The sequence below is a fragment of the Rhinolophus sinicus genome, chromosome 2 (assembly GCF_057876585.1).
Source record: "Rhinolophus sinicus isolate RSI-liver-muscle chromosome 2, RSI-T2T, whole genome shotgun sequence".
Taxonomy (NCBI): Eukaryota; Metazoa; Chordata; class Mammalia; order Chiroptera; family Rhinolophidae; genus Rhinolophus; species Rhinolophus sinicus.
This window is the reverse complement of record NC_142502.1, coordinates 24,819,362-24,891,450: the sequence shown is the minus strand read 5'-3', so window position 1 is coordinate 24,891,450 and position 72,089 is coordinate 24,819,362. Positions and strand designations below refer to the sequence as shown.

The window sequence follows — 72,089 nt, the reverse complement described above, 5'->3', positions numbered from 1 at the left end:
TGTGTGTATGAATTGTCTTTTCACATAATTTGCCCACTTTTTTAAATTGAGGAGCTAATTAAAAAAAAAACTTATTATAATGTAGGAACTCTTTCTATACTAAAGATATTAACCCCTTATCTATTACATGTTATAATGAGCTTGTCATTTGCCTTTTTAATGTTTTCTTAACAAATTTTGATTTTAAAAATTATGAGTAGTTATTGAATTTTGCTAAATGTCCACTGATACTTCTTGATAATTTTCCTTATTTTTAAATATTGATGTGCTATATTGCAGCCTTCAACATAAATCATATGTTGGACTATCTTTGTAGTCCATCAACTCTGTTTAGATCTGATATAATTTTGTTTGAATTTGACAGTACTTCTCAGGAGAACAAATCAATTTTATGTTATTAGAGATGCCAGTTGCTCCCTGTCTTGGGGATTCTTCCACAGCTGAGCAAGTGACCCTATCTTCCAATTCCAAGCATCAGGACACTGCACTAGAATTAGACACCTGGCCAGAGGTTTCCCTAAATAGATTCATCAGTGACCAGGCTGGCATGACTGTGAGTGGGGTCAACTAGGTTCCCCTCTTGGGGACATTGAGTCAGTCAGTGGTGGGCACCTGAGCTGCAGGTGTGTTGGGCCACGTGCAAAATGCATGAGCAGATATGCAGGAAACCCTGTGGTTCCTGAGACGTGGAAGGGTCAGGATGGGTTTTGGAGGGCTCTTAAGTTTCTCAATTTTCCAATGAGTCTCAGATGCACTCTCTAGCCCTGAAGTCTGTGATGACTTCCTTCTTTCAATCACGTACTATCTTCTCCTTTATTTAAGAGAGTTGGAGGTTTCTGATTTCTGCAACCAGAAGTTGACATGCATGTAGCTTCTTGCTGGGCAAAGTGCATGACTATGCGCTATGAGGATGCCAGGTCACTGGTCACCTTCTAAAAAACAAAAGGGTTGAACTCCGCAGTAAATGATCTGGAAGTCTCCTTCCAGCCCTAGAGTTCTATGAGCCTCTGAAATCAATGGCCCTTTATTATTGGGACATTTCCTAAACCTAACTTGGCAGAACTCAGCAGTGACAAAGATTCAGTGAAAACAAGGACACGGAAGGGAATGTGTTTAGACAGACCTCTTAAGACAGGAAGACATTTCCTATTTTCAAAAAATTGTGTTTCCTTAAAACACGAAGGAGCATTTTGCTTGTTCAGTCATTGAATTGAAAGGGCGCCCCTGCTTCCAAAACCATGTAGCTATAGCTGTTTGTCTGTGCTTCTCTTCACGTACCTCAGACAGGGCATCTGGCAATGACAGGTAATCAAATCATATCAAGGAACACTGAGCCATCTGCCCTGGTCTCAGCCCTCAGAAGTGAGCTACTGGAAAGGGCTTCAGCATTTCATCTTGAGCTTTCAAGCCAGACTGGTCCAATTTTCTCAATGAAAGTACGATTTAGGCCCTTAAAAATAATTCCCAGCCCTGCTGACATCAAGGGGACGACTCATAGCATCAAGATAAAAGAAAATCGTGCTTTGAATAAAGCTGTTAAATTTTCTTTGACACACACAAAACTCTGAAATGCATGTCTTAACGTGGCCAACAGAAAAATGCAGCAAGATAATTAGGACGGTAGGATTCAGAAAGTAGAGTATTGTGGTGACGAGGACGCTGAGAGTGGCAACCTGTGGTCCTTAGGGAGACTGCACCATAATGGAGGGCTCCTGGTACTGTATTCTGTTCATCTTTTTGGTGTCAAGATCATGACATTCTTCTTGTGGTGATTATATGTGTGTTATATTCAAAACTTATAAATGTATGTTTATTTGAAGTATCATATTATAGTTGAATTATCAAAGAATTCTGGGGCTGCTATCAGATGTGATATGTGAAGAGGGATGGGAATTTCTTTCAGAGCTTATGCATGACGCAAAGAAGGATGACTTTATTTCTATTGAAACCTTGAATATATAACAAATGTCAAGGTGAATGGGCTTCGACATGACTTTTAAATCCCTACTATCTTAGTCAGTGCCAGCTGCTATAACAAATATTGTAGTTGGGAGACTTACACAACAAACACTGGTTTCTCATGGGCTGGAGGCTGGAAGTCTGAGGTCAGGGTGGTAGCATGCGTGGTTTTTAGTGACAACCCCGCTTCCTGCTTATATTCTCATATAGCTTTTCCTTGGCATATGTACAACAACAAAAAAAGAGAGATCTTGTTTCTCTTCCTTTTTTTTTTTTTTAATAAAGGCACTAAGCCCACCATGGGTAGTCTACCCTGATGACCAAATTACCTCTCAAAGATCCTCACTTCCAAATTCCATCAAATTGGAGATGAGGGTTTCAACAAAAGAATTTTGAGGGGATATAAGCAGTCAGGCCTAGCACCTGGCACTACCTATTCTATTCAGGGATCTTGGGATTGCATCTTAGGTTGGATTTCCTAGACGTGGACCCTGAGAAGAAGATTCATATGAACGTAGTTTATTAGGAAATGTCCCCAGAAAAAACTGGTAGGTGAGTGCAGACATGCAAGAGTGTTATATTAAAGTTCCACAGGGCATAACTCTTACTTAATCTTGCAGTAAGACCATCCCAATTAGGGCAAGGGTTATGAATAGCTCCCAAGGGATGTAAATTCCAAAGTACTTATGGCTCTTAAGACCAACAGGCTTGGCAGCCTGAGGCAGCCCTCTAAAAAAGAGCTGTGGGTACTGGTTGCTAGGAGTAAACATACCTCAAGAGAAGGCCCTAGTGCACAGAATAAATCCCATAGGATATGGGTGGTGCACAAACTATAGATGCAAAAATAAAAACCCACCCAAACTAACTTAAGTAAAGGGGTATCTCAATTAAGGGGTATCTTAAGTAAAGGGGTAACTTAATTGAGATACGCCTGTATGTAATAGAAACCAGACTCAGTGCCTAACCAAAAGACTTTATGCTTCTAATATAACAAGAAGTTCAGAGACTGGCATTTTGAAATTGATGTAGCTGCTTCCTGATGTTATCAGAGAACAATGTTCCAACTCTGTCTTCTTGCTTGTTGCTTCATGATTGCATGATGACTCGTTTACCTCCAGCCTCATGTCTGCAATCTTGGCAGGAAAAAGAGGAGCAGAAACAAGAAGACCGTATGTGTATCAGGAAAACAAACATTTCCCAGAAATCTCTAGCAGACTTCTGATTATGTTTTATTGGCACTGAGTTACCTAATTACCTTTACATGGAAAGGTGGCACATGGCTCCCCTGGAAAGGATAACTTTCCTTATAGTAAAGAAGAGAGAATGGGCAACGACTGGGCCTCCAGCAGTGTCTACCCAATAGGGGACTTTTTTGTAAAAATACAAAGGGCTATTTTATGGGCATCCAAGGACAAGGTGCAGCTCAGCTTGGATTCCTGAATGAAGGTGTCAGAACTGGTCAATGAGGAGCTTATATTTTGTAGGTTAAGTCTGACTGGATAAGGGAACCTGCACAGGAGCAGAGGAGATATGTGAAGCGACAGCACAGACACTCACTTGCTGGCTTAGTCCTGTGGCACAGTGAGCAGTGGGTGATGTGCATGGAGCAGTTAGCCTGGCTGCAGATGTCAAGGCTGGAATCTGGGCCAGCCTGGTGGTGATGATGGTGACGGCAGCAGTGGCATCAGCAGCCATAACCCTGGCGAGAGGAGGGCCTCTGGGTGAGGCCAAGGCTAGGATCCATGGCAGGAGGCCAGTTTGGCTAGTCTGTCTTTGGAGCCCCTCTCTGGGACATCAGCACAATTCTTAAATCTTTGGCCAGGAAATGTTGGTGCTTAGGTGGTAAAACATTGTCACTAAATTATTACAAAATAAAAACATACACATGGGCATTGCCACAAAGCCTATTAGGTGGTAGAATTCTTCCTAGTTTAAAATCTCTGGTTTTGAAAACTGCCACAACGTTGCAAAACAAATATCCGTAAGCTTAGAAGTAGAAATTAAATTTAAAGATCACATTTGATGGAGAAGAACATTATTTTCATATGAAGCATTAGATAAACCAATTATTAATGAAGATAATTTAAAAATTTATTTTCCCTCATCATTGAAGATATAGTGATAGAATGTGTAAACAGGTGTTTGAATTTATATGAGGTGTGATGCAAAATATGGTGAATGTTTAAGTTTTAAAAAATTCATTACAGTAAAAGACACATTGCCATTACTCTTCCTCAAAACACTCCCGCTCGCTTCAAACACACTTATCCCATCATTCTTGCCACTTTCTGAAGCAGTTTTGGAAGTCCTCTTTCATGAGTGTCTTTAGTTGCACTGTCATGGCAACTTGATTTCCTGAATCATTTTGATTTTGGGGAAGAGTCAGAAGTCACACGGTGCCAGATCCGGTGAATAAGGTGGATGAGGACCCACCATAATGTTTTTATCTGACAGAAATTGCCATACCAGAAGCGATGTGTGGCATGGAACATTGTCACGATGGAGGATGATTTATGGATGCTTTAAAACACACCTTGTCTCAACTGTAGCTCACACCTGACTAACTGCACCAAACAAGTAGAAACTTGTCAAACACCGTTACTAAGGCTTGACACGCCATTCCCCATATTGAAGATCCCTGTCTTTCCATTGCATGGCACTTGGCAGCAGCATTCACTTTTTTTGTTGATCACACCTCGTGTATAAATCATGAAGTCAGTTTCTTGTATAACCTCTGCAAGTTACAGGAAATATGAGAGGAAATATTAAAATACAACTGTACAAATTTATATTTAAAATTAAATTCAGACTTACATGAAACTGATTTGTATAAATGGTTAATTTTTTAAGAAAAATTGTTCTTCAAGAATCACCAGCTCTAGATGTATTAATATTTGTATTTCAAAATAATTAATCAGAAATTTATTACAATGTTTTCACAGCCTATAAAATACTCTTAACAGCTCCAGCAACAGTGGCATTAGCAGATAGATCCTCCTTAAAATTAAAAATGATCAAAAATTGTTTGCAATCTTGAATTTTTCAAAAGCAACTCAGGTTGCTTTCAGTTAACAATTGAAAATGAAGTTGCTAAAGGTATACATTTTGATCTCACAAATACATTTGCAAAGGGGAACCAGAAAAGTCTTAACAATTATTCAAGCAATCACATAATAAAGTATTATTGTATTATATAAGATTATGACACCAAAATATTATTTTCTTCAATTTGTAAGTTTGTGTTGTTATCTATGTATCACTACTATCCCATGATATGAACTGAATTGTGTGCCCCCAAATTCATATGTTGAGGTCACAGTCTATGTGACTATGTTTGGAGATAGGGCCACTAAAGAGGTACGAGTAATGAAGATTAAATAAGGTCATAAGGGTTGGGCTCTAATCCCATAGGACTAACGTCTTCATAAGAAGAGGAAGAGACACTAGACGTCTCTCTCTGTGGGCACAGAGTAAAGTTTATGTGAGATACAGCAGGAAGGCAAGCCAGGAAGCAAGGTCTTACCAGAAACCCTGACAGCAACTTGATCTTAGACTTCCAGCCTCCAGAATTGTGAGAAAATAAATTTCTGTTGTTTAAGCCATCTAGTCTGTGGCATTTTGTTATGGCAGCCTGAACTAATATGTGCCTATCTATTTTATAAATAATAAATATTTTAAAGAAAAATCTTTATATTTTAATACCTTTAATGGCATTTTTCCTTGCTTATGAACAAGGGGCTTCTCAGTGGCATTTTGCACTAGGCCCTGCAAATCGTATAGATGGTCATTCTCTGAATTGAGGTCACACTCTCTGCCTCTCCTAGGGCCTCAGAGTTGTTCTTCCCTTTGTTCCCTCTCTCTCTCTAGATCAGCTTTTCCTGGTTGCATACAGCCCGACAAGGTCACTTCCATCCTGACTTGACATGACCTTTCAGATCAAATGCTCAGCATTAACCCATTAATTCTGTCTTAGAGCCCTAACTTGACATTTCCAAAAGAAAGAATCTAATTGGCTTAGCCCAGCTTATGAATTTGTTGGTCCAGTGTAAGCTGTCCATTTGTTCCGATTGGTTGGGGCCACACATGTGTAGTTGGTTGCCCAGGTCTTCATTGGCAGGGGTTTACTCAAAGGAGGTGGTGTGAGCTGGGTTTGTGCTCTCAACTGAGGCAATGGCAATACTTACATGGAGGATAAATTGATATCAGTTCCAAGTTCAACTGATTTTTTTCAAGGATGTTCAACATCTGCACTTCCAAATATTAACAAGGGAATGCAGAAACCAATGCTCTGTACTGAGAAGTATTTTAGGGTTGTGTTGCTCAGCTGTCCATTAACAAATAACCCATTAAGAATAGGATTAGATGGTGATTTTCAACAGAAAAATGTAGTGTCCATGCATTTTTAGTTGAGGGTACTTTAAATTCATTTTAACATGGATTTTTGATAACCTGTCTCATGTAACATTAAACTGTGTTTGAAAGAGTTAAACAGCAAAACTATAAATAATAATGGGAATATCAATATTTTCATGTGAGATAAATGTTAATAACTATTTTCAGTAAGATTCACATTTATTTAAATATGAGTTTTGCTATACATTTCCAGAAGCAAATTTGTAAGATTCCTGTTGAAATAAAAATACAAATTAAAATCATTGATTTCCAAAAGAATTAATTCAGGCTTATTGACAACTTCTATATTCTGGAACACAGCAATGGAACAAAGTTCCCTGAGGGGCTGAAACAGCTCTCACAAAACCAGTGCACTATAGCTCATTTGCTTTAATTGTAGAAGAGGGACTCAGTCCGAGCATATTCTTACTTCATATACTCTCTAAAAACTTTTTTTGTGTAGTTTGCCAGTCCACAGCAAATCAATACCAACAATTTATTAGCATAGTGAAAATAAATGAATAAAAAGTAGAAATGCTAAAACAATGTGATTATTGACATCTGAGAGGAAACTGAATGGGAGGAACTATAGAATCACAATAGTTTGGAGACATTCAATGCACACATGTATGTATCTACCATTCTCGCATACATTTAATAAACATGGGCCAAATGCCTGCTGTAAACTTATCACTGTGCTAGGTGCCCAGGATATAGTGGCAAAAAACTCAGTGCTTGCCCTCAAGGGCTTATGATCGAGCTAAAGGTTGACAAATAAACAGGCAGTTATGATATAGTATGGAGAACGGTTAAGAGCTAGATAAGACTGAAGCCAGGGCAATGAGCCAGAATGCATTTAAAGTATTCCAGGTGAGGTGATGAAGCCCTACTTAAGACAGTGGCAGTGGGAATGGAGACATGTGTTAAGACTTGAAAGATCAAGGAGGTAGAATTTCTAGTGTAGGATGACTGATTGGACGTGAAGGGTGAGGGAGAAGGAAAAGTCACGAATGTCTCTCCAATTTCTGGTTGGTGTGAAGATGGAGTTAGAAGCTCCAGTCTCTCCCAGAGGGCATTGCCTTTGTACAGCTGACATTTGAAATGAAGACCTGGGAATTACTGACGAAAGGTCGGAGAAGTGTGAAATCCATTTAGTAGTGATTTTCTCTGTTGGGGAATAACACACCTCATTCTAAATGAATGGTATACAGAGCAGTCCTTGTAAGTTCCTTGAGGGCAGGGCACCCATCATTTGTCCTTGTGTCACCATTACCCCAGTATAGTGGCTCCTTAATAATAATTTATTTATCTGACTTATAGAAACCAATTAAAATCACTTTGACCTTTTCTAGTCATCTCCCTTTAGGGAATAAGACTGAGGAAATTTAAAGATATCCTTTGTCCTTAAGCAGATAGCTATCAGCTCCAGATATATTTCTCTTTCAAACAGAAGTTTTCTTAAGGGAATTGAAAAGTCCATGTTGTCTTATTGGATCAGATCTTCTGAAAACCATGACAAGCAACCAACCTTTCCATCTCCTCAGGTTTCCAACAGCGTTTCCAACAGTCATAGGCGCCACTCTCTTCCTGAAGCTGCCGGGTATGCAGTGAGGCAAGCACTGGCACCTTAGGGCCCTGCGAGTGGCCCTGAGCACCCACAGGCACTCTGTGTGCTTACAGGTCCGGGGATGGGGGAGCAGTAGAAGCCTGTCATTCCCCAAAGGAAAGCTGGTCTCATTCAGCCAAACTCAGGGGACAAAATGTCCCCTGAAACCTTTCTGACCCCTAGACGTTTCCTCAGGGATTTTTATTCAGAAAAGAGGCTCATCTGTGAGAGGCAACTTGTAAACAGTTAATTAAATCAAGATGCACTTAAAAGAAAAGCTCAGAATTAGGTCAGGGTTGGACAAAAGGAAAAAACAGTCTAGATGTATTACGGAGCATCTATGGAAAGAACTATTTTCATGATTTTAATCACTGACATCTACTGGAGAGATACTATTTTTTCATTTGAATGCTTAATTTTGAAAGCTAAGCCTGAGAAGTAGAAGTATGTTATCCTTTATCAAAGTGCTGTGAGTCCTGGTTGATATGTCTGAAAAATCAGCTACAAAATCTCACTTGGCTTTGAAGCAGGAACAAAAACAAAATAAAACAAGAATCAAATCGCACAAGGGAAACCAACTTCCAAAAACACTCCCAAGAATGTTCTTTCTTGCATACGAAATACAACTTCTTATATCAGATTGCCAAATTTGTGAGTTGAAATAGCAGATTCTGTCATTGCAAAATCTCTGGTTAGATGAACATCATGCTGCAAGGATATGGATGTTTGAACTAAAACTACGCTGGGCAGTGGATGGTCTTGGTCTAGCTTTATGTCTCTTGATTGGAGGAGCCATTTCTTTTATTTCTTCTGAATCTTCCTGACGGAGCTGTCGTTTTCTGCAAACCTGAAAGTTGCTCCGGAAGTGTTTCTCGCTAGTTGCTGGGAGAGCTAACTCTGAGGTGAACCGGTCCTACTTCAGCCACCTCTTTGTGGGGAGATCATTCTGGAAGCATTGAGCTTGGAGGGAGGCCACCTAGGAAAGGGTGCACAGCCTAGCTCTTGGGGGCAGAGGGGAGGCGTGGAGGGATGGGGCACTCATCATCCCTCCCTGAACTTGCTGCCCCCAACCAGCGGCCACATGACCCTGAGACTTGCTCAGCCCGGAGCAGACCCCGGGAGCAGGCGTGGCCTGAAGATAGGCAGCAAAAGAAGTGTGTGGGGGCAGCAGGATTTGGGTGGGCAGGGCCAGGCGCAGTGACCAACCGGATTCTATTTCTGAATGCAAAGCAGGCCACGGATAATGCAATCTCCCGTTAAAAACGGATCCTTGCCCTTAGTGCAGGGTGGTGAGGCCATGACAGACTTGCCTCTGAGAAGACTGTGGGATCAGAATGAGCCATTTTTGGATATAAATGTCAGTGGCTTTGCTTGCAGCTTAATTGCTGTGTGCTGCCTCCCTCCATTACTTTCCCTGCACTGAACCACCCACCTCCCTTGAAGTAGATTCAGAGAGTCGGGTTGGGGGAGGTGGCAGAGCTGCACCTGCTCACGATTCTTTCCCACTCTCTCAGCGGGTGTCTCTAACTTCTCAGAATTCTGACCCTGACAGCAGAGGGGACTCCAGCAGGCAGAGGGTAGACATTCTACCACGTATGTGAGGACAGTTCTGGCAGCTTGGGAAATGAGGGCAATTTGAAGTAAGCCCAGGAACCTTCTCTGTCAACGATGTGCTGACTTTACATACTCTGAGATAAAGTCTGGGCTTTTTGGAAATTTTACTTGGGGGAGAGTGGGGGAGTCTCAAAATTTAATTCTTAAGCACTAGCCTTCTGTATTTTCCCTTGAAATACAGATGTGACACAGAGATATTTATGTTTACCAACTACCCCCATCAGATATATAGGTCTTTACTAAATCCTTATAAATGTTGACACTTCAATAGTTCTTTTTTATCATATGTACCACCTAGCCTCAAATGGCATTTGAAAGGCAGACTTATTGAAGGTTAGGACACTTGCTTATTTAACTGTACATTTATATTTCAGATTCTATACAAACCAAAGATGGCTTCTGTAAGGGAGCCCCCGTTCTATACCTAGCAGTGTTAAAATATTCAGAAAATTCATCACACTTACAACTACAGAATCTAATTTGGTTCTTTTAACATTTAAAATTAAAGTGTAACGTTTCACAAGGTTGATGAGCTCCTTTTTCTGTGACTGAGTTGAAGAGCTATTATTATTCTTATGGTCACAGACTCTACTGTTTGCTCATTTCATCCGGATAGACATCTTGTGGGACTATTCATCTGCAGCTGTATTCATGTGGTTTTATTCCTATTTCAAATATAATACGTGTTTGAATGTTCCCGTCTGAGCTTATCCACCAGTCCTGTCCTTATAACTTTATCAGAAAGATAGCATTCATTTAATTCTCACCATTCCATCCTAATTACTTTTTCTATGAGGCTTTGGTCTCTAAAAAAGCAATAGCCTCGAGGCCTCTCTGTTCCTGAAGCTGGTGCCCATAACAGAGAGAGTAAATGTGCTCATAATAGGATTTCCACACTTTTCTTTTTAAAATGTCACAAGTAATACATGTCCATGATGAAAACAAGAAAACATGTAAGCAGAAAGAAAAACTATGCATTTATATATATATATGTACATATATATATATGTACATGTGTATTTGTAAAAATGTGGTACAGTTCATCATGTGTAATATTTTCCTGCTTAACATAGCATGAGCATGGTCCCTTATTCTAATGGTTAACAAATTTTGTCTTGTATGGGTATAATAAAATTAATTAATCTTTTATTGTTGGAGATTCAAATTATTAAAAAAAAAATCTTTGCTATGGTAAATGCAGTGATAAACACCTTATACTTAGTTCTCTTCTTCAGCATTTGCTCAAGTATTTTTGTAAGTTTTCTGGAACTCAGTTTCTTTTTGACAGTAGCTCTGCTCATGAACTCAGCTGGCCCCCCTTCAATGGGGCCTGATTTTGTCAACACAGAGGATCCAGTATGGCTTCTCCTGGATTCTTCATATTAGTTCCTCTGACCTCAAGTCTTCATTTAAGTTGTTATGTCTCCAGTCTCCAGAAACTTCTCACTTCAGATTTTCTATTCCTTCGCTAGAGGTTATGTGGGTCTTGGCCAAAGTTACAATTTCCTCATTCCCTCCTATCTCTCAACATTGTTCCTTTTCTCTCTTTAAATGTCGACATTTCCTGTGATTCTCTCCTTGGTTTCCCTTCCTTGTAGTTTATATTCTCCCTTAGCCAATTGTCCCCTCTGATTCTAATTTATGAGAATGATTAATTCTGTCCTTTCCCCCAATCCTCCGACATGTATTCCCAACCTCCACTTTGGTATCTCCATATGTGCAGGTATCTCAAAGTTAGTATTCCCAGACTAAACTCATGCTTTACTCCAAACTCCAGGCAAAACAAAACAAATACAAAAATAAAAAGCAAAAACACTCCCCTCCCCTCCAAAAACCCCAAACAACTAATTTTCTTCCTCTGTGCTCTCTGGGACATAGAAGGTGCCCACTATCTACCATTACAAACTCATCCAGATTCAGAGTCAACTGACAGTGACAGCATCAAATCTTATCAGTTTTCTGCATAACAGTCTCTAGTGGCTTCCCATTGTCATTAACATGTAACCCAAACACCTTCCAGCCGCCACAAGTCTCCTGGTCTCTACCTGTTCCCTGTCCTCTTCTCCTTCCAGGATCCTCCTTGACTATGCCCTACTCGCCTTCTTTCTGACCTTCTCTTTGAAGGGCAAGTGCATGTAGCTCTCAGAGACTTAGCACTTGCCCTTCCCTCAGCCAGGAACCCCTTCCTGCACTGCCCTTTTGGTGTTGTAACTAAAAACTCATTGTCAAACCCAAGGTCACCTACTCTACTATGTGTTTTTTTTGTTTTGTTTTGTTTTTTTCTGGAAGTTTTATAATTATGAATTTTAACTTTAGGTCTCTGATCCCTTTTGAAAGATGAAAACTCTTTGGAATCTTTTTTTTTTTTTTTTTGCCTATGGCTGTCCAATTGTTCCAACACCATTTGTTGAATACATTCTCCATTCTCCACTGAATTGCCTTTGTGCCTTGATCAATGATCAGTTAACTATATTTGTGTGGGTCTATTTCTGGGTGATAACTCATATAATTTTAAAGATTCATTTACTCATACATTCCATCAGAAAATATTTATTGAGCAACTACTATATGATAGGCACTGTTTGAGGTACTAGGAACATATCAGTGAATAAAATAAAGATAAAAATCCCTGCCTTCATGGAGTTTACATTCTAAAAGTAAAGTAATATATTACATATGATAATGTTTTTTAAAGTTATTCACATTTGTTTCCCAACTAAAGATAGTGTGCACTTAAATGCTTGTGTCTTTGCTCATTCTTTCCAATGCATTTGTTTGTTCATCACAGATTCAAGCAGAGTGTTGCATACTGTATAAGGTGCTGGAGATATCAAGCTATCCCCTTCCCCTCCCACCTTCTTGCATGCCATTTTCATCTTTTCTACCTGTTGGGAAAGCACAGTAATACAGTTTTTAGATTTGGGCATACCTGAGAACTTGAGTGCAGTACGAAATGAGATAACCGGCTAAGTTATATGTATCTAATAGCTAACTCTATACTTCCAGCAAACAAATCTCATTCCAACGTTAACTGCCTTGGGGTTTTCTGGATAATTGAGATGCGAACAAATATTTATTCAGATTGAAGGGTAATATAGGCAATGTTTTCAAAAGGTACACGGCTCTTAATTGATCATTTATTTGTACTTCTCTGATACACAATTGTCCCGGTAATGTCTAGTTCAGCTCTAGGAGTCAGAAAGAGGTTTATGGAAACAAGCTGGTTTTGAACTTTATTTGTGTGCAATATTGCCTTTTCTGACAACCCAAAAACGTCTTTAAGGAAAAAAATAATGAAAGAGACTTGTTTAAGAAGGATAGCAATGAAGAGGGAAATTTTGTTTTTTAAAAGATGACATTTTTAGACTCAAATGAATTTTTTGTTAGGGTGAGAGCTCAGAACTGTCTGCTTCGTCCTGAATCCTTCAGGTGAGAATTTCTAAGCTCCTGTGTATCACATTCAAGGAAAAGCCTTGCTTGGCTCCCCTTAACTATCTGCAGAGAGCGGGTCTATGGCAATTTATGAAAAACAGAGAATGAGTTACTAGCTAGTGAACTTCTTGAAAGAAAAAGGGGAAATAAAGATGATTTCAAATACTGCTTTTTCGACATAGATATTAGGTTGATGCAAAAGTCATTGTGGTTTAAAAGGTTAAAAATAATTACAAAAACTGCAATAACTTTTGCACCAACTTAATATTTAGCAGTAGAAGAGATCTTAGAGATCACCTATTCTAACCCCCATCTCTGTGGAGAAATCCTCTCTACAAAAGTTTCAGCAGCAACCAGCCTATGCTTGAATCCTTCCCGTAACAGGGAACTCAGTACCTTGTATGGTTAAGAATTAAGATTAATTATAGAAAACCCTTCCTTCCTTAGAACTGAACTCTCCCTCTAGCAACTCCCAAATACGTGTCCTAACTCCATTTTTCTAAGGCAACAAACACATGTCAAATGTCCTCATCCATTGGAAAGTCCTTTGCATATGGTAGCTATCAGGGCTTCACCAAATCCTGGATTCCCTCCACACTTCCCCTTATGTCCTGGCTATAGATCTTCTTTGAGATATTTTCGGGTTGGTTAAAGCCTTTGTTAAAATGTGATGCTCAGAATGAACATACGATCCAGAGTTTTGAGACTGGGATTTAGATAATGTGGATTGCTCAGAAGAAATATTAGCAAAGGTCTTAATTATACTTCTGTTTATATTTGGTTTTTGGTAAAGTTAAATGTTTAAAGTTCATCATTATGCCCAGATTAGGTGTTTCCACTTGAAAGTGTTTATATCTGCAATTTCTCAAATCGTTTATTTTGGAAGCTGGTGGCAACACACGGGCAGGAAATAATGGGCCTTAGGAAAAGCAAACACATTCTATTTCCTAATGGTCACTAACCATTTGTAACCAAGGCAAGCTTACTACAGAAAGAAACAGCTGAAGTGTAAAGGCCGAGCATTTAAAAATCCTATTCATTTCTTCCTTGCATCCTAAAATTAGTTAACAGAAATCAAGGAAGGGATTTGTTTATACTACATAATTTTTTTTGTCAGTGGGACTGCATGCCTGCTTGCCTGAGAGCTTATTACTTATTAACTCATTATTACCTGTGTTTAGGAGACGGTATTTGCATTTCATAAGTCTGTGTGAATTATGTGTCCTCCTCATGTCCTGCCAGGGCTCAGGTATGCCCTCTTTCAATACTGGCAGTTTTCACCAAAGCCATGGTTTTCTGCAATGCCCTTCATCATAGAAACCCAATTAACCAATTTGCCAATAGTTCTTTCCCGTTCAGAATTTCAGACATAATCAAAACTTTGGAAACTCAGAAGCTTTGTAAACAGATTCTCATAACCATAAATATACTTGTTTCTAACTTCCAAGGAAAAAGGTCTAACCGTTCTCATAATTCCAGATGTCTTGCCCAATGGTACAAAGCTAACCTTGATTATGGAACCTATGAGAATGACACAAAATTCAGGAGCTTTGGAGTTCAATTATTGTTTTTCTTAATTAAATATGCATACATTAGGGCATATATAATGTACACGCTCAGTTTCAAGAAGAATAATCAAAGAACTACCCTGTGTGTATGTTTAAGGAGAGTGTTAGCAATTCCACTGAAGCCCCTGGGAGCTTCGTGTCCGCCCATCTCTGTCCCGTCCTTGGGGGAGTCACGCCCCTGAATTTTGTGTTAATCATTTCCTTGTTTTTCTTTATCGTTTCACAACATGTATACGAATAGTGTTTAATTTTCTATGTTTTGGGGCTTATATTTGTATGTTTGTGTGTTTTTGGACTTAACATTTATATATTTGTATGTTTGGGGACTTTATATTAGTGGAATTATTTTTCCGGGAATCACTCTTTTTGATCCTCATGTTTGTGTGACTCATTCTTGTTGCCACGTATAGGTGTAGTTCATCCATTTTCACAGCTTTCTTCTGCTGACAATTATTAGTGTTTTCTCAAGGTTTCTTTCTTTTTTAATGAATAATGCTTCTACAAAAATTTCTCATATATGCCTCCTGGTGCTTTTTTTATTGCTGACATTTATCAAGCACTTATTTTTGAATCAGGCGCTCTCCTAAGCATTTTAAATGTATTGATTCACTGAAGTCTCCCATAACCCTATGAGGTAGGTGTAATTATTATCCCCATTTCATAAATGAGGGAATTTGGTCCAAAGAGGTTAAGTAAATTGCCTAAGGTGAAGAGCTAAGTAGAGACAAAGCTGGATTCGAAGCCCAGCTTCTTAGCTTCAGAGTCTATCCTTTCAGTAAGCACACCATACAGATTCTTTTGCTAATCAATCAATTTGAACAATTCTAAGGTTTGTTTTCATTTGTCCATATATCCTTTTGTGAAGCCAAATGCTGCCAAATTCTTTTAAAAGCAAAGTTTAAGTTTTTTAAGTGAAAAACTTAATGAATATCCAATATCCCATGCCTCTTGTTGGGAGAGGTTGGGATTAAAATTCCCATTGTTTTTTCCCCCTCACGTCAGATATTCTGAAGTGTCTGCAATTACAATCAATTTCAGATTGGGGTAGAATGCACTTCATTAGAGGAAAGCATCATATGTAAACTACCTTAAGTATATGAGCCCTTTAAAAGCAGCGGCTAATTCATATGCTCCACAGACATCAGTTCCAGGCACAGGCAAAAGGTAGATGGTATTTGTCCTCATCTCTGTTCACCGTCTCAGTGGCCTGTGCATGAAAACATAAACACGAGTCATATGTCCACGTTCGGAGTTGGTGGGAAGCCCCCAAGTATCTCCTAATGCAGAGACTGACAGATTGAGAAATCAAAAGAAATATGTTGAGAAAGTAAGGGGAAAAATACCTCATCTGCTTCCAAATTTAGCAAAGTGCCAGGGACAGAATTTTAGCACACACGTGAACAGACATTGTTTCCCCCAGGACAGGAAGAGCTTCTCTCAGCCGGCACACACACAACGTAACACACAGGCCCTCCCTCTCTTTTAAGGGAGCCCAGGATAGAGCAATGCTTTCAGAAACTTAACCCAGCATCTTCAGGCATTCAGAGATGAAACGCAACTGGAAAATGTGTTAAAGACTAAAAGTAGCAAAGTACGCAAGAACTGTTGCAGCTGCCATAGGAAAAGAGTCTGCAGGAATAGCGGTGATAAACATGGATGTTTATCCGGGATTTACAGTGAAAGCTAAGGTTGCCTGCAAGCACTTGTCGCTGAGGATCCTAAAAACTAAGAGGAGAGGGAGCAGGAGCAAAGCACAGGGGAGTCTAACGTCTAACGTCTCGGAGGGAAGATAAACGACCACCTCCTAGTCATCCAGTCACTTTGCAGAAGCAGCCATTTTCAGGAAATAACATTCTGGAGAGAGGTTCAGTTATCTTTAAAGGACTCACAGTACTTTGCTCTTAATAACTGCAACTTCTGGTTGTTAAAAGATTTTCTGAGCATTAAGTTGAGAAAAAAAATAATTCATAATATGTCATTTGAATAGCTCTAGTTGAATAAGATTGGTGCTTCTTAAAATTAAGTGTAGCTAAAATAAGATAGTTTGTTATATATTTTTGAGTGAAAAGAACAAGTTATAAAAGGTTCAGCATGATCCCTCTTTTTGGGAAAAAACATATACATATATGCATTGAAGTGTCTGGAAATTTCTACACCAGGGTTGATCAATCCAGGCTATACTATTGATATTTGGGGCTGGATAACTCTTTGTTATGGGGCGGGGGGAGGGGGGCTGCCCTGTGCATTGTAGAATCCTTAGCAGTATTCCTGGCTTCTCCCCACTACATGCCGGAACACCCTTCCCAAGTCTTGACAATCAAAAATGTCTCCAGCCGTTGCCAAATGTCCCATGGGAGGCACAATCAACCCCAGCCGAGAATCATATCTCTATCCTACTATGTTTAGAGTGGCTAAATCTGGGTGGGAGTAGTACAGGTAATTTTTTGTTTTTCCCCACTTTATTTCTAGTTACACTTCAGTGAATATGCGTACATTTCTCTTCTATATTAAAACATAACAGATTAGAATACCCACAACTACAGACCTATTCATTAAAAAATCATAGGCACGTGCTTTTAAGCAAAGTCTTTGAAGAAACTGTAGATAGAAGACGTATGGAAGAGATAACGTGAGGAACCACAAAGGAAATAGAGAAAAACAGTTCTTCCAAGGTAATTTAGCAAAAAGTGATCTCAGGTGATGGGAGTGGTAATACGTGGGCCAGAAAGAATTGGATTTATGACCCAGGTGCACCGATCCATGCTGCTGGAACCTTCTATTTGATGTTCCCATTAGTCACCACGCTGGCCGGACTTGCACTCTGCATTGTACGAAGAGTTTTTCTTTGCACTGATTTCCGTGAGTTGAGCTCAGCCTGGGGACACCAGATCTTTATCACGTTGGAGGCTGACAGGACAAGTGTCCCTCTCCCGTACTTCCTTCCTGTGCACAAGATGTGGCACCAGGTTTTACTCACTTTGTAGTGGGGGTGTTTTCATTCACCTAGTTGTTTGGAACTTATGGGGTGTGGAAATAGAGCCACCGACAGATGTCTACATGAAGACAACTTACCTACTGTGGAAGGTGTGTAAAATCCTAGAGCCAACAGACAGCCACTGACAGCATGAAGAGTACTTTTCAAAGATCCTGAAACCTTCACTTCCCAGCTCCATTTGGACCGCAGGCCTAGGAATTGAATCCAATGAAGTCCCAGAGAACAACTTCTTGGCAACTGCTGAGGCTGTGCCCACAGAGGTGACAGGATGTATGACAGCTCCCACCCACACAGATAAACCACATTTGAGAGTGTGTAACCTTTCCCCCACAAGAAATACCTACCATATGCTCACATTTGAGTGTGTGTGTGTGTGTGTGTGTGTTGCAAAGTACAGAAGCAACATTTGAAAAATGCTCCATACTTCTGACATGCGTAGAATGACAAGAGATGTAACAGCAATTCAGAATTAGATTCCGTTTTACAAAACCGCTGACAGATTTCAATCTGAAGGCATAAGGTGGGAAGCAAATTACTATTTTACTTTCAGATAAGAAAAACAAAGTGAGGCAAACTCTGCCTTTTAATCAAAATAGTCTTACGTCTAAATGGCTTCTTCTTGGTGCCAAGCGCACGTTCTGGCTGTTACTGATGATAATAACAATCACATCACTAGCACTCGCGACGTTCCAGGCTCCGATCTAAGTGGCGTCTATATTCTCTTTTATCCTCAAAACAACCCTAAGGGAATTGTCATCCCGATTTCACTGAGGGGGACCCTGTAGGACGTGGTAGGTGCTCAATATTTTGTGAATGAAATGAGTAAGCCAAACTAGCATCACTTTATTTTCTTTTTGCTCTTAATAACAAGTTACTCTTTCCCACTCCTGATCTTCTTTTACAGCTAGTATTATAAATCCTCAAAACTGTCAGAATCATTTCTACAAAGATTGAGAAGAACAGAACACTCTGGTTAATATAATTCTGCTCTAAATTAAACCATTAGATCAGAAACGGTTTGGATTTGTGGACAATCTCAAGAGACCATGACTCCAGAATCCATCTCTCCTACCAGGGCTGTCTGCCTGTGCCAAAAATATAAATAAGGAAATATGGACGGTGTCTGTTTTCCTGAAAGAGCATCAATGGATTATGAGTTTATGATTAAAACAAATATATATTAAGGTAAATCATATGAAATTGCTATTTCTGCAGGTCAAAACCCAACAATTTTATATGGTTCAACTTAATAGATTCTGTCATATTTTAAAGCTATATGATTGTAGAATTTAACTCTTTCACTGTGTGGATTTCAAGTTTTTTTCAAAATGTGTCAAAAATCCACAAAAAATAAAAAGTTGATATTTTGACTATTTTATGCATTTAATAACATTTTGAGCTGCTTTGTACATAAATTACATTATTTTTTATTTTAAGCCTTTGTTATATGGTAATAAATTTACCATTACATTGAATTGTAGCAAAAAATACTCAAAACACACTAAGTGGCAGCAATTAAATTTAAGTGTAGATAAATTAGAATCTACTGGCATTGATGACATAAAAAATTTATTACAAAATGTTACACAACATGGCATACAAAACACCTTTGTTGTTGATAGAACAAGCCACAGGAAAATATATCCGAACATCCAGCAAAAGAATTTAATTTTCTAAGTGAATGGTGAAGGAGATGGGAATAGTTACTGGAATTTAACGAGGACAGTGTTGTTTTATGGTACGCTTTAGTTCCCACAATAAATGATGCCAAATTTTAGGACACTTCATCTTACATATTCATTTAACTTATTTCTTTTGTATGTCTTTGTTTACTTATTGATTTTAAGATTATGTGGATGGGGAATATTCATTCATATATATTCCAAGGAGTCTTTGAGGCACTGTTCATTGTAATAGAATAATATAATAGCAACAAGTGCTAAACATGTTCTAGTTTACAGACTATGTAAATATCTTTTAAAAACATATCTCCAGAAATAAATGTAATAGTCTATTATAAAATAAGACTCTTTTTTTTCAGGCCAGTCCCCTACTAGCCTGAGTTGTTAAGAGGACATTTTCTGACTACAAATAATAGTAACAATTTGTGTTTAAACACCGGAGCTCCTCATGAAGCATTAATATGGCCCAAGTAGCCAACAGCATGTGACAGCAGGAAGATCTGTACCTGATTTATTCAGTCTGAACGGATTATTATGATTGAAGAGTGGGTTAGGGTCCTTAAATGTGACCAAGTTGCCACCCACTTAGTGTATGTTTTAAGTATCTCATCCTTCTTCCAATAAAACAATTTCTAAAAATGTAGTATTTAGAAAATGAATATAATTATAGAAAATAATAGACAAAGCAGCCATAATACACCCACCTGAATTCTGCATCCAATTTGGCAAACATTTTTGAATACTTACTGGGTAGAAAGCAATGGCTCAGCCACTGTACCCAGGTGCCCCCCCTCCCATTCTAAGAGATGCACAGCCATGCACCAGCCACCTGTATGAGGCAGAATGAAACAAGTGCTCTGAGAGCAGAGAGAAGAAATAAGGAATTCTCACTGACACAGAAGAATCTGAGTCAACTTCTTTTATCTCAGGTACTTTATTGTTTGGTCACACATGCGTGTGCACTCATGTGCTTTGAACAGTAGGGGTCTGGCAGGGGCAAGTTTGGGCCTTAGTCTTCCATTTGTACATATAATCCCCATTCCTCCAAAAATTGCATGAGATAGATTTCTTCTTCCGGTGGCTTGTCTGGAGCCTGCTCCTCATAGAGTCTCGACAAAAGGCCCTCCTCATCCGCGTGCTCCTTATACTCAGGATTCTCGTATCCTCCTGGGTCGTGTTCAAAGCTAGGTAATGAAGGCAGACACAGCCTGCCAGTCCGAGGGTCCCAGTCGACCAGCGTGGTGGATGGCTCTTCCTCTGGCCCCTCTTCCACATCTCTGTGCTCCTGTGGCAGGTGGTCCAAGTCTCTGAGCTGAGGGGTATATGAATACAGTAGTGTTTGGGGGACTGTGTCCGCCAAAGCTGCCTGTGGATCAAATGATTTCCCTTGTAGGAACATCTCCTCCTGCAAAGTGAGCTCTTGATTTCCAGACCCCATGCAAATGTCAATAGTTCTTATATCATATTCGTATTCAATGACTGTTTTATCTGTGGGTGTTGCTCTGCTGAGTGACTCCTGCTGGGTTAGGGAAGTCCCTTTTGTGCTTTCCTCAGAGTCACAGAGAATGTCCATCAAATGTGAAGCGTACCCTAAGTGCTTCACCTCCATTTCTTCCTGATGGGGCTCTTGGTGCTCGCTGGGCTCATTCAGGTCCAATACATCGTTGCTTTTTTCCATTACACTTAGATCCTTATGAGAAGCTTTAGAATCTTCCAAAATATTGAGAGTGATAAAGTTCATCACAATTTTTTCAGCAGGTACAAAGAATCTTTTTTCAAGTTCATTTCCATAAATCAAAATCTAAAAGAGAGAAGAGAATGGTTTTCACCTTTTCACTTAGAGAGACATTAAAAACAGCTGTTAAGCAGAATTTATACTGTCATCGGATCTATTCTTACCAACTCATGGACGTAAAAGTTATGCTTAGACTATACAGAAAACCTCATTCACATGGAGGCTAGAGACCCAAGACATATAAAATGCATATGGAAGTGAAAAGTGGTTCACTGGGTGGGTATTTGTTCAGGTCAAAGATCAGGGTGTGATTGCCCCCATCTCTAACTGTCTGAGGGTATGCAGGGGAGTTATTTAATTTCTCAAGGCTTGATTTTTGATTCTGCAAAATCAGAATTTGCCACATGAGGAATAGCGAGGACTAAGTGAGATAGAGTTTTTGAAATTGTTTCGTTAACTATAAGTTTACTATGTATTTGTCAAGAAGCTGTGATTACCTGGGCTCTCAGTCCTCTTTTGAATATACTCTGGACGTGAAATGGGAATGGGCATGCACACTGGACTAAAAGGGACATAGCACGTGGGTACGGATGGTTTTACTCCTGCCAGTCACCATCCTATTCATGCTATAATAAAGCCAAAAACGGAAATCCATTGGCCAGTTTATGGCAGATAGAGAAACTCTAAATTATGTCAGGAAAACTTGTTTCAGATTAAAATTTTGTTGGGGATATGTGGAAAGTGCCCGTTTAGGCTGCCGACGATGAGTTATGTTACAATTCACATTGTCTATCCAATGATGTGATTTCATTTAACACTATGAAAGAGGTCCTTCAGCTTCCTTCTTTTACAAATGTTCTGGTTTCAAAAAGTTGCATGTGGTAGTCTATTCTGTAAATTTTCCTCCCAAGAAATCTTCCTATGCCATTAAAAAGCTAACTATAAGACTACCTATATGCAGGCTAATTAAGAGGGACATTTTAAATCTGAACTAATGGGAATACATGAATGTGTCACGTATATGGGAACATATATTTTAATAATTCCCAAGAAATCATTGTTTTATGGTTAAAATGTGCTCAGCCTTTCAAATCCCTTTGGTGCATGGTGCAGAAGGATAAGGTTTATTCCTTTTCCTTTCTTGCTTCTCCTTACTGTGAATGATTAAGTCCCGGCCATTTTCCTCCTAAATGTGTTTCCGTTCCATGTCTTGGTCTCCAGTCCTATATCCCACTCTCCTCTTTTAGACTCTCACCTTCTCTCGTTTGGAAAATTGCCACAGTCTCTCTTTTTTTTTTAATTAAATTTATTGGGGTGACAATTGTTAGTAATATTACATAGATTTCAGGTGTACAATTCTGTATTACATCATCTCTAAATCCCATTGTGTGTTCATCACCCAGAGTCAGTTCTCCTTCCATCACCATATATTCGATCCCCCTTACCCTCATCTCCCACCCCCCATCCCCCACCCCTCTTACCCTCTGGCAACCACCAAACCATTGTCTGTGTCTATGAGTTTCTGTTTCTCATTTGTTTGTCTTGTTCTTTTGTTGCTTTTGGTTTATATACCACATATCAGTGAAATCACATGGTTCTCTGCTTTTTCTGTCTGACTTATTTTGCTCAGCATTACACTCTCAAGATCCATCCATGTTGTCACAAATGTTCCTATATCATCTTTTCTTACCACCGAATAGTATTCCATTGTGTATATATACCACAACTTCTTCATCCATTCATCTATCAAAGGACATTTTGGTTGTTTCCATGTCTTGGCCACCGTAAACTGGACTGCTATTTGTCACCATGTACCAAAGTTAATTCAAAATGGATCAAAGACTTAAGCATAAGACCTGACACAATAAACTGCATAGAAGAAAACATAGGTACTAAACTTATGGATCTTGGGTTCAAAGAGCATTTTATGAATTTGACTCCAAAGGCAATGGAAGTAAAAGCTAAAATAAACGAATGGGACTATATGAAACTTAAAAGCTTCTGCACAGCAAAAGAAACCATTGACAAAATAAAGAGGCCACCAACTGAATGGGAGAAGATTTTTGCAAACAGTGCCACAGTCTCTTAGCAGCTTTACTTGTTTCTAGTCTTACTTCCCCTAAAGCTGTCTTAGACCTAACAACCAGTTGGATCTAAGACACTCCGAACACAAAACCCTGCAGAGATTTCTCTTTGCCAGCAGAACAAAGCCCAAGCTCCTTAGAATAACACCCCAGTTCTCCCCTTACCTGGTCCTACTACCCACTCTCCAGTCTCATCTTTCATGACTCCTCATCAGGAACCCTATGATTTAGCGATAATATGTGGTTTCCCAAACAGCTACCCACCTCTGCTCCTGCTGTTTCTTCTGCCTGCAGGAGGTGCCCTGGCTCTTACTCACTGTTCATAACCACGCCCAGGCATGAAACTTCTCCTGAGCCCCCATGTAGGGTTTCAGTGCCTTCCCTGTACCCCCGGCATGCCCAGTGTCTGCTTTCATCTTAGCCTTCACATATCATTTTGAAATTCTCGTCTCCAAGTAGACTTGAACCTCTGAAAGGGCAGGAATCATGATTTAAATTCTCTTGTACCTCAAGACCTTGTCTAATCTGGTCATTAAATATAAAAATCTTTGTCAAAGTTAAGGACTCTTTCTCTTTGGTGATGTTAGTGAGTTCATCTAGTAGAGAAAGTGTTTTTGATTCATCAACTCTTTCATTTTAAACTCACTCTGCCCATAAAAGGAACAGTATCTATTTGAGAGCCTCCTTTTCTAGCTTCCTGGAGGCGTTATGACTCCTACCACACCTACCACTCACCAAATTTGCTGGGTGTTTCTCTTTGCCAACACGGATGTATCTGTACGCGGAGAAGCCCATCACAAAAAAAATAAACACGGTAACAGATACGGGCAAAACATACCAGAAGACGATTTTAACCTCCAATGCTGATGTTTGACCTGTAAAAATAAAAGGGAAGAGGGGTAGACAGTTGTGATTTGGTGTGGTGGGAAAACATTGCAATGTCAAGAGGCAGATCACTTAAATTTAGGAATTCAGTTTTCTCATTTATAAATTGAGAAGCTTGAGCTAAATACTATAAGGGGTCTCAGAATTCATTCTCTCTCTGAGAATAGGAGGTCTTAAGGAGGCATCTGGACTCGTCTCAAACCTTTAGAGTAAGGATGAGTTAAAACCCAAGTCAGCAGCTATTCCAACATTTTATGTCTGGCTATGAGATTCATGCTGGTTGTTATAGTTGAAGGTAAATATGTCTGAAATTAAAGCAACTCACAGCACTTCAAACAACAAAACTCTCTTGTGGAAGACCCCACTAAGTGGCCCCACTTTTCCATGCCATTCATTTAACTCAATCTTTTCCATGTATTTAGTAGAGGACAGGAATATACATTGTCACCTTCTATGTGAGTAATGGAACTATCCTCGCGCAAGTTGGCCAGACTTTCTGGGTACATCTGGAGCCTGGGGATCTGTGTAGCGAGGTGGCTGAGCTGGTATGTACTGAGAATGGCAGTAACTCCCCGCCAGGGCCTGCTGTGCTGTACATTCGCGTTGAGTAAAAGTCCACAGGGAATGAAAAGACCTGGTGAATAGTTTTAAGGAAAATTGTCCTGGCCCACCACTGATCAGAGTGTACAGTTGATGAACAGGGCTCATTGTGACTAATTTATGTTGGTTAAGCTTCTATGGGAAACTTGGAAGTTGCGATGGTTAATTCTGTGTGTCAGTTTGGCTAGGTCACGATACCCAGGTTTTGGTCAAATATTATTCTAGGTGTTTCTGTGAAGGCATTTTTTAGATGAGACTAGCATTTAAATGAGTAGACCTGAGCAAAGAAGATTACCAGGAATGGGGTGCAAATGCAGGCTCTTGCACCCCGAACAATTCCTGAAGAGCCCATCTATCACCAGGTTCCACACAGAAAGGTGCCAACACCGCAACGCAGATGTTGCAGGGGCCTTGGCACCACGTGCCTCTACTGAAGGCTACAGCTTAGTCCAGTCCTCCTGAAACAATCCCTGGTTTTGGGACTGAACTTGCCCGAATTAAAAAAGAGCCATGACCACAACGACCAGTGGCACTTAAAGTACATTAGCACATGTTGGCTCCACTAAACCTAATATGCTGTATCTGTATTGGAAGATTGTGGAGAGAAGAAATAGTTTTCAAAGTACAGTCCCTCAAAAAAGATAATACTGATTTTTTTAAAAAGTAGGTCCTCAGAGCAGTGTCTTGGAAAGGTATTTGGGGTAATCTAACATCTGGGATATCATGGAAAAGGTCAGAACCTGAAATGGGGCCTCCTCCTTCTTTTGTTTCCTTTCCTAGGCTAGTGAGAAAGTCGCTCCATCTGCTTACAGGGAAGTATTTAATTTAATCTGACTCTAGTGGCGTTAGCTGTGCCAACTGCTTAAATGACTTCCATTGGAAATTGATTCCAACCATTTGGCCACTGACCAAGCTGTTAGTAAACAGGGTACTTTTTCCAAATGCAAAAATGATTTCTTCAATCCGCTTTGGTTTGCCTTTTGCTTGCTTGGCATTTTAGTTTTATTTGACATAAGGTAGAGAACCCTTCATTTTAAAAGGAAAGGTATGATAAGGACAGATTAAAAAATAACGCATTTCACTTTTGATACGTACTCACAAATTTCCCTTTTTATTCCTCGGGACAGTTTCATCATGAAATGTGGGAAGCGTGAGGGAAAAGGAAAGCAGGGGTTCTGTCAGTGTGCCTATCCCATAGCTGGCGACAGAACCAAGGCTTGGGGGCAAAGGTTGTGACATCTGTCTTATGCCAGCATGTTTGGAAGAGAGAAACAGAAGAATAATGGATGAAGAGTCATTCGATGATGGCAAACTTGAGGATTTATTTTTAATTTTCAGGTTTTGAGTTTCACCTTGGGGGAAGAATGTATAAACAAATGTCAAGCTCCTAACTCTCTGTCTTCGACTAGGAAAGAGACTCTTCACCCATAGTTCCTTGGCAGCCAAGTTCAGAAAACACGAGAAAGAGGCAAATAAAAGGAAGGAGAGAGAGGCAACTGCAAGAATGAGGCAGTAATTACTGATTTGCGGATCCCAGACCTTTGTTCAGTCAATGACATATGAACGAAACTTGCGGAGCCTGTAATTTATATTCCTGATGGGGAGCGAAGGATTCTGTCTTAAAGTGTTTTTAAGATAATGTTTTGTTCCTAGCAATAAAATTGTCTGATGTTCTTGAAGACCACAGAACTTCTATTGACCAGAGTGTAATTTTAAAGAAGGAAAAAGATGTGTGAAAAATTCCTAGGTGTTATTTTAACAAGGCAGAGACTTGTTGGCAGCAAACGCCAGGACCGGTGAAAACACTCCCTAATGTTGGCCAAGTTCAATGGCAGAGGCCCAGGCTGCTCAATGCATTTCTGGTGATGGCTGTTTCTGCCTTTGCCTCAACCTGTTTCTGTAGAAATGGATCTGACCAAACCTTGTCTACACGGTCATCCTTCCTTCTAGTTTTCTCAGGTTTCCTTCCTCAGAGCAGATGAGATTTTTTTTTTTAAGGTTACCTTTCAATGTACTGACACACTGCTTCTTGGAAGGCTGAGCAAGGCGAGGAGGCCCTGGCACGAAGGACTCCACCTGGACGCAGTACAGAGTGTCCGGCTCCAGCCAGCTGAGCACCAGCGTGTGGTTGGTAACACACTGGGACCACTAGGTTAGGGAATTGCAAACAGCAGTTAGAGGCAAAGATTTCCAGTACCACTCCAGACAAATTACAGGGAAATAGAAGACCGAGCTACCATGAAATCCTTTCCTATCACTAAAAACTTTCTTTTCAACAACAGCCTTAAAATACCCCTTTCCTTCAGCTAGGCAGAGCATGATCAGGAACTGGAATTCTGGGAACAATGCTACATAATAACATATGGATGCGTTTCTTATTCAACTTTGTCCCGTGTTCCTGGTAACACTTTTTTTTCTTTCTTGGAGAGTGAGTGACAGATGTTCTACAAGTAAAAGCTGTCCATCAAAGTGAGGTGGGCAACTACTCCAATAGCAACATCATATCACACCCCATTAGCAGAGAGTTTCTGTAAAGGACATTTGAAGAAAGGTCTTTAAGTTTCTACATAGCAGCTTCAATCGTATCTTAGATGTCATCTCTTTTGAATATCACATCTCCCCATTTCCACATGCAGACAATTAAAACATCAGGCTGCTTGTTCTAGAATTAACTGCAAAAAGTGACAGAGATTATAAGCCCCCATGGCAGGCTTACCGTTCTGTTTGATTTAGTATTATATACAGACACATTATACTTCAGGTTAGAGTATATTTGTTGCATGGAAACAGAACTTTCTTCTGGATTTTTCTTCCACTTCTCTGGAGCCATCAGAACAATAGAAATGGATTTGTCATCAGTAGTCAAAGCAAACTCTGGTGGGCCAATTTGTGCTTAAAGGGAAGGGGAGAGGGAATTACGTTCAGATGTAGAAATCTCCCTGGATAAAAGTACAATGTAATCCTGCTGGGATCAAAGCTCTACCCACCCTCTTATCTGAGGTGCCTCAGAAGGTGGGCCCAAGTTATGCTAGTTCTTGAAACAACCATTTCATGCACCCTGACACAATGTTCAAACAGCTAATTGAAGTTCTGTATTTACTGACGTAGTTTCTTGTTACATGGATAATCAGTACTTGGTGATGGTAAATGCAATGAAAAGTGTTTACACACTCCTGTGACTTAAAATGTTGGTGATGAATAACATTAATATGATTTGGTAAGTAGCAAAAATCAAGCATGGAGAAATGAAGCACTTGCTAAAGACCTTTGGAGATGTGATTGGGATGATCTAAGACAGAGGCTAGCAAAGTTTACCATAAAGGCCCAGGCAGTGAATATTTCAGGACTTGCAAGGCCATAGGATCTCTGTTGCAACTATTATTTAGACTCGTATAAATGTAAAAACTATTCTTAGCTCTTGGCCTGTAGAAAACAGAAAGGAGGGTGATGGTCTGAGGGCATAGCTTGCTGACTTCTGATCTAGAAGGACCCAGGGGAAAGGCTCCAGCTCCACGACCTAAGGGGAACTTGTAAACTTCACCATGTCAGCTTTGAGTGGGTCCTCTATGGGTGAGTCAGCTACAGATCAGGGGCGGAATAATTTAAAAGCAAATACCAGGAAGTTGGTGCCTTAATTCCGAGTTAGACCTAGATATTACATCATCACACTACCAAGTTTATAACAAGAAGAGATTTAGTTTGGTGATCAGAACCATCTTTAACCAATCTCGTGGGCATATATCAATGGTTTATAAACCCACAACATTTTTAAAAAAATCTGTCAGTTGTTAATCAAATTACATAGTTTCCACTAAATAATAAAATAAAACCAAAATTTGAGAATATTGGCATCTAGAATCAATTTTGGATCTGGGAGCAATCTTAGAAATCACTTGGCCAAACGTTTTGTTCTAAAGAGGAGACTGTGCAATCCAGCCTTGGGTTGGTCACTTCACCAGCTGATGGTCAGCGTGTAGAATAAAGCCAAGCAGAGCACTGGCCTCTCGGGCAAGGCTGTCTATGAGGCTGAGACAGGTCCACGCTATGAGGTCAAATGAACTTGATATTAACACGTGTTTAACAGACCATTGTGTTACTTACTTTCTAAGAAAGGATAGAATCGTCCAGTTTCTGCCCATTTGGAACAATTTGTTCCCCACACAGTCTTAACTTTGGCATAATATTGATGTTCATAGTCAGAAGTTTCAGCAGACAGATCACAGTAGGTCCTATTGATATTTCTGCATTCAGATTTATTCAGCCATTTCTTTTGCCCATATCTGCTGAGAAGGAAACTGAATTAATAATGAGGAGCCCTCTATGCTTTACAATAGGAAAAGAAAACCAGTCATTATATAAAACTGAATGGAACTTAAGACCTTTTCTTCAGAACAACAAAAGCGCCTGTCATTTAGATAAAAAAGGATCTACTTTTGCTGCTGGCAATTATTTTCATTAGCTGTCAGGAACGTGAGTCAGAGTTTCTGTAATCACCTTTCTTTTCTGTGAATTATAAAGTGGATAGCACATTTTTGAAAGCATGTATTTTATTATTATTCTTGGGCTACAGTAAAAATTTTACATATTGTATGATCAATTCTTCTAGTAATTATCTATGTAAGTTATTAGTCCACCATGCATACTGAGGTCAGTTTGATTGGTTGTTTTAAGAAAAAAATTAGTCATTTATTTTTCTTGGAAGAAAACTTACCTTGATAGTCTCATAACATTTAAAAATCTATTTTCCATTAAGGGTTTGGGGAAAATTCACTAGGTTGGAGCACATACCAAAATCTGCATTTTCAATAAGTATTGTGATTATGATAATGATGATATTAAGTGAGTTGTTCACATTGATTTTTCCTTTATTAAAAACACAACACCCATAGTAAATAGGGAGGGGAAAATATTTTGAGCACATTTCAGGTGGGAGAGACTGAGGTGTAGAGTTTAAGTGACACAGCATGAGCCGGTGACAGAGAGGGGGTTGCACGGGAGGATATGGGAAATGGGGAGTGGGAAGTAGAAAGAAGGAGAGATAATGAGTGCAGTTGACACACTGAGTTTGAGGTACGTAAAAGATATCCAAACGCAGATGCCCATTGACCCTGGGCTCGGGAGAGAGGTCTGAGTGGGAGGTAGTGATTTTGCAATCAATGGCCTAAGACTGCTCATTGAAGGTGTAGGCGTGAATGAAATTATCCATGGAGACAAAGCAAAGCTGAGGATAAAATTTCAAGAGCATCACGATTTAAAGGTTGGATACAAAGTACACTTAGAAATAGCAGCAGAAGAGAAAGAAGGAAAAACAGACATCACAAAAGTGAAGGGAAGAGCATGTGTTAAGAAGGAGGAAATGTCAACTTATCAAGTGTTGCCAAAGCTTGAGGGTATCTTCCCTTTTCAGAATATGGCAACAGATTCTTGAAAGTAAATGTCTCCTCGTTCATAAGTACCACACCTGCCAGAAGACATTAGAATATTATAGTCAGGTCTTGTTGACCAACTTCTTCATCCAATTTACCATCATGGCCTAGGGACTTTCAAACTTTTTTTGATTGTGAGCCACAGAAAGAAATATATTTTACATTGTGAGCTAGCTCACAAAAACATATATATATCTAACATACTAAAACAAAGCTTTTGTAAGATACTACCTAAACTTTAGCACATGCCATGCATTCAGTTATTTTCCAATCCAATCCACTCCATACCATTCCAATTCTTTCCATTAAAAATAATGCCAGTTATGTCAATCAAAATTGATTTCGTGGCCCACCAACAGGTCTGGACTTGTGTTTTGAAAAATACTGGCATCCCCTATTTGACCTTCCTTCCTCAAACTTTCTCACTCTGACAAGGGCTGGGCAGCTTCCCATGACAGGGGTTGATGGAAGAGAAAAGGCTTTCACCCGGCTCTGTACAAAATGCTTTGTAAGTCTGACAAGCTGATAGACATGAATCATTCAATGAATACTCCAGTAATGATGTTTATGCAAGGCAAAAAGTCATCAGGGGCCCTCAGTGGCCTCTGATTGCTTTCTGGACATGGCAGGTAACATTTATCACGTGTCTATTGTGTGCCACATGGTACTTAGTATTTGCTCACTTTATCTCATTTAATTATCATAGGAGGCAGGTGCCATTATTTTCATCCTATTTTACAGATGAGGAAACTGAGGCTCAGTTTCATCCTATTTTACAGATGAGGAAACTGAGGCTTATTTTCATTCTATTTTACAGATGAGGAAACTGAGGCTCAGTTTCATCCTATTTTACAGATGAGGAAACTGAGGCTTAAGGGAACCAACCGCTCAAGTTCATATGACCAGTAAAAGGCTTATATGGGATTTGAACCACTTTTCCTTGATACTGTGCTTTTAGTGCTACACTATATTTTCCGCACTAAATTCTTTTGGCAGATATAATTTAAACTTTTATTCAAATTTCATCTTTTACTTGCAAACAAACCTCACTCAAAAGTATAATATGTAACCTGCCCAAGGTCACCTGGCTAGGTTCATAGCCTGATTCTGAACCCAGCACTGTCTGACTCTGGGAGGAGCTTGGAGCCCTGTCAGTGAAACACACCGCCCTCTGTTCCTGTCCACTGCCTACATGCATGGGTGTGTAAGAACTCCAGTATAGCAAGTTTGTTTTTAAATATTCTTTTTCGAAGTTTGCACAAGCTAAATTACCTGCTATCACAGAGCAGTGATGAATCTAACCATTTTTCAAAATCCTTTTCTGAATCACATAGACATAAAAAGGACAGAGCAAGCTCCTTGCTCCACCTAATGGAATAGGAGGTAAGGGCATCTCATGAGCCATTTCTCTTTGCACAGTGATGTCCTCTTTCTTAAAACCCCATCTCCTGGGAAACTCCTCAGACATGAAAATAAGGTTCTAGATAAATGAGGCCATGCTGAATAGCAGCTGAAGTCTTTCACTGCCTTCAGTGGTCAGCGTTTTTTTTGCAGAGACAAAAATGACTGTATTCTCTTTTTGTAAATATGGTACATTAAAAAAAACACTCAATCAGCAAAGTATAATCTTTATTTAAAAGAAAGAAAAAAGGAAAGTATAATCAAGAGAGAAATAAATCACCCTGAGACGTATTACCCTGAAACATTTGGTCAGCAGCTCATTATGCTTATATATAACCAGAAGGATAATTAGATAGTTAAATATGTAGATAAAAACTAGATTATACCAGATATGGTTTTAAGAAAAATAGTAATTTAACTTGACTTGAACTTCAATATAAAAAATAAATTGAAGTGAATTACAGGAATTACTGTAGTTCAAATGTTTCATCATCGCAAGTGATATTAGTTCCTAAAAATATTTTAAATTAAGAAAACAGTTTATTGGAAAATATTGAGAGTTTAGTTATTAAAATGAAGTATTTTCATTTTAGATCACATTTAATGATTTGCTACTATAAAAATCAGTACACTTACAGTTTTTCCCCACCTTCTGATTTGTTATATTATTGTCTAGGTTCAATATTTACAAGAAAGCTTGATAATCATATTTCCCATCACTATTTTGATGGTTACAATGTGTGCTACCAATCTTTTTGCCATCCTTGTCATTGCTAATTTCTTTTTTCGGTAATATCCACCGATATTACCTTCTATATCAGAGTTAGTGCTTTTATCTTTAGTTAGTGGTTTTTATCCTCCCAAGAAGGTCTCAGGAGATTGATATCCTGAATTCCCACCTGCTCGAAAATACATCTGTTGAACTTGATTAGAGTCTTAAGCCACTCCTGTTTTCCCCCAGAAGATGGATCACTGTCTTCTGTTGAGCACTGCCAGACAGAAGTCACCTCATCCCCCTGCCTGACTTGAGTTCTGCTTTTGCTATGATGGCCATTGTCTTAAAATTCAGCAACTTCATGAGGAAATGTTTGTTTTCTTTTATTAAATTCTTTCATTAAGTTTTCCTAGACATAACATACATTTATGATAAGCAATTTCAGACAGTCATTACTACCTGTTCAACTATTACTATCAGTTAGCTGTAATAAGTTTCTCAACTCATTGTAACATTTTTATTTCCCATCATTTCCCTAAGCTCTGACCATTAAAAAAAAAAAAAAAAAGTTCTTCTCTTGTCTCAGAATCTCTTCTTTGAGAAGAGACTGTCACTTTGAGCTTTCTCATTAGAAACATGTTGTTTATGGACTCAAACTATGAATAATTATTTATCTGAATCTTTCTCCTACTTTCTGGGAAAGCTTTTCAAGACTTTTAACTTGTGTTCGTTTTTGTGTGTCTCTCCCTTCCAGTAATTATGGATAGGTGCTGCGCTGGTTTCCTTGGGACTATTACTGCTTGAATGGGGCCAGCTGTTTGTTGACTATTAGGTGAGCGGGTATAGAAGTGAGGGTTTGTCACGCACCTGCTCACTGAATTATATTATTCCCTGTGCCTGGGAGCCTGCTCATCTCAGGTGTGGGACTGCGGGAGGCTGCTGTGGCTCTGGGCACGTCTGCAAAGTCACACCACCTCACTCCAGCCTTACCCCTGGCCTGTGATGTCACCTGAACCTGATTTCTCTTTCAGCTCCTCCTTCTCTGACGTTCTGTGGCACCAAACCAAGGCTCCATGGAGACATTTCCTCAGATTGCTAGGTAAGCCTCTTAGTCCTGTGACATTTATTCTTGGGAAATCATTTTCTATTGTTAGTGTCCAAAAAGGTACAGGTTTGCTTTTAGCTTCTGCAGTTGTTTTCCTTCAGATTTCACAGCATTTGTCTTGTATGCTTCATAGTTTGTGACTTGGGGTTGTGGCCATTTCCTTCTCTGCTTTGAAGACAGGAATTGTCTATCTGATTTGCATTCATGCTTGCTCGCAATGAGTTTTGCGGGAGAGGTGAAAAGTAAAAATGTCCAATCACTACTATCTTTAATAGGAACAGCTAGTTGCACAGAATTTTGCCCTCAATTTCATTTAAAAATGTCTGTAATTCCAATAAGTTTAGATGTTTCAAAGATGATGGATTTCCCACTTTGTTCAGCCACAGAATAACATTTTGACCAACTTTTCTCCATTTAAATAACTTCCCCTTTCCTAAGCACCCAATACTACTGTTTCCATGAAGAAACCGTTTTCTAATTTAATCTAATGAAACATAGCAAGAAAATCAAAATGAAATCATCTAAAAGTTTTTCAAATATTTATTTAATACAAAAGATGGTTTATCTTCACGCAATTAATAGGAATTTGAGTCTTGTGTTTAAAAATTAACCAAAAGGAAAACAGCCAACTTACATGAAATACTGCACTGTGTAAGTAACTTCCATCCCTGGTAGGCCCTCTGGAGGACTCCACTGTAGGATATTCTTCATGTTTATAGATAAGAAGGTGATGTTTGTAGGCTTAGGCAAACCACCAGAGACACAGGGAACTGAAAAGAAGTAGAGAGAAATAGGGGTCTTAGTAGAGAAAAAGGAAAACATAACTACTATGGTAGCTAGTCTCTAGATACCGCCTTCCAGTACCCATGTCCTGTGTATTTTCTCCCAAACTGGACCTGAGCCAACACTGTGAGTCACTTCAACAAACAGAATATGGCAGAAGTAACTCTAGGACTAAGCCTTAAGAAGGCCTGGAAGTTTCCACTTTTGCCTTTTGGAAGCCGTTAGCTGCCATGTAGAAGTTGGGCAATCCTGCTGGAGACACCATGTCGCGAGGTCTTGTGACAAGGGAGAGGTTCCGTGTCCCAGCTGAGCCCAGCCTTCTAAGCAAGGGGCCAGAGTGAACAGTCCATCTTCTGGAGACATTCTAGTCCCACCTGCCATAGATTGAAGCTGCATGAGAGACTCCAAATGAGACCAGCAGAAGAACCATACAGCTGAGCCCCAGCTAACCTTCAGAATTATGAGACATAATAAAATGAGTGTTTTAGACCACTAACTTTTGGGGTAGTTTGTTATGTACCTGCAGATAACTGAAACAATCCCTTTACTAGATACAGAAATACAATTTAGAATAGATGTCCTCAAAAGCCCAGAGTTCTGGAGGTTGGAGTGTGATTAGCTCTACTCAAGTATATATAAAGCAATAATTAGAAAAGAGTGAAAGAAGATTATTTATTTATTTAAAGATTTTATTAGAGAAGGGGAACAGGACTTTATTGGGGAACAGTGTGTTTTTCCAGGACTTTTTTATTGGGGAACAGTGGTGTGTTGGGGAACAGTGGTGTGTTTTCCCCCTGGAGTCTCATCAGTTCCATCCAAGTCAAGTTGTTGTCCTTTCGGTCTTAGTTGTGGAGGGTGCAGCTCAGCTCCAGGTCCAGTTGCCGTTGTTAGTTGTAGGGGGCACAGCCCACCATCCCTTGCAGGAGTCAAACCTGCAACCTTGTGGTTGAGAGGACGCGCTCCTACCAACTGAGCCAGCTCATTGACTTCATTCTAGTTGTGGAGGGCGCAGCTTGCTGGCCCATGTGGGAATCGAACTGACAGCCCTGTTGCACAGAGCCCGCGCTCTAACCAACTGAGCCACCCATCTGCCCTGAAAGAAGATTATTTAACTAAATACTGATAAGTTCACATAAGTTCACAGTCTAAGAAAAACTGTATCTTCATCCTCTGTAGAGAAACAAAGAATTGAGAAACTGCCATAATATTAGAAAAGGACAGAAAGTAAGTGAAGGATAGTTTCTTATAAAAGAAAACAAGGAAATCCTTGAATTCAGATAAATGAAAAAGTTTATTTATCTGGTAGCATGTAAGAATCAAAATATTAATTTAAACTACTGGAGAGATCCAAGTACTGAGTTATAAAAATCAGATTCTATGAAGAACTTATCCTATCACAAATTCCATATTCTAGTCAGCGAACTTGGAAAAACATCAAATTTTGATACTGCAAATCAAACTTAGGAAATAAAATTTAGTTAAGTCCCTGAAGCTGGTCCAGTCTTGGCTAAAGGCCCATAATTCTTGTGTACATCAGCTGGGACTTATGTCAGAGAAAGGAATTAGCTTTATGCTTATGATAATCGTTGGCTAAGATGAGCTCATACAATGCATCGCAATTCCACAAGTCAAATGAAAAGAAAGAAACAAATTCTTTACTTTAGAATTAAAGTTTGTAATCTGACCCTGATGCTAAGCCAAAATAATTTCTTTAACATGTGGCAGAGCAACCAAAATATAGGCCGTTGACTGTGTGTTTGTGTGCATGTGCCATATTTGTAATGACTCCTTTTACGCTTACCATTTTTTAAAAAATACCTCAGTTTTATGTTTAATAAGAAGGTTCCATACTCAAAGAGAAGCACTATTAAGTGAACACCGTGTGGGTGGGTGTGGCGGGTAGTAGAGAGGATCTCAAAAGGACACAGCCTATCCAGTGTCTGTCTTTGATTTCTATTCTTCTATACTAACCATACTATGTCATACCATGCCATATTCTAACCATACTGTATCAACTGCTATTGGCTTTTTCTGGAAATTATATCCAGTGACTACTGATCAGTGATCTAATAGTGCTCTGTGCTATCACTAGGTTCTGAATTTTAATCATAGTTTTGAAGATGAAACACAGAACACGGGGAGGCAGCACCATGAAGTATAGTATTTCCCAACCCTGCAAAAGTGAGAAATACTTTCAACATAGAAAATCCCAAGGATCTTTCCACATCTAAACGGCTGTGGTCCTACACGTTTAGATGACACTAACACGTGAAGAGTGGTTATCATCTTGTAAGAGCTAAAATTAAAATAGACTGGGCATTATAATATCACAGATGGCAACATTACCACCAACAAACACATGGTTCCACAGAGCTAATTGATAAGGAACTAGAACGTTCTGGTTTGTGGCAACTTGAGTTTGGAGATTTAAAATACCAGTTATCTTAGATTTTAAAATCCAGGCATATTTTCTCAATGTTCACGCTATCCAAATCTTTACAACATTAGTTTCTGTTTATCTTTTAATACAAGTAAGCAATTGACAGAACTCTCAAGTTGCCTAAAACATACCCAAAAAAGTTTTAAGAAATAAGTTGTAACAGAAAAATGGATTATTTTCATTTAAATTTCTTGGTCACTGTCATGAGAAACAAAGCAATTTTGCTTTTCCGAAATGAACTTTACTCTGGAATGTGCCGTCAATCGTTAATGTTTATTGATTCAACAGACATTTTGTTTAATGTTTTGTAATTGTTTAAATAATCCTCTAGAAATGCTATGCCAATTATCAAAATGTTACCAAACTATGGTAATAGTAGATTAATTAAATAGAATTAATAATGTGACAATAATATTAAAACATTAAACAATTTTTTTCACTATGACATTCTATCTTTTTAAAAGAAAATACATTTCATTATAAATGTTGTGAAATGTGTATACATCTCTGCAAGTCTACATTGCAGGGAAATCATACATATCACAAGTTTGGTAGCCAGCTTCCAAGATGGCCCTCAGTAATTCCCTTTTCCTCACAGCCTGTACAGTTACCTCTCACACTATATCTGGGTTGGTCTCTGTGACCAATAGTATATGACAGAAGTGATGGTACATCATTTCCAAGATTAGGTTATAAAAGATCTGGGGCTTCTACCTTGCTTCCTCTCTGTTGGAATATTTACTCTGGGGGAAGCCTTATTGGGAGCAGCCCTATGGAGAGGCACACGTGACAAGTAACTGAGGCTCCCAACAGCAGGTGAAGAACTGAGTCATGCCTCCTGCCAAGAGGCACACTAGTGAGCTTAGAAGTGGATCCTTCAGATGGCTGCAGCCCCCATTTACACTCTTGGGATGGACCACCCAACTAAGCCATCACTGGATTCCTGACCCTCAGAAACTGTGTGAGATAATATTTGTGGAATTAAGCCACTGTGTTTTGAGGTAATTTGTTACACAGCATTGGATAACTAATACAACAAAGACTTTAAAAAATAAGAGAAACTAAGAGAGATTAATCACCAAAAAACAGGCAAGTTAAACTGGAGAAAGAAAAATGTGTCCCCCTCCAATCCCAATAATGTTACAAATGACTCCTGATTTAACAATCTTGAAAAAAAACCACACACGTTATTTTAATAAGTCGATTTTATCTCTATAAAGAAAATTAAAAATCCAATGAGAAGACTAGAAATAAATTAGCTTTTTAATAGCAAATGAAGATCACAGCAACAACTTTTTGGTTTTTAAAAAAAGATAAATGCTTAAAGTTCATTGTAAATACACTGACAAAGATTCAGAGTAGTAAACATTTACTAGCAATACATTCTAAAATGGATGTTGCTGTTCTGTACACTATTTCTGGGGAAAGAATATCCCGGCTTTTTAGTCCTGCATATTCTTCATTTGGATTGACATAATTTTTCTGCATAGACAGAAAAGCTAGCAGTTTTGGATCAGCTCCTTATCATTAACCAAAGTATTATTCAGGAGCAGCCCTACTATGAAAAAAGATATCAGGTTGTAGTATCAGCCCATCTCTACATTTCCCCAAGACATAAAATATTTCTTTTAATGACATGTTCTGCTAATTTCTAAGCAAATTAAGCCATGTAGTCCTCTTTCTTGACATCTTGTCTCTCTGCTTGTAGAAATTTTATTTCCAGAAACAGATATTTATCAATTGTTGGGGGTTGGTAGTACCTTATTTATCCGTATCGGTTATAATTTTTGTTAATTATGGAATTTTAATGATTTGTATTTGATGAATGGAAATAAATGGTTCTTACTATGGTGAGGTCTGACCTTTCTGCAAAGAAGAGTTATAAGGACTGCTTGCTCCCTTGGATTAGTTCTGGTTTCATCAGGACATAAGAGGTCTCTAGGCATGATTAAAAATAATATTGAGAGTGGAATACATTCATGACAGGCTAAGAGATTCTATTTTAATGGTAGATACACTACGCAAATAAAACTCAATTTGCATAAGACTTGAAAACATAATAATGTGAAAACCTATATGTGTTACAGTTTTTGTTGATGTGAGGCAAATTGGCTAGCATATAATAAACATAGTAGCTAACATTTATTGAATCCTTACCATGCAGCTAACACTATTCTATGTACTTTATACAACCAAATCATTCAATCCTCATAACAGCCCTCTGGAAGGGACTTTTATTATCATTGCCATTACATAGATGTGGAAACTGAGGCACAGAGAAGTGAGGTGAGCTGCACATGTTCACACAGCTTATAAGCAGACGAGCTGGGTTCAAAATCTATGCTCTTAACCGCCTCACTCACTTGCTACCCTTGGAGTAGAACAGAACCTACTTAGAAAGGGTCTTAGGAAACAGTCATGGGGTGGGAGGGCAGTGCTCCAGGCCAGACCCCTGACATGGGGAAAATCGTATCCAAAAAAGACAGTGAGTGTCCTTGGAATTGTCAAAACATCAGTGTGTTGGGAAAAAAGTGAGGAAGAAGAGTGGCCAAGATGAAATTGAAGAAGTACAAAGGAGCTAGATCTCCTTTGTAAGCCCTGGGAAGGAATCTGGATTATATTTGAAATTCAGTGGTAAACTATTGAAGCCTTGTAAGCTTATTTATATTTCAAATGGATTACTTCACTACTGAGGGGAGAAAAACTGGATGGGGCAAGAATAGAACTGGAGAGACCAGTAAAGCCATAATTACAGCAGCCCTAGTGAGGAAGGCTGAGCTTGCATCCAGATGCTGGCTGTGGGTATGGAGATGGGTGGGCAGCTCGGAGCTCAGTTTTCAAAGTAGAAACATCAGGACCTCCTGATGAGGCAGAGCTGCAAGAGTCTCATGAGTAAGTGAGTTGCTGTGTGATGAAAGTTAAATTAACAGATGAGGATTTATCAAGGAATACTTGCCCTTTTATCTGTTTTGATGATGCAAAGGAGTGATGAAAAAGTAGAAGCAGCACTCTTTTTAAGGAGGAGAACTAGCATATTTAAAAAAGAAAAAACAATTGGTAACTAGTATATTCTCATGGTTTTAAAATTTTTGCATAGTTTTTAGGCACTGCGTTTGTTTCCATTTTGAGAAACATAAAGAATGTATAAACATTCCAGTTGAGGTAAATCATTTTCCTACCCTGCCAGTACTGATAAGATAATTTAATCAACACCAAAGTGAAAATATGTCACACCCACATAGATATCAGGAGTCATGTGCCAACTTATAGGTAACAAAAGCATTTTGTTCATATAGATTCATGGCCTAGAATGGAAGTACAGCTCTGATTCTCTGCAATTCATTGATTTCACTTCCCAAATCATAAAGCTGTTGGACTGACACACATAGTTTTATTTCTGGGAGTGCTGTACCATTGCAACTTTCGTTTGGTACACAAGTTTCTTTGTGGTCTGGTCTTTTTGCAATTCTTCTAAATATACCATGTTCACCAGCCGTGCCTTTGCAATTTTTGTGTCCTACTCCTATAGTATCTTTTGGACCTAAAACATCCCTTGTTCCTTCATGTGTGCATCCATTTAATGAATATTGCTTTGTACTATTTTAGCAACTAAAATATGATGATGCTGTGATGTCGTGTAGGGTATACGTGGTCTTCACTAAAGAAAGTGGGTATACCTGGCAACAGCCATCTGGGTAAGAGGCTGGTCTTTGAAGAGAAAATCGAACTCAGAAGACCTCAGAAATGGGCAGGGCATCTGAGTTCCCTTTGAGTTTTCCTGACCAGAGTATGGACTTTGAGTAATAGAGGGATACTTGAGATTGCCCCCTTGAATTGTGGGTATTTAAGATGGCCTCTGCCAGAACAAAGCTGTGAGGGGTCTGCAACGAAGCGTCTACTTAATGAACTTCCAAGTAATGATTGGTTAGCTATATCTTTAAGTCATATCATTTAGATTTGTGTCCCCTCTAAGTGTTTATTTTCCTTTTGTTATATCTTGGCCTTTGGGAAAGCTTTCTAGCCCGCTTCATCTATGTTATAGCGCATTCTCTCACAGGGAGAACGCTCTGTATCTACTGTCAGGTCCTTCTAGTAGGAAGAGAAGAGATAAATGGCATTCAAAATGGGTAAATCTATGTTGACTTCTTTAGCAGAGTTTTATAAAATGTGGTTGCTACATTGGTTGCAAGAGTTACCTTGTGTACAGGTCTCCAGCTATAGTGAAATTGTATGTGATATTTTCCTAATGGTCTCAAAATTAATACTAATGTCATCATCTAAATATGTTGCGGTTTTAATTATATGCCTAACAGTAAAATGCATTTCCATTTCATTATATGAGTACTGTGGGAAAAGCCTCAATGCTTTTAATAAATTAGTGCCTGATGAACACTAATAAAAAGTGGTGAGTTTCTCTGAATGAACTGAACTAGGGTCATCAGTTTTGTGGTTATCGAAACCTCTCTTTTTGGGAGCTCTGAGGCATTCCAACTTTGCTGTTATGGAAAATAGAATATATTCACCCACCAATAAGGAAAACAACCAGACTTCTGGGGACTTCCCTTTTGGGGCAAGTGTTTAAGTATCTCAAGGTCATGAGTAACTAGCAAAGCCTCAGCATTGAGAAAGCCCTGCCCAGTCTTGCCCAGAGAAAGTCTCCAGCCCCCCCAGCCGCCTCTGTCCTTCCGCAGCTGGAACTGGGCTGTGAGCTGTTTGACATTGGACATGTCTTATAAAGAGTATTTGTATCCCCAGTGCCTGGTAAATAAATGCTTTAAAACTGAAATAATCAGGTGGGGCGCTGGTGAGGCTCACATAAATCATGAAATCGGGGTAGAACCCAGATTCCCATGAGCATGTGATTGAGGGTAGAACAGGCTGAACCACTAAATCTTGATGGCTTGAAATCAGCTTGGTAAACTTACATGATACACGGGGGATTAGTACAGTCAGAAGATATTCAACTGATGCTTTTTAATGAAGAAACAGTAGCCCACGGCAAGTGGTTGCTACATATTTCAAGTGTTTCAAGTGTCTTTTGAAATAGGAAAACACCTTAATATGGTGTAAGACCAAAAAAGAAAGAAAAAAAGAAAAAGAATAAAATCATCTCCTGAATGAGTTTTCTATCGTGGGGAATGAGGTTAAAAAGAGTTAATGTACAAAAAGCACCAGAGGGTAATTAACCAATTCCAGGAAGCAAAAGTTATAAATAACTCATCCTAATCACCACCACAGGAGAGGCAAACAGTATGGCTGCCTTCAGCAGATTATGTTAAGTATTGTTCTAACTTCATCATGCTGAAAGGAAAGGCATGTTTTCTTTTGTCTCAAGTTATAAACTAATTCTCTTGAAAATTATTAACTCCTCTCTCCTCCACTCCCCCCTAACTATATATCAAGTTCGTTTAAAAAGAAAGTCATCTAAACAGCACTTAAAATGTGATTCAGGAACTGTTTACTTAAGAAAAGATACCCAACTGTCTTCTATAAAGGGCGGGGCATAGTTTGGTATTAATATTAGTTCCTTTGAACTTGATTATCTTCCCCTAACCACAATCCCCCCTATTATTTCTCTGCCTGCTCACTGCTATATATGCATGCTGCCTCAGTTTCTCTATAATAATACTTATATACATGTTCATATAAATACGTAACTAATACACTTATACAGGGCACTGCCACCTGCCCTATCTCATTGGCTTCTAATAATTATGTGAGTAGGTCAGAGAGAAGTTCTAAGAACAAGAGTTCTAGAACCACAGTGGGGCCTCTCTGATCTACCACTTATCAGCTGTGTGAGGTTACGTTATTTAACGTCTGTGCCTCAATTGCCTCATTTGTAAAAAGAAAAAATAATACTATCTGCCTCTTAGTCTCTGGGATGATTAAATAGGATTCTTTACACACACCTCCTAGAACAGTACCTGACACAAAGAAAGAGCTCAATAATTATTAGCTCAGTATTTTTTCTCCATAGTTAACTATTATCATTTTAGCGCTGAATAGATAACCTGTTTCCCCGAAAAACTAGCTGAACAATCAGCTCTAATGCATCTTTTGGAGCAAAAACTAACATAAGACCCGGTCTTATATTATGTTATATAAGACCGGGTCTTATATTATAGTAAAATAAGACCGGGTCTTGTCACTTTTTGCTCCAAAAGACGCATTAGAGCTGATTGTCTGGTTAGGTCTTCTTTTCAGGGAAACATGGTAGAGGCCCAGAGAAGCCAAATGATGACCTGTGGTTATTCAGTCATATGGCGGATGCTTGAGCCCAGGGTTCTGACAATGACAGGGCTCTGTCTACTAGGATCACTCACCTACTGCTTTCAGGAAGTGCTCCAAAGAACAGTGTTGTGGGAAGAAGGGATTGTATGATCATTGTAAATTTTGCATGTTAAAGATGACTGCTTCTAAGGAGAGATATACGAAATTCAATGAGAAAAACCCAAGTGTTTCTTCTTCACTGAAGCTTTACCTGGTGGAACTGTACATAGTCATATCACTCAATCAGTAGTTACTGGGCACCGACTATGTGCTAGAAATAGAAACGGATAGGTACTAGGTTAGGGCACTAGAGGACAAATACACACAGAAGGCCCTGTTCTCATGGAGCAGATATTTTTCTCAATCTTGGACACCATCCATCAATATATGCCAATGTACCCTGCTAGGTATTTGCACATTCATATAGATAACTGATGTATAAGTCACATAGAAAAAGCAGTGTTACTTCTTTATAGCCACACCCTGATAAGTAAATCTATGTGCTTAAACATGTTTTTGAATATTGCAGTTGGTGTTTAAAGAACTTTAGAGACTACTTTTTAAAATAAATGTATTGTTTACCCGCCAAAGAGAGTGTACATCTTCCAAGTAGCTCCTTCGGGAATGTTTATACTATAATTATTCCCATGGTACTGCTCAGCTCACTTAGTGGCATTTGAGACATGCTTCCTTTCAGCTACAATTATCTTCAGGGATAGCTAATAAACATGCCAAAAATCCCATCTCATTATTTTATAGTCACACCTCATTTTTGCCCAACACAGACAGCATTTCCCAGCTTGATTACTCAAGTCTGTTGTAAGTGCCTTTGAATGCTTTTATATTCAATTCACAAATCAAAGACGAAGGTTTGCCACTTAAGGGGTTATTCTGACCAAGCTATACCAAACTCCACCTTGAACTCCATAAAAAAGGAGTTTAAGAAATACATTGTTGTGAGATTTGTGTGTATAGCCTCCTAAAATACCTGTTTTGAATATGCCACATGTCAGCCCCATTGTTAGAAAACCAGTCCTACTACCTTATGTCATCTCTTGTATGTCTTCCCTTCACCTTCCCTTTTGGAAATTGGCTTTTTGATGGCAGAAGCTTGATTTTCTCCACATTTTGTGATCTCCAAAGTGTTTTAATTGATAGTAATGAATATCATAGTAACTGGAAAAGTAGGTTAAAAAAAAAGTAAATGTGGGTTGGAGTCTCTAATATTTGATAACTTGCTTCAGAAAGGAAAAGATAAAAGAAACAACAGCATCAAAGACAAACCACTTGGGATCACTAAGGTATTGGAAAGAATAGTTGTTGGGAACTCCAAGTTTAGTCAATAGGTATTTATTAAATATTAACATACTTCATCCAGTTTACTTTTCAAATAATTTTTACAACTAGTACTTCTTTTTATCCTCACAGAAGCAATGCGATTCTTCTGTTAATATCTCCATCACTTGAAATTTTCAAAGAGAAAATTAATATAAAAATGGGAGAAAAAATAATAGAAAAAGTAAGAGGCTTAAAAATAATTATTTAGTGAAGATTTGGAAGAAATTATCTAGTGGAGACTTGGAAGTAATTGATGGTATTTACTTCTGTTCATTGTTAATTGGGATATTGAGGCAAATGAGGCTGATGGTGTGATTTCAGACTTTCCAATTAAACAGAATGAAGACAGAAGTGTACAGTCACCTCTATCGCCTATCAGAAAGGTAAAATACTTTTCAATAGGCTAACTTTCCTCTTCAGTGACAAGTAGGTGCTTTGTGTTTTGAGGGTGACCAGGACTCGGATCAGACCTCTTCAGGGGTAAATTATGGCCTTAATAAAGTTGTGTAACTAAATGCAATAAAAGGAACAGGGGCTCCACATAGGCCTTATTGAAGTTCAGCTCTTTGAGGTACTTATCTTGCCACAAACATGTGAAAAAACAAACAAAAAAATACTGGTCAGGATAAAAGCAGAGCAACGTGAAGAGCCTACCAATGAGGAAAAGTCAAAGGAGCTGGCGACACTGGAACTTCTCCAGGAGCAACTCGGAGAATGGCTCAATTAAGACATTCCCTTTGCTCCTGCTCATTACAGCTAATAGAAGCCTTCAAAGGACTGTGTTGATTCAGGAAGTGAGAAACAGCACGTAGGATACCAGCTTGATCTTAGAAAACCACAGCTGTAACACTTGTGCTTTTTGATAATTATTTGTGGTTTGAGTCAGTATTGCAATGAGCCACAGAACACAGTGACTTGTTGAGGCCGCCAATGTCCTTGAGGTCAGGCTGCCTATAGCTACAAAGCTCCTTACTCCCACCTCCTTGGTAATACCACCCTCGAAAATATCATCCTCTTTGTGGTATTTTGATAGTTGTTGTTACGTTTTGTTTGTGGATTTGTATAGTTTTATAAGGAAGAAATGTAGGCGTGAAAAAGGAATATTAACTACCTGGTAATTTATAGATAGAAAATGGCTTAGAGCAGGAGTTACCTTTACTGATACTAAATATTAATTCTTGCTAATATTTTAAATGAAAACTATCTGAATTTATATGAAATTATAATTATTTCACATAATATGGATGGCAGTCTACCTATGGCTATTTATTGAATTTATGTTTTTCCCTAAAAGCATTTGTAGTATTTATTGTTTGACATCTCATTTCTTTTCTAATGCATCTTTCCTCAAGTAGACAGAAGGTGATGTGATTACACACACACACACACACACACACACACACACACACACACATACTCACTGCAATTCAAAAGACTCAATTAAAAGGCCCCTTTTTATAGGAAGTCCTGCCTAACTCCTATATTAGATCAATTGCTTTATTCTTCGCTTTGAGTGAAGCTTGGTCTCCTCAATTCTGGCATTTATACTTTAATGTAATAACCTGTCTGAGACTGAAGTTTCCATAAAGAAAGAGATCTTGTTTCCCTGTTCACCTCAATGCCTAGAATAGTTCCTGAAAGGTATGCATGCATGAAGGCATGGATGAATGAAAAGTTGCTCAAAGGAAGACTATTTAAAAATCACATTGTCTCAAGTTATATTTTAACTTTTGAAAACTCAAAATGGATACATGGGGTATTAAGGTAACTCTTTTTCAGTAAATCTGATCATCTCAATTATCTCATTTCCCTAAGCTATTTGTTCCTAAACTGCATGTGATATTCTATTTTGCACTTAAAAACTATGAGCCAATTTTTAAAATAACAAGGTAAGGCATTTAGTAGATAATTTAGTGAATCTTTTGCAACACATATATTTTAATCTAAAATAGAGGAGGAAGGCTGGCTTAGACTTATATAGATAGTTAGCCTTAAGTATGAAAATGGTCCTTGTTGGAGCGAGAGTAAGGATTTTGCAGTGAAAGTGCCCCTTAGCAAAGAGGAGGCAGGAGGTAGAGATATGAGAAGAGTGAGCCCCTCTGCTGAACAAATTTAAACTTCACTGACTTTATTACACACCCACTGATGGCTCTCTCCCTTTTTTTTATTGAGGTATAATTGATATATGACATTATATTAGCTTTAGGTGTACAACATAATGATTCAATATTTGTATACATTGCAAAATGGTGGCTCTTTCTGATGTTCATGGTACGGAAAGTACAGCAGAAGACCTCATCTCTGCCTTCAACATACTCAGGGGAGCCTTTCAGGCATGACACTTCTGCCAAAGTTTCCCTTTGGCAGTGGACATAGACTAACAAACAGGCCAAGGAGGAGAACTGCTGCACGAAGCTGAAAAGGTAGCGTTTCTCCACTTCGGAAGCCAAGCCCACGGAGCCCACTCACCACCCTACAAATCTTTGAGGGTATGCATCTTTCCTCAAGTAGACTGAAGGAATTCAAATGAATTCAATTTTGTCCTTCAAAAGAAATATGTTAAATCCTAAGCCCCAGTACCTCATAAAAACAACCTTAAATTGATATAGGTTCTCTACAGAGGTAATCAAGTTCAAAGGAGGTCAGTAGGGTGAGCTCTTCTCCAACATGACTGGTTACGTATACAAAAGGGAAATTTGGACACAAAGAGAGCCATGCACAGAGGGAAGGTTACGTGACGAGACGAGGAGGATACCCTGTGAAGGCAGAGGATCAGAATGCTGATCCACAAGCCAAAGAACCCCAAAGATGGCCAGCAACCACCAGAAGCTAGGGGAGAGGCATGGAACAGAGGCCCCTCACAGCATTCAGAAGGAATCAGCACTGCCAACATTTTGCTTCCAGAACTGTGAGATAGTAAATACATGCTGCTATTCAGCGACCCAGTTTGTGGTGCTTTGTTATGGCAGCCTTAGGAAACTAGTACAGGAGGTAATGACTTGGAAGTAATACTGGGAGGAGATTCAAGAGAGTAGCAATTAAATGGGACTTTAACCCTAGGTTTCCATAACAAGAGGAATGCTGAAAGATAAAGCAGAGGAAATACTTAATTTTAAAGTCTCCAGCCAGCATTCTTTTTTTTTTCCTAAAATTCTCTTGTTTTCTAATTTTATACGTAATTTGATACATCTTGGAATTGATTATAATGATTTAATTCATTTATCAGCTTTTGCGTCAAATAATCATAAGTGTGGAACAAGAAAAGTAAAAATGCTGTCAGAATATCACAATCATAGCATAAGTGTAATGTTATAATTAAGACAGATAAAATGATTTCGCTTATTAAAATATATGCGACCTTTTTTATTATCAGGTAAGTAAACATGTCAATCACATCTGGTAAAACTGTACATTGAAGAAAAAGATGCAAGTTAAAAAATCATCATAAAAATATCAAGCATATAATGCAAGGTGCTTTTAACCAAAGAATGCAAATTTACTGAGTAATATTTTGTGAAAAGTACTATGTCAAGCACTAAAAAAGGCAACACATAGATATGCAATTTTATTAAAAATATTATAAAAACAGTATTATAAACAGCTTTATGTTGAAATGCTTAAAGTATTATTTTTTAGCATTAATAATTCTATTTGCCTATTATCTTTGTCTTTAACCAAAGTTTATGCGTAAATGGAAAATATGTGCCCTACCCATGACTCCAAGAGTTGGAGCTATATAAAAAGGTACACTCAGAGAAGTGTGGCTCCCCTCTCATCCCTACCGCCTTGTTCCTGTACCATACCACCCCCTTAGGTAACCCATCTCCTTAGCTGCTCTCCACAGCAAATACTGTCTTTCCTGAATTTATTCTGCAGGAAGCAGAGTAAAAGTTACAGGCAGTAGGACTGCCATTCTGAAGAGGGAGGCTGGTGATACTTACAGCCGCATGCTTGGATCTGGGTTATCTGATGCTCTCCAGACATGCCGGGGATGGGCCTCAAGCATGAGGAGGCCATGCAAATGTACATGTACAAGAAACCATCTCACGTCTGCTCCAAAGGCCATGGGAGACAAAGGGGAGGAGGTAGTAAAGACGAATGGATCCCTCAAACAAAAACAGACAACCTTCTCTGCCAAAAAGATGACTGAGAAGACTGTTGAAGCAAAAACCTCTGTTACTGCCTTGAATAACACTTATCCAGAAATAGAAAAATTCCTTCCCTCCCGTCCTCTAGAGTTTGAGAGTTTCAGCCTGCCTGAACAGCATCAGATTGCACGTCTCCTCTTAAATGGGGTGCCTCTCATTATCCTTGATGAGGAGACGGAACCTGAAAAGCTGTTACACTGCTGGGCCCCCTTACGTCTGAAGATGCCTTCTCCCCAGTGGGACTCTAACCTGTTGCAGACTCCTGCAAGCATTCTGTCCATCCTGGATGTTGAACTGCCGCCTCTTTGCCATGACTTGGATATTTAAATGTCTTAGCACTTTATAGTTTGTATGTATGTATTTTTGTATTAATAAAGCAATTCTTTGTTTAACTGTCAAAAAAAATGACAAGCTTGTTTGATGAAAAGAACATCTGAGTGGGCAAATCCTATAGTGACTGTAGGAAAGAACCCAGGTTTACACCTGGTTCTTGACCACTAGCACATGGTATGTTTAAAACAAGATGTTTTCAGGCTATGTTGAAGAAAATACTGGAAATAATTTAGTTTTGAAATGAGTTTGGCCAGTATGGTCATGGCATATCCCTGAGGAGTTCTGATTTGTGAAGCAGAAAAGAACTATCTTGTTAAGTAAAAACAAACAAACAAACAAACAAAAAACTGCAAGAGTATCTCTACCTGATGCATTTCATGTAAGAAACAAGGGGGATATGAAAACACATATACATTTATCTGCTCATTGGTGCAAAAGAAATATAGTAAGGATCAACCAGAAACTAAGGAGACTTGGTTACCGATGGGAGGTGGTGAAACATAGGAACTAGGTCATAGGGATGAGGAGGGAGCGACACGTCTCTGAGTGTACCATTTTGTATAGCTCCGGCTCTTAAACCATAGTAATGTTTCACATGTCCTTCCAATACCCCCAAATGAACAAATAAAACGAACCATCCTGTGGGGGAACCCCAACTGAACAAATGATCCTAACCATATTGCAAGTGGAGAACATAAAAGAGCTGAAGAAAAAAAGCTGAAGAAAAAAAGGACTAATCTAAGTAATTTTGATCAACAATACCTTGAGTGGATATTGTTTTGCTAAAGACCAAAGACCTATACATTAGTGCTATAATCTAGTTAGTAAATGTGCTTCTCATAAGAGCACGGGTTAGCAATTCTGAAACTATTTTATACTAAAATTGAACACATAGGTAAACGTATTGTAGTTTTTCATTGTTGGAGAAAGAAGCTACAAATAAAGGAAGGCCATAAAAACAGACACATAGATCAATGGAATAGAATAGAATAGAGAGCCCAGAATAGAGAGCCCTTATGACCCAGCAATTTCACTCCTAGGCATCTATCCAGAGAAATCCAAAATGCTAATTTGAAAAAATTCATGCACCCCTATGTTTATTGCAGCACTATTCACAATAGCCAAGACATGGAAACAACCGAAATGTCCATCGGTAGATGACTGGATCAAGAAACTGTGGTACATTTATGCAATGGAGTATTACTCAGTCATAAAGAGGAATGAAATCTTGCCATTTGGGAGTATATGGATGGAACTGGAGAACATTACGCTAAGTGAAATAAGTCAGATGGAGAAAGACAAATATCATATGATCTCACTTATATGTGGAATCTAAAGAATAAATGAACAAACTAATCAGAAACAGTCTCATAGATATAGAAAAAAAAACAGGGTTGCTAAATGGGAAGGGGGTGGGGATGAGGGAGATGGTGAGGGGATTAGAAAGCACAATCAGTAACCACAAGATTGCCACGGGGATACAAAAAACAGTTTGGGGAATATAACCAATAATGTAAAGATTTTGTAGGATCTCACACAGATAGTTGTCTTATTAGAGAGACCATTTCATTGACAGTGTAGGTGTCTGATCACTGCAGCGTACACCTGAAGCTGAATAATAATGAATGTCAACTATAATTTAAAATATACTTAGTCACAGGATGTGGAGTATAACATAGGGAATAGAGTCAATGGAATTGCAACAGCTATATATGATGTCAGAGGGATAATAGATTGGGGGATGGAGGTTATTGCTTTGTGAGGGGTGTAAATGTCTAACTATTACATTGTTTTGTACACCTGAAACTAATAAGAAAAGAAAAGAAAAAAAAGGAAAAGAAAAGAAAAGGAAGGCCAATATGAACTCTGTGCTTGTTGTATTGAAATCAGACATATCAGTGTAAGATCATTGTTTTTAAAATGTGTATCTCTCTCTCTCTCTCTCTCTCTCTCTCTCTCAGATGTGTGTGGATGACTGGGTTAGTGCACATATTTATAATTCCCAACTCTGTCCACTGAGGGAGCCTGTAAACAACAGCCCATAGCAACGAGCATCCCTGGCACCCAGATCTTGGTTTCTAAATATTATTCTCCAGTAGAAAGACCTAAAGTCCCTTGGGAAGTGGTTAGTGGTTGATACCAGGCCTGGGAAGGGGAAATACAAGATAAACCTAGAACATTTTGTGGTGCTAGAAAGCAATGAGGGGCTCGAAAAGAACAGGTCTTGTGGAAAGGTCAAAGGAGCCAAACTAATAAAAGAGCTTTAAATGGCCAAAGCTGGAACAATTTGAGCAAGAAACGTAACAATAATTGTATTGGATTACAATTCAAAAATAAAGACATGCCCCAGAAAACAAACAAACAAACAAAAAAAACTTTATACCAGAAATACAGAAAGAAAAAAAAAAAAAAGAAAAGAAATCAGGTTAATTAATCATTCTGGTTTACTGGATTCCAACTGGTAGAGTTTAAACTTAAAACCAAAAACACTTCAGTTTCCAAATGTCATGGATCAGTTAAAAGTTTTATTTCCGAAAAATCAAAGAGCACAAATCTGTACATGGTCGTACCTGCAAAGTAAAAAAAAATGATGTGCCTAGGCGAGAGGGTATTTAAAAACGTTGCCTCTTTCTAGATCCCATTCTTTTCGCGAAGATCCTTTCAGGGAGTTTGGTTTTTTGAAAGTGCAGACATCAACTCCGCTGCAGGGAGTTCCCTGTGAACCGGCAACAGGTCCCGGCGGCCCACCGACGGGCGCAATCCGGGCAAGGCTTCTTAGCGCGGCCGCCGCGGGGTGGCCGGAGCCTGCGACGTGCCGGCGAGAGCGTTGCGCGCGGTCAATGTCACAGACAGCACGTTACGAGATGTGGGTACCACTCTTAGAGCGACCATCGTCAAACTTCCCCCACCCCCGAAGGGAAAGTGTGACTCACGGAGTCGTGCAAACTTGACGCAGAACCAGGTGTGCGAGCGTGTTGGTGTTTCTCCCCGGGGCTCCCTGCGCAGACCCCAGGCCTCCCGCTCCACCCACGGAGAAACGAAACCCGGCGGGCGGACGGAGCCCCGCAGCGCTGGGCTGTTGGCGCGGCCGGCTCTGGTGGGTCCGCGTCCCGCACGTGGCGGTGCCCGGGGGCGACCCACCTACCTGCGCGTCCCGACGGCGCGGCCACAAATAGCAGCAGCAGTGGCGGCAACAGCGGCAGGACCAGGCAGCCGGGCGCCGGGGCCCCTCTGGCCGCCGACCTCCCTGGGGGCCGGGGGCCCCACATGGGCTGCCCGATCGAGTCACATCTCAGCCGAAGGCCAGCAGAATCCTACGCCCCCTTCTCCAGCGACGGACTGCGGCGGCGCGGCCTCCACTGTGCGCCCCCGGCCGGCAGCTCCGGCTGCGCGCGGCGCTCCTCGAGGCCCAGCGCCCAGGGAGGTGGTGCGAGGTCCGCGCCCCACCCGCGTGCCGCCGGAGCCCGAGCTGCCTGCCAGGGCGAGGGGAACGTCCCGTGATTTCTAGTTCTCAGCCACTCGTTGTTTCAGTTCTGAGAGTCTATGAGAGTTTTCACGGCCCCAACCAATGAGGTCACTACTGCAGGTAAAACCTCACTGCAGTAAAGAGAGTGAGGCGAGCACACTGAAAAGTGATTCTGGTGTTCAGGCCTGAATGTCACGTCTCTAAAGCTTTTGAAATGTCAAGAGTTCAGTTTCTGGAAGAAGAATGAAATGGGTATTTCTCAACATGCTGTCAGGCACTCCGCCATACATAGTATTTGATTTCATTTAATCCTCACCACCTGGGATTCGGTATTGTCCCATATTTTCCTGATAAGGAAAGGGAAACTCAGAAAGTCCAAGTGTTAGCCTAAATCAAGTCTCCCAAGCCTGTGAGCAGTGGCGTGGGAACTTACAGGCCTGATTCAAGGTCCCATGCTCCTCCTAATGGTTGGGCAGGGGTTGAAATTAAGAAATGTATTGAAATAGTGTAAAGAAAATGTGAGAGACAGTCTCAGCTCTAGTCCTTGACAGGGAGTTATAAAAATTGGTCACAGTCTGTAAATAGAATAAACAATTTAGTTCAAACATGTTCCCTCTCTTTCCCTTACAAATACCTGTTTTCAAATGTACCGATGAAGAAAAACGACCCTAAAATTAGATCAACGACCTTTATCTTAGAAAACAGAATCGTCAGTAATTGAAAAAATGATTTTTTTTTTTGTGGGAGGGAGTGACAGGATGGTCAGGATTGTCAGAGTCCCCTAAATATGCTACGTCCTTCTCTCCCGAAAGACTTGGAAATACAGGATGAATCCAGGTCAGGTTGTCCCTTTGGCTGGGACTTGGCTTTGTGATGAGGAACCTAGGACTCTGCAAACCACAGCTGTTTGTTAGCCGTGTTCTTTAGTTCCACCAATAGGGGGCGCTGGAGGAATACCGAAAACTGGAGGAGGAGCGAAGGGACTTGCAGGTTCCTATGTATGGTTCTTTCTGGCAATACGCCCCTGTGCCTCTGTCCTGGCGTGAGCAGCTGGTTCTTGTTCCAGTTTCCTGCTGCTTCTTGTACTCCCAGCATCAGCCTCATTGCACTGCTTCAGGAATACCAACAATAGGTCGGCCATGTCCCGTTCTCAGAGGTCTGAGTTCCAGTTTCCTAGCTTCCTCTTCCAGGAATGTAACCTCCACGTCTTCCTTTGTTCCTTCAGTCCCAAGGCTGGTACTTGCTTGCTGTAGTTACTCTGTCACAGTCTCACAATCACCTTTTTACTTTTCCAGTTCTCCAACTTCTGTTTACCCAATTCCTCATAGCAAATTCTTTCTTTTAAAATATCTGGTATGGTTTCTGTTTTCCTGGCTGGACTCGAACAGATTCAGTAAGGGTTTAAGGAAGGACTGAACATGTTAGGAAGGACTCTGTCTTATCAGTAAGTACATCATCCGTTGTCTTGAGTTGCTGTTCTTACTAACTGTAAGTTATATTAGTTTAGCACCATCATTATCACGTTAAGTCTAGTGGGTTAAATGTGTATATTTGCCACAAAAGTATTTTGGGCTCATCATTTTTTGATATCTAAGCTTTAGGACTTGTATGCATTTCTATTCAAACATGAATTGTTCATGGTCCTAAAGGGGATAAAGCAGAGATACATGCAGCCCTCCCTCCTTTATCCCCTCACTCTTCGTAACTTGAACAGTAACCGTTCATTGTTTCCTCCCACTAGGAAGGGGAAATGGGTAGGATACTTGGGACTTGCAGTCCTTTGCCCCCCATAAGTGGGCTACCCCCTGTTTGTGAGCCAAACAGTAGAATGTATACCCCTCCTTCCTCTCTGCTTTCCTCCTCAGGGTCCCCTTTGCACTTGTCAGAGGGCAAGTCAGAATTTCACTGTTAACAAACTCACCACTCTGTCCTCAGTATGCTGTGTTTGTTGTAGGATGAGTGTGACCTCAGGAATTTGTAGGTGTTACATTGGTGTTTCCCAGGCATTCAATTAAAGAATGCAGTCATGACTTTTGTTTTTACCTGTGACCCAGAGCTCACCTTAGGGAGTTTCCTTGGTACCTTTAAATTCTTACCCACCCCTGTGAACTTCAGAAAGACCAGTCTGACTGAGTGCCTCCCTGTGTAAACCTTCCCAGTCAAATCTTAGTATATCCTTCATTAGATTTTTGAAATGACTCAACACATTCAAATGGATATTTTCTTCTACTTATAAAGATGACAATCCTTGCCATGATTTACCATGCTGAGATCTTAATTTTTGGAGCCTGATATATGGATTTCTGGGCTTTCTGATCAGAAAGGCCATAAACCAACACCTCCCACCCTCAACAGAAGCGCTAACACCAGAAACAAAGAGTACAGACTTTTCCTATTCCAGTTGAACTCTAGTTTCCCCGGCATGCTACTAATAATAATTCTCCTCCTCCTCTTCCATCATCATCATCATCATCATCATCTGAAGTTACTAAAGTCTTACTTTGAACCAGGTATTATGCTCAGAATTTTACATGTACTGCCTCCTTAGATCCTTACAACAATCCTGTGGGTGAGTCACGTTACCCTAAGTTACAAAACGAGGAAACAGGCTTGGACAGGTCATTCACTTAATAAGCAACAGAACTAGGATCTGAATCCTGGTTAATCTGATTCCAAAGTCTTTGTTTTTCATTACTTCCTTATATGCCTCTTACACTTAGGAAAATAAAGCAAATATGTTTGAGTGGCCAACTGTAAAAGCACACATATTAAGATGCATACTTATTAATTTAGGAAAAAATGCATCATTGGTGTGATTTCTATAAAATAAGCTCAATTGTGAATGGGAACAGATACCCATTCCTGGACACTCAAGTAGGGCCAAGGGCACGTTCAGTATGTACTAAGGTATATGTACCAAGGTTCAGTATGTACTCGAGAGTAAACCTGCAGATTAGGGGACAGGTGTTAGAGGGAAAGAGTTGGCAAGATAAAGTTCTCTGAAAAGGGTTGGGGATGGGGACAAATTTGAAAAAAGGAGAGAGTCCTGGGGAGATAATAAGCATTCAGTACTGCAATTTCTAAAATCCTTGTACAGTGATACTTTTGTTTTCAAATGTAATCCGTTCCGGAAGACGATTCGAGTTCTGAAACGTTGGAAAACAGCTGAGAGCTAGGTCTCAGGATCTTGCACTCAGTGGAAGCCACATGACATGTTCGACTTCCGAGGCATGTTAAAAAACCTAAGCATTTATTTCCGGATTTACAGCGTTCATACACCGAAATGTTCGTGAACAGAGACGTTCAAAAACCGAGGTACTACTGTAGTCTACTCTTCCATTCTCTGTGAAAATTTGAGGCTACTAACAATTTTTATATTATGCCATCTGCTTAAATCCAAACAATATCTAATACTTTAAATCCCATGGAATCCAATCTCATTCAATCTTCGTTAACTTTTTCAATTCTTTTGAGAAGTGGTTCATGCATTTTTTTTTAATTTTGTAATTGTGAAGTATAACATGCATACAGAAAAATGCACAAAGACAGATGTTACAGCCCAATGAGTCCTGCCTCCTTAGATCCTTACAACAGTCCCCAAAGTTAAAGTGTTGATAAGCATCACCCAAGTCACGAAACAGAACAAGGCTGACCCTCCCCTTCGACCCCTTCGTTTCTCTGCCAAATCAGTGTGTATTCCATTTTACCCGGCTTCTCTCCCTCAACATTATGCTATGAGAGTCATCCATGTTGTTACCTGTAGCTGTTGTGCAATGCTGTGAAGTTACGCCACAATTCATTTTTTCACTCTATTTTTGATGACATTAGGTTGTTTCTGGTTTGGAGCTATTAGCAATAGTGCTGCTTTGAACATGTTTGTGTGTGTCTATTGCTTAGGTGGGCGTATTTCTGTCAGATACATACCCAGGTGTGTAATCGCTGGATCATAGGACAGACATAATTTCAACTGAAGTAAATAATGCCAAACCTGTTGGCCAAGGTTGTAGCCGGGTACACGCCTATCAGCTGTAATGAGAGTTAGTTTTCCACATTCTTGCTAATACTTTCAGGCTATTACTTTTTAGTATTTTCAGGCTTCATAATTTTAGCTATGTTACAGGATATATAGTGGTATCTCATTGTGGTTTTCATTTTCACTTTTCTGATGATTAATGACATTTAGAATTTTTTTGTAAGTTTGTTAGCCATTTGTGTCATGCGTGGATCTGGTTGCTTCTTGCCTATATTTTTTTCTGTTAGATTGTCTTTTTATTTTATTTTTAATTTGTTTGAAGGGATTTGTTACATATGCTGAATATGACCCCTTTAGCACTTATGTATGTTGCAAATATTTTCCCTCTTGTTGGGGCTTGCTTTCTACTCTCTGACTACAGTAATAAAAGAAGTTCTTAAATGTGATATAGTCTGTGACAGGGAGAGAAACTCTATCCCTCAAATGTAAACAAGTACTTTAGAAAGTAAATGAATTTTCTCAGGAAGGCAAAGGGGAAAGTCCCTATCCTGGATACGAACATTTGGCTGAAGAAGATAAGTTTTTTGTTTGTTTGTTTGTTTGTTTGTTTGTTTTTTATTTATTTATTTTTTAATTAAATTTATTGGGGTGACAATTGTTAGTAAAATTACATAGATTTCAGGTGTACAATTCTGTATTACATCATCTCTAAATCCCATTGTGTGTTCATCACCCAGAGTCAGTTCTCCTTCCATCACCATATATTCGATCCCCCTTACCCTCATCTCCCACCCCCCACCCCCCATCCCCCTTACCCTCTGGCAACCACTAAACTATTGTCTGTGTCTATGAGTTTCTGTTTCTCATTAGTTTGTCTTGTTCTTTTGTTGTTTTTGTTTTTTATACCACATATCAGTGAAATCACATGGTTCTCTGCTTTTTCTGTCTGACTTATTTCGCTCAGCATTACTCTCTCAAGATCCATCCATGTTGTCACAAATGTTCCTATATCATCTTTTCTTACCGCCGAATAGTATTCCATTGTGTATATATACCACAACTTCTTTATCCATTCATCTATCGAAGGACATTTTGGTTGTTTCCATGTCTTGGCCACCGTAAACAAAGCTGCAGTGAACATTGGAGCACACATGTCTTTATCTCTAAATGTTTTCAGATTTAAGATAAGTTTTATTATCTTCTGAATGGGAACATATGGCCCCCAGGTCTAACACCCTTGCAACATGAGGAGCAAATGAGTCTGGGGAATAGGAGACAGTCTATGATGTGCCGATTTCCTTTGCTCAGGAAGACCAACTGTCCAGAAATGTGAAAATATTCATGAAGTTGTTTTCCTGACATTCTATTATATGAGTATACCACATTTGATTTATCCATTCTCCTGTTGATGAACATTTGAGTTGTAGCTTACTGAGTTGTAGGAGTCCTTAACGTATTCTGGATTCTGGATGTAAGTCCTTCGTCAGATATGGATGTTGCAAATATTTCCCCCCAGTTTATTGCTTGCCTTCTTAATTTTTATAGTGTCTGCAAGAGGAGAAGTTTTTAATTTTGATAAAGTCCAATTTTTCAATTTTTTCCTTTTTAGTTGTGTTTTGGTATCCCATCTAAGAAATCTTTGTGTAGCCCAAGGTTGAAGATGTTTTCTCCTAGAAATGTTATAGTTTTACCTTTTACAATTAAATCTATAATACATTGTAAGTTAATTTTTGTGTACGGTATGACAAAAAAGTAGAGATTCATTCTTTTTGCCATGCACTGTTCCTCTTGATTCTATACCATTTGCTCAACAAATGTTCAGTCCACATTAAATTGCTGTAGCCATTTTGTTGAAAATCTATTAACCATATATGTATGGGTCTATTTCTGGATCTCCATCCTTCTCATTGGTCTCTTTGTCTGTTTTTACACCAATACCAAATTTTAAAAAATAAACTTTTTAGCTTTTATTTTTGTCCTTTGGAAAGAAAATTTGCAGTTAGCACAGAGAGTTTCTGCATACTCCTTACCCAGTTACATAGCCATGGTAAAATTTTAAAACTAAGAAAGTTACATTGGCATATTACTGTTAAGTAAACTCCAGACTTTATTTGGATTTCTCTAGTGTTCCCATTTCTGTTCCAGGATCCATTCCAGGGGACCACATTGCATGTAGTCGCTGTGTCTCCTCAAATTCCTCTGGTCTGTGATAATTTCTCAATCTTTCCATGTTTGTCATGACCTTGCCAGTCTTAAGAAGTTTTGGCCAGGTATCTTGTAGACTTAATAAATATCTACGGATAATTTTAAAATATTAATATGAAAGTTTAGAAATGTTTCTAGACATGAATTCAATATTCAGAAAGCAACTGCACATCTGTACAGCAATACTAAACAGGTGAAAATTAAATACAAGTATCATTTAGAATGGCATGAAAGATACTTAGGGCCATAGACAACCTTTATGGGAAAATGTACGAAATTCCAATGAGTGACATCGAAAAAAAATGTTTTAGATGGGGACTTATAGATTGTAGTTATGGATTGAGGACTCAATATCTGTTAAAATTAGGTCATAGATTCAATGCAATTCAAGTCAACATTTTAACAGTTTTCTGTGAAACTTGACAAAGTGATTATAAAATCTGTGGAATTGCAAAGGTCCAGAAATAATCAAGACTTTTTTTTTTTAAGTTCAGGTGGGAGCACTTTCTCTTTTACATATTAAGACTTACTGTAAAATTACAGTAAGACGTGGTAGACTAAAAGATCAATGAAACAGTATATAGAGTCTGACATTTATAGACATTCCATAAATGATAAAGGGGGTATTTTAGATTAGTAGGGAAAGAATGGGATTTTCACCGAATTCTGGGAAAATTGGGTATTTACCTTATTTCACACAACATACAAAAATTATGTAAGGTGCATTGAAGAGCTGTTATGGGTTAAATGATATCCCTCCCCCTCAAGTTCATATGTTGAGGTCCTAACTCCCAGTTCCTCAGAAAGTGACCTTGTTTGGATATTGGGTTGTTGCAGATGTAATTAGTTAAGTTAGGATGAGGTCGTACTGGAGTAGGATGGACCTATAATCCATATGACTCATGTCCTTATAAAAAGGAGAAATTTGGATGGAAACGTACACAGAGAGAATGCCAGGTGAACAGAAAGACAGAGGTTGTAGTGGGCATGCATCTCGAAGCCAAAGAACACCAAAGACTGCTGGTAAACCACCAGAAGCTAGGAGACAGGCGTGGAATAGATTCCCTCGCAGTGCTGCAGTGCTCGCAGAAGGAACTGACCCAGCTGACACCTTGATTTCAAACTTCTAGCCTCCAGAGCTGGGAGATAATAAATTTCTGTCATTTAAGCCACCTTTGTTATGGCTGCCCTAACGATAGAGGATTTTATGTATTCTGAATACTGGGCAACTTTCACTTAATTTTAAAGAATATTTTAAGAGATTTGTGATGTTTGGTCATTTCTTTTCTATTGTGAGATTGAAAACTACTATGGAAAATGGAAACAGTACTCCTGACAGAAACAATGGCTTCTGGAAGGGTTTATAAATAGCCTCAGAAGTTACTTCAGTCAGTACCATAAAGAATGGTGACAATAAAGAAGATGAAAATCCTTGCAAATGTTGAATGACCTTGGCATTCACGATCACCAAAAAAGATCTCAATGCAACAACTGTTGGTGTAATAATTCAGCTGGTGGTTGCACCTGCCAGGCATGCTAATTAGCCAGAGGATGTGAAAAGAAACTAAAGAGTCCTGTTTTCTGATGTGGAAAGACGGAGCACAGTATTAATCATCTATTTTGGTCCAAGTCCTGAGGTAGTTTGGCTTTGCTCAATTGTAGCATAGTTCCCTCTGCTGGGTAGTTTAAGGAATTTAGATTTGAAGAGCTTTGGTTAGCATATTGGTCATTTTGGAGTTTTTATTTCAAAAGGGCCTAAAATAACCAAAATAATCTCAAATAGAGCAAAATTGGACAATTTACACCAAGATTTCAAGACTTTATGCTATAAATTGATAAACTAGAATTTATCAATTGATAAATTAGAATGTGTTAAAATGAACAACTGTTCATCAAGAAAACTCCTCTAATGACTGAGAAAATAGAGCGGAAGAAATTTGCAATGCACATGTACATCAAAAGAATGCAGAAACTATGAATACCTCCTACAAATTGATGAGAAAAATATGGACAATCCAATATAAAAATAGGCAAATTTTCAACAGGTACTTCAACAAAAGAAGATATCAAAAATATCTGCATTAGCCAAACGTACATTCTAGAAATGATAACATGGAAGGGCAACTGACAATTCTTTTTTCTTTTAGTCCTTCTTTCTTACCAGTAAGCTGAGGGTAGATGAGTGTTGGTATAATGTGCATGAACCAAGAAGCAAGCTAAAAATATCTGACTCGTTCAATGCAACATCTTCATTGTTTTGTTAAGAATGAAGTACATATGCATGTACAAGCTATGAAATAGGAATTGTGTAATTTCAGCGATTCTGCATACAGGTTAAATGCTCTTACAGATGCATCAAAAACCGCCATTGCACGATATAAAGGTAGATTGTGAAATTCATGCTAATATCTAAGCATTTTAATTTTTCTTCACTTAGAGCGACATTAAATAGCAAATAAAGGAACACCATGACAAGTTGAGAGAGATCATGCAAAAAAGGAAAAGGTTTTGTATTTTAGTACCTTTAATGGCACTTTCCCCACTTTTTGAACAAGAAGCCTGGCATTTTTACTCTGTATTGAGCCGTGCAAATTATGTAACTAGCTCAGTTTACGAATCAGTAATTTTAATCCTGGATATATACTTAACAAAAATAAATGCTGATTTTTGTCAAAAGACACATATAAAAATGTTAACAGATTTATTCATAATACCTCAAAACAAGAAATAACACCAATGTGCTTCAACAGTAGAACATATAAACTAGCATATTCATATAATGGAATACTAGACAGCAATGAAAACAAATGGATTGCTGCTACATGCAGCAACGTGAATGAATCTCACAGGTGTAACGTTGAACAAGAGAACCCAGACCCTAAAAGAGCACATATCCTACATGATTTCATTTATGGGAAGTGCAAAAACAGGCTAAATAAATGTGTATTAATAGAAGTCAGAATACTGATTACATTGGAAGTTGGGGAAGGGGACAAAACAGAGATTTCTGAGGAGCTGGGAATGTTTTCTGTCTATGTAGGGGTGATTAAACTTACACATGTCACATATGTAAAAATTAAACAAGCTGTACCTTCAAACATACGTGTAAGTTTTACACCTCAAAAAGAGGAAATAAAAAGAAAAACGTTATCTGTCCCAAAGGTAGCATGATGGGTATGAAACACACTCTCTCTCTCCCTCCCTCTCTCTGAATGGGAGGATACCACCCTTAGCCACCACTAGGAGGCCTGTATTGTACTGTTCCTGTGGAATGCGCTTGGGGGAGAGGGCTGAACGAAGCATGTGACCATCCACATTCCTGACTCTGCCTTTTCATTGAAATAAATTATTTATAAATAGTGGCATTTTGTAATTACGTGACACTATTTTACGTTGGGTCTGAATTCCTAATTTAAAGATTGACTGTAATGAACTTATGCACTCTCCTATCTAAAGTGTGAAAGTTAAGCTTAGGCTCATAACCTCTTCATTTTTAGAAACAGAATTAAAATTGCTTTCATATATAATTATTTTTATTTCACTACTGACAACTTCATTTTTAATTTTCTCTGGAATCTTGATTTCACCTGACAGTTATTTTTATCACTTGCCTTTTCCTATGTGTAGAATGCGCTTTCCCTGAAATATACATGATCTGACCCCTCAGTTCAGGTTTTTGCTCAAATGTCTCCAGAGAGAACTTGGACGAGTATGATCGCCATTCAGAATAGCCAACCCCTTGTCAAATTCTGTGTTCTTACCTGTTACACTTTTCTCTTTAGTGTTTCCCATGACCTGACATTATGAGAGGTCTATAGATGTGTGTATGGACATGTCTGTGTACATTATTGCCTGTCTTCTCCAATAAGAATGTAACCTCCAAGAGGGTCAGAATTCCTCTTTTACTCATGGCCTGCCACCTAGTAGATGCACATTTAAAATCAATTGAATAAATGACAACCTTATTTTTAAAACTAGGAAAAATGGAATTTTGAAGTTTTGCCTTTTCTCAAATGTTGAACATTACCATTTATTAAAGTTTACGATGAAGCTTCAAACATTGCAGCTCTAGGGAGAGATGAATGATTATCCTGAAAGTAAAATCCCAGGAGAGAATATGGAAGGGCAAATATTACTGGTAGCACCAACTTGATCTGAATTCAGAATCTTCCTGGAGCTACACAGGGTTCCCAGACTTGGAAGGACAAAAGCAGAAGCCAGCAGTTGCAGCAGAGTTAACTCCATCCTTCACCACCTGTGTGCACTGCTCATCAGATATGCACCAAGCTAGCCACAGGATGTCACTGTTCTCTCACGCTCCTGAGTCTGGGTCTCCAATGGAGAGCCTTTATTCATGAATATGCAAAGTCCTCATTTACAACTGTGACAGAGGGCACAGTCTCACCTGTGCAGACCTCCGCAATATGGGATCACTTACTTTTCCTACATAAAATTGATTTTCATTTCTGAGCAGCATAGAAAGGTTTAGAAGAGATGGGTGATCTCAAGTGCAGTTCTCAGTTTTAGTTTCAGCCCTAAAATAGTGTTCAGAAGATGGACCACAGTTGCCAGAAGGAACACAGCTGCCATTTCTCTTTCACTCAAGAGTGACTGACTCTTCTACAGGCCCAGGCCTGGAAGCAGGACTGGAAATCATTTGGATTTCACAGCTAGTTTAGATTACATTCAAAGATAACACCAAAATCCTTCCACTGAAAGAAAAAGAAAACCAAAAAGCAGGAAATGAAAAGCAAGGTTTTTAATGACCAGTTTATGTCAAAACATAAAAGTTGCTGTCATCTTGAAAGAACGTCTTAACTGCACAAGATTAGCATTTGACTCAGAAGTATATCTGTAGCCAGTCCTATTAAGTTTTTCAACCTACAGGCATTACCTGTTCATCTCCCATACTTATAATAGAAATAGAAATGTAATAAAAAGTAGGCAAGTTGCTACAGCCTCCTTACTAGTTGCTTTTCCACCACTCCTTTTGAGCCTATGCTCACATTATCATTCTTATCAAGATATGAATGATCCATAGGAATTTTCTACACTCCCATAAGGAGAATTTCCTGTGAAATTTATTTATTTAATTAATCAACAGTTATTTATTGAGTACCACCTTCTACTGTTTTAAGAGCTGGAGACGCAGCAGTGACACACAGATAAAGTCCCTGTTACTGTGGATCCCACATTGAAGTGTTCAAATAGAAATCAAAATTGTAAACCAGAGGGACGTCACCTAGATTGTTTCTGTGGCCCTCAGCCAGTGAGGAGAGAAACATTTGGCCTTCCCACCCCAAGACGGTGGCTTGTAGCTCAGTGAGCAAACCAGGCTCTAGTGAGGCCACCACATCCCAACACCAGCCACTGCAACCGCTTTGAAGAGGCTGTTTTCTTCGTATCCATTTTTGCTCTCTCCAATCACTTCAGAACTAGCCAAAGAGATCTTTTTAAAGGCAAGTCTCATAGCCTTTCTTGCTTCAAACCCTTAAGATGGTTTATCATCACTCTTAAGATAACAACGATCCTCACCATTGCTGTGATTTGGCGCCTGCCTGTTTCTCCAGCCTCATCTGGCACCATCCTTCGCATTGTTTCATTAGCACTCTCTAGAGACTTCCTGGCCATTTCTCATTTCCTTTCACTGCACTTTTCCTTATCAGAGCTCCCGTCATTGCTGTTTCCTTTGGATACTAGACTCTTCTGTAACCAGCCCTCCCTCCCCTTCACATATACAGTCACCCTTTAGTGTCTGCTTGAACTCGTCACTTCTACAGTGAAGCCAGTCCCCCCAGATGAGTCAGGGCTCCCCTACTCCACAGCTCTGATAACAATCAGACCTCTCAAATGCCAGACCTCTCAAATGCCTAAGCCTGTGCATTGCCTTTCATGTTATCCTATCCCACTTCACCCTTGCTGAATGTTTTGACAGTTGTTCCCTACAACATGTCAGGATATCAGATCTCCACTTATCACCCTTTGTGGGGTCCTTATTGCCAGCTGGCCGGCCAGTGGGCAATCTATCTTGAAAATCCCATATTAAAGTCAGTTTGCTAAGACCCTTTCTGCAACTAACTGTTTTGGGTTGGGTCCCCTGGAAACAGCTCTGAGATGGAGATTTATGGGCAGTGACGTATTGGTGAGTGCTCCAAGGATCAACACGGGTAAGGGAGCGAAGGAAGTGGTATTAATAGAGTGAGGTTGAACTGTGATATAGCTGTACCAGAAACTTCAGCCAATCCCACAGAGGGTTCCAGAGCTGGGAGGGCCCCTCAGAGTTGTCCCATTTGAGGAAAGAGACTGCTGGGCCTTGTAACCTTGCATCCATCAGTCACTGGGTACCAGCTGCTCTGGGACAGGGGAGCATAACCTTGGGCAAGGCAGCTCCCTTCATCCAAGGGCAGTTCCCCGGGAAGGACACACCTGTGACAGCCAATACTTCCGGCAGCTCGGAAAGGAATATGCCAGTCTAAAGTGGGGATCTGGTGGTGCCATGTAGCATCCATAGGGCAACCCAGCCAGGCTTTTAACACAGTGGGGTTTCAAGAAACTATTGATGTGTTCTTTTATTTCGATAAAACATGAGTCTGCTACCCTGAACTGATTCTGCTTTGCTACTCTCTCTGCTCTCAGATTGAATCTTTGTTGACCTGTTCTTTTATTCTTTTGAACCTAAAACACATGTTCCCCTGGCAGAAAAGGACAACTCGACTAAAGACGCAGTGCTGGGTATTTTATGAATGCCCTCTTTTCAAATACTAACTTTTATTTCTGTTCTCTTTCAAAATTTGTTGAACCCTTCATGTTACCTCTTTGTTTCACCTTTTGATTTCGGAGATTTTCGTAAAGGTGTTCTAAAACTTTATTTTTAAATCAATAGACTTCCAGTGATAGTTATGAAATATTTATTACTATGCTGGTGGTAGTAATAAAATGAAAACTAGACAAAAAAACAAGGATATTTTTCCAGTAGTATTTAACTTTATTGTGAATTATTTTACTATTTTTCAAGTTGCTAAAACTGATGCATCCTTACTATTTAACCTTAACTTTGCCCTGGCAAGAGCTTTTTAATAACTGTCTTGCATATTGATGTGTGTATGTTAGCTGTAGATTTCTGTAAACAATAACCACAAACAAGAATGAATTTTTAAATGAATCATTTCACAGCTCTCCAAAAGCCTACTCAATCCTATGCCATGCACTCCATAACTCTTAATGATATATTTATTTCTATTCTCCTGCATTCCCAAGTATGTAGTGAAAACTGAAATGGATATCACCTGGATTGCTACAATATTCTTTTGTCTATTTGACCTAATGTCTTTAAAAACTTTAGATTATTATATTTTGGTCTTTGAGTCTATTCACTGTTTTGAGCTATTTGATATGATTCAGCTATCCCAATATTCAATCTAGTGGGATTAGCACGAGACTGGAATCTAGCCTGGGTTCTAAAATGAGACTCAGTTTTCTCCTATGTGAAAGAGAATTAAAGTTTATGTCATATTTTGCTGTGAGATCAATTAAGAAAAATCTATGTAGAAGAACTTTGAAAAGAGTGAGCTGTTTACAAAATGAAAGATTGTTACGAAAAAGAGAAAATAGAAGACAAAAGAAACATAAAGGACATAACTGGCTGTGTACTGTGTTCCAGATACTTTATACAGATTATTTCACAACTGCACTGTGAGGCAGGTGTTGTTATTCTCATTTTAAGGATGGGGACACTGAGGCAGAAAAAGGTTAAATAACCTCTTGATGCTGCTGACTGATAAGTTTCTAAGCCACAATTCACCCCTAGCTTTTTGGATTCCAAGCCCTGCCCTTTGGCACTGCACCAAAGGCAGCTCTCGATTAATTGTGTGCAGTCTATGGGTATCAGTTTACTCTTGTGAACTTTTCCATTTGTTTCCCCTCCTATCTCTTTCCTAGTTACCTCCGGCAGTATCCCTTGAAATCTTAGGGAGGCCGCGGGTTATAATGTAAAATCTCTTGCTTTTGGCAGTGCAGTTTATCTCGTTTCCCATATTTGTTTTAGATCAAGAAATCTGAATCTGAAAATGTGTGTTATCACTGCTAGCTATGTATATTTTTCAATACTTAATTTTACTCCTTCGAAGGAAGACATCAGTTTGCAGATGCATCTCACAGGTCAGTTCCAGAAGGTGAGGAGGCGTAAATGAGCTGTTGATTCAGTTGAGGTAATTTTGATGAGCACATGCTTTCCTGTGGGTCTATAATGTGGTGCATCTCCATAAACTCCCAAGCTTTATGGGTTTGAAAACATTAACTCATGTCTTAGGAACATCCCACATAGATTATTATAATTCTTGTTGTGCTGCCTGCCATCTGCTTACCTATAGGAATTACAGTCAGATGGAATGGCCACGCTCAAATCTAGGCTGAGAAAAGAAATATGAGAATACCTCAGTCCTTTTCTGTTTTGTTGAAGCAGTACTTTTTTTTTATACCCTGCCCAGCATAATAATAAGAAGTATGTTAATTTGTGACTTTTCTTACTTCAAATTGATCAACGTAGGAACATGAACAGTTATCTTTTTGCCCTCTTGTTGTTCGATGAGGCTATATCAGTGACCTCATGCAGCATGTCTGTAAGTTAATGATACTTAAATGCTTGCTGCCTTGCATCCTGTCAGGGTGTCTACTTCATTTCAGTTTGCAGATTTAGCTAAATCACAGGGAAAAATATACGGCAGCTCTATTGGGTCACCTAATCATTGTGATAGTGGAAGAAAGGGCAGATGTGAGGCAGAATGGCCAGATTCCCTTTCTTGTCCTCCTTCCCTGATAATCAAATATTATTTTTTAATGCACCTGGATAATTGAATGGTAGCTGATAGGAAACACCCATCGTAGTCCAGTAAAGAGCTTATATGACCTTAAGAATGTCATGATTCTTAAAACCACACTGAAATTTCTCTGAAAATCATATAATGATTACATATTAATTTCTTGGTTGCATGCAAACAATATAAAAATACCGAATTTCAACTCCCCTCATCCCTTTCCTTTACTCATATGACCATATGACTCTATCCAGTACAAAATCTGGATGGAGTCCATTTAGTATAAGAACTACATTTTTTTTTCTTCTCTGAAAATATGAGTGTACTAGTGCAAAGACTGATTAGCATACAGTGGTCATGAACTACTGTCATGATCTAATGCCTAGGTGGGTTAATTATGTCCTATTTCATTGCCACAGATTACATCCTTAACCTATGGGGCCACTGGAAAACCAGGCAACATAGTGTAAATCGATCATCATGCTGGGAAAACAACCAAACCTCAAAAAGATCCCTCCCTTCTTTCTTCCCTCCCTCCCTCCCTCCTTTCCTAACTTCCACAAGTATTTTATTGATGCATTCTAAATGCTGGCACTGTACTAGTCTTGAGGACTCAGAGATGAACAAGCGTACACAGTCCTTTCCCTTAGGAAGATCACACTCCAGTGGGTGAGATCGACATTAAACAGATAATTTCACCAAGAACCATAGGATTTGTAATTGTGGTCAGTGCTATGTCTGAAAATTCCTGGGTGCTATGGGAGAAATATGGAAGTGCAACTTTGTATTACTATTTCCTTTTCTTTTTTTTAATTGAAATAAATTGGCATGTAACATTGTATTAGGTTAAGATGTACAACATAATGATTCAATATATGTATGTAATGCAGAATGGGCACCACAATAAGTCTAGTTAACATCCATCACCACACAGTATTTTCTGAAATGAGATAATTTTCATTGTTACTTTGTTGTCCGGAAGAAACATTCTGGCACTCAGCAAGCATCTCCCATCGCTTTCTTTTCTATTCTCTTCTGTACTTCTAGACCAGTTTCAGCAACTGCCTGTTGATGTTTTGAGCTAATTGAATTTCATGGGGAAATAGTCATAGTTCTAATGCTTTTGCTTCGTCTAAAAACCATTATACATCCCTCCCCCCAAAAATAACATTTTAAAAATCTCTTCTTATGTTTTTAGTCTGTTTCTCTTAGACACAATTTTGACATCGCCCTGCTGAAGTACATGTATTTTTTTCAAGACTGCTAACTTCCACCTGAAGACAGGTCTGATTTTTACTGAAGCTCAAAGAACTTCTGAGTTTTGTCCTTAGACAATGCTGATATGTAACTAGGGTTGGCTTATGTGTAAGAGTAGGGAATGAGTTGGCACAAACCCTAGGTCCCAGAGTCGTGTGTGTTATTGTGGTACTCTAAAGTTTGGCTCTGAAGTTTAGCTATGGAATTTATTATCAGTTGGTTTATCTCCCTCTTAGTTTATTTACAGAAGCTTTCCCAAAAAAGTATTCTGTGACTGCTTAGTCTATGGGATATTAACAAGTATTACATGCGGAAAAACCATAAGACTATCCATGGTCACATAAGTTTCTTTGCTGCCAGACTTCTCAGAAATTTTAAAATCCAAGGCACATTGTGAATCACCAACAGAGGAATGCTAGGCAATATATAGTCAAATGTATTTGACAATGAGCCTAGTTTTTAGAGAATATGTTATAGGAATAGTATTGCTTGGAATGAAGTTTAGAAAACAGGCTTAGATTACTTTCTAAATTAATTTATTCTCTTGGGGATACCAATGGATGGCAAGGAAGATGTATATAATGTAGAATAATAGAGAATAAAATGAGTCTGGGATTAAAGTGCTGCTATAGATAATTCACAAATTGGATAATACATGTGGACAAAATTATTAAGAAATGACAGTATTTAATTTCACAACAGAATGGTGAAGATGGGCACTAGTGTAGTTTTATATATACTGTGAAATTTGTCAATAGCAATCTGTTCCTAGGTATTTTTGGCTCAATTATATAATTAGAATCATTTTTATTTCATTTCTTTCAATCCACCAGAGTTGATTTTTTAAAATTCTAGATTCACTATTTTGATTTAAATATCACTAGTTTTTAGTATTTCCATCCTTATTTTATTAGAAATAAATGTCCTAGTTAGGATATGGTTTCACTAGAGATGAATAAAAGTGAAATATAACTGAATGCTGCATGATTCCATAATTCTATAAAAAAACATATCTTCCAGTTTGAATTGGTCTGTGAAGCTCCCTTTCTGTTTATTTCAATACCAGCTTTCCTAATTACTCTAGTTCCTATGTTCAGTGAGACTTTATGATGTCTCTGGATTCTAACACATGTTGTAATTCAATGCCAAATTCCATTTCCCAACTCACTGATAGGGGTAAAAACTACAGTTGTACTTTTTCTGTCCAGCATCTGACAAAAACAAGTGTGTCTTCTTTTCTGAAACTAGATTCTTAAATCTATCTTGCTTTATCATCCTTAACTCATTCTCCATATAGTAAGGAACTTAACTGATAAAGTAGAGACATATTTCAGGTAGGTAGAAGTTAAAAAGAGGGTCCCAGCTCACACACCAGAGTGAAGGTGGGAGGTTTCTGAGGCAGTAGAATTGAGAGGAATGGGTTTTGAGTTAGATGTCACAGTTTAAAATTCAATGTATTCAAATAGAAATCTTTTTAAATTAAAATGCTCTAAAATCCTTGGTCGTAAACTGTACCAGATTAATAAATTATTATAAAGCATTTTCAAATAATGACAAATTGTTTGAGCATTAAATAATAATGAAAAAGAAGTAGAGCTTAAGATAAGCTTTGTCCTAGGATGGTCTCCTTTCACTCCAGCTCATGGGACACCCTTCCTTATTGTCAGATGGGATTTCACAGTCAGTTCGAAAGTGGGGTTTCTTCCTTTTATTTATTTTTTTTAGAAAAAATAATCATTAGAATATAATTATAATATATTATTGACTTTGAAGATGTAAAGGAAGTCTGACATTTATTCAACAATTATGGATGGTTGGATATCTTATATACACAGTATAGGGAGGGCATCCTCTCTGTGTTGGGATGGTTAGGTGGTTGATTGAGCTCATGGTTTAGGTCTGTGTCTTGGGAGCGCTGTGGCTCTGAGAAGGGAAGGGCTCAGCTAGTTGGATATGATCATTCATGCATTCATGCATTATGGATAGAGCACTTACTGTATACATGCCAGGCAATGTATTTTCAGCGTCAGAGCCCTTAACAGTTTTAAGTCGAGCTGAGGCCTGGACATTGCTCCAGGGGTGGCTTAGAACAGATAGAATGTTTTATAATAGTAGACTGCACTTGTTTCAGTTCTTCTCTGCTACTGGGGCTTCCAGGTATTCAATGAGATGGTACTTTCTGCTCTGGATAGAGATTTCAATTAAACGGGGATTGCAGTTGTCGTAGTTCTTGGGCAATTCAGGAGAATGCTAAGGATTTCCTATGGTTCTTGAAACATTATACTTTAGGAAGAGCTTTCATAGGAATTAATTTAACCCTTATCCTTCTGTAAGGTCAAGACTGAGACCTGTCACTATCATATATGCAGTAAAGATCAGGAGTGTCTGATCTTGTGAACATTCTCATTTCTGTCCCCCACTTGCCTTCCCAAGGCTTAGAAGAGGTGCCAGCAAACTATAATGTGTAGTCCAAATCTAGTCTGTGGGCATAACCCAGCTGTTTAGGGTATTTTTTTGTTTTGTTTTTTTTTAGGAGAGCACAGCTCACAGTGGCCCATGTGGGTATCGAACCCGCAATCTTGGTGCTACCAGCACCACACTCTAACCAACTGAGCTAACCGGCCACCTCCAGCTCCTTTTGAATAGCCTAAGAGCTAAGGGAAAAATATATATAGAGATGATATAGATACAGATATAGATAGATTAGATAGATATATTTATATCTATCTAATCTGTCTGTCTATCTATCTATCTATCTATCTATCTATCTATCTATCTATCTATCTATCTATCTAAAAGGATTAAAAAAATAAAGAAGAGTATGTGACAGAAACAGTATGTAGCCCGCAAAGCCTAGTATGTTTACTATCTGGCAGTCTTATCCATTTGGGTTTCTGTAACAAAATAACAGACTGGGTGACTTATAAACAACAGAAATTTCCTTCTCACGGTACTGGAGACTGGGAGTCCGAGGTCCGGGTACCAGCAGAGTCGGGTGAGGGCTCTCTTCCCAGGGGCAGGTGTTTCCTCATGTTCTCACATGGCAATAGATGTGAGCTAACTGTGCCACCGACCCCTGTCATAAGGGCTCTGCCTTTATGACTAATCCTTTCCCAAAGGCCCCACTTCCTAAGATCATCACGACAGGCATTAGATTTTCAACATATGAAATTTAGGGGCAGGGACAAAAATGTGCAGGCCCTATCATACTGGTCTGTTACAAAAAAGTTGGCCAACCATTGTCTTAGTTGCTTATGTATAAGTCTTCATGCTGTCTACAGACTATTAGTATAACTTACTCTGGAAAAACATGTGAAAACATTAATAGTAATTCAAAAACTTGCCAAAATTCTTGTAACCTATTCTTCAAAACAAAGCAGTGTAGGCTTATTCAAGAATATGAAGAGTGTCAGCTTAAAAACAGGTTGTACATGGCCCTGGACCAGTAATGTGTCAGAGCCGGTTTGCAAGATTTGACTGCGCACATACGAGTATCTTCCCAGCTCCAAGTTTAGTGATGTCAACTTGGTAGCTTGAAGTGGGCCATGATGGAAATAAGTACACCACAGAAATTGGCAAGGTCTATAAATTGGGGCCTTATCTCCCCCAGAAAGCTGGTTTTGAGACATTTACTAGTACACCACTGAATGTTTGTCTTTTGATGTCTAGTCATTTATAACCCACACTGACGTACCTATTCTAGTAATGAAGAGCTTTATAATTTCATAAAAGCTATTTTTTGACACGGTATTGATACATTTTCTTAGAACCCAAAGCCAAGGGCATATGTAGATATATATCATTTCTATAAGAGGAATAATAAAATTAACTCCATTATTGGGTTGTTGTGAGAATTAAATA

At 39.0% G+C, this 72,089-nt stretch overlaps 1 protein-coding gene across 2 annotated transcripts; it reads right to left on the bottom strand.

The window, feature by feature from the left end:
- Positions 1–20,152: 20,152 nt before the first annotated feature.
- IL20RA (interleukin 20 receptor subunit alpha) lies at positions 20,153–51,989 on the bottom strand. Of its 2 annotated transcripts, none has more exons than XM_019732812.3 (7): positions 51,660–51,989; positions 33,834–33,969; positions 28,654–28,835; positions 27,269–27,444; positions 26,556–26,700; positions 23,803–23,942; positions 20,153–21,049 (listed from the first exon to the last, which is right to left on the bottom strand). In XM_019732812.3, the coding sequence occupies exons 1-7, from the start codon at positions 51,781–51,783 to the stop codon at positions 20,258–20,260; spliced, it is 1,695 nt and encodes a 564-aa protein (XP_019588371.3). In that variant the 5' UTR covers positions 51,784–51,989; the 3' UTR covers positions 20,153–20,257. The 2 variants fall into 2 exon arrangements, with proteins under 2 accessions (XP_019588371.3, XP_019588372.3); XM_019732813.3 differs by having other exon boundaries at positions 28,654–28,832; positions 51,660–51,922.
- Between the last annotated feature and the right edge of the window lie 20,100 nt (positions 51,990–72,089).

Excerpts from the sequence above, each read along its gene's own strand:
- IL20RA (XM_019732812.3), bottom strand. The coding sequence starts at position 51,783 with ATGTGGGGCCCCCGGCCCCCAGGGAGGTCGGCGGCCAGAGGGGCCCCG. Across the intron at positions 27,445-28,653 it reads ATTCTATCCTTTCTTAGAAA|CACAAATTGGCCCACCAGAG; the intron begins GTAAGTAACACA and ends CTTCCCTTTAAG. Across the intron at positions 26,701-27,268 it reads ATACTAAATCAAACAGAACG|TGGTCCCAGTGTGTTACCAA; the intron begins GTAAGCCTGCCA and ends TCCCTAACCTAG.